This window comes from Urocampus carinirostris, chromosome 9, assembly GCF_059441175.1.
Source record: "Urocampus carinirostris isolate Australia breed hairy pipefish chromosome 9, RoL_Ucar_1.0, whole genome shotgun sequence".
Lineage (NCBI taxonomy): Eukaryota > Metazoa > Chordata > Actinopteri > Syngnathiformes > Syngnathidae > Urocampus > Urocampus carinirostris.
In genome coordinates this window covers 30,068,287-30,140,375 of record NC_142357.1, presented here as the reverse complement: position 1 = coordinate 30,140,375, position 72,089 = coordinate 30,068,287, and the positions used below count along the sequence as shown (strand labels likewise).

General features: G+C 39.4%; 1 protein-coding gene and 1 long non-coding RNA gene across 2 annotated transcripts; one reads left to right on the top strand and one right to left on the bottom strand.

The window, feature by feature from the left end:
- The first annotated feature begins 10,270 nt into the window (after positions 1–10,270).
- Positions 10,271–12,046, top strand: LOC148360022 (uncharacterized). The gene is made up of 2 exons (XR_015851342.1): positions 10,271–11,252; positions 11,671–12,046. It is a non-coding gene; the product is annotated as an uncharacterized LOC148360022 (long non-coding RNA).
- Positions 12,047–45,000: 32,954 nt separating this feature from the next.
- Positions 45,001–70,480, bottom strand: tspan17 (tetraspanin 17). Its single transcript, XM_088343483.1, has 8 exons — positions 69,887–70,480; positions 63,032–63,082; positions 57,559–57,705; positions 55,425–55,595; positions 54,898–55,023; positions 54,107–54,151; positions 46,665–46,781; positions 45,001–46,525 (listed from the first exon to the last, which is right to left on the bottom strand). The coding sequence occupies exons 1-8, from the start codon at positions 69,968–69,970 to the stop codon at positions 46,460–46,462; spliced, it is 807 nt and encodes a 268-aa protein (XP_088199609.1). The 5' UTR covers positions 69,971–70,480; the 3' UTR covers positions 45,001–46,459.
- Between the last annotated feature and the right edge of the window lie 1,609 nt (positions 70,481–72,089).

Sequence of the window (72,089 nt, the reverse complement as noted above, 5' to 3'; positions counted from 1 at the left end):
TGGGTATGAAAAACTTGAGACAAAAGTATGAAAAACAACACATTAGGTAGTGTTTTTGGAGTTCCCCAGGGTCTTGAAGAGCACTATAGAAATCCAGACCATTTATGATGGAATGGAATATACCGTTACGGACATAGTTACAAAACGGGTTCACATATTGTAACTGACAATTAAATTTGGCATGACACTCCATCTTCGGAGTTAGGTAAAGGATCGGAAAAGATAAGGTTATAGTTATAATTAATACAATATTTACACAAGAATGTGCATTTAAAATGTTACATACAGTTGAGGTTTGTGTAAATATGCATTTGGTGAAAAATAGTCATTTTAGTGCAGAAAAAAAAAAAAAAAAAAAAAGTTGTCAGCATTGTGCAAAACATATAACAGTATTTTTATAGATAAGCTATAAAAATAAAAGGAAATTATTAAAAGGATCAATATCTAATTGAAGGCAAATAAACATAGACATAACATGTTGTTTTGCTTTAGAATAAGAAGATACGTACCACGCAATACATAAAATTTTATTATAGAAAAAGATGCTGAGCACAGGGGTGAACGAATTAATCAGATAGATAGATAGATAGATAGATAGATACTTTATTCATCCCCTGAGGGAAATTCACATTTCCAGCAGCATCCCTGAGCTGAGAACAATACAATAATATAGCCAAAAGAATACAATATACAAATACCCAGTGTGACGTGCAAATGCCCACTTTAGCATGTTATATAGGGTAACTAAATAGTGCTACACAGAATACATATTGCAGTAAGATTCGGTAATGTCCAATGTAGGTGGTGTTGTTTAATGTACGTATTTTTGCGAGTTGAAACCCATATCCATAGGATAGAAAGTAATCCAAGTGTTGCAAGGCACTGATAAAGTAAGCAAAAATAAATAAACAAATAAATAAATCACAAAAGTAGCGAAAATAACACGGGAGCTGCTGGAGTGGCTGCCATTCGTGACGGCGCCGGAAGTAACATTATCAAATACATTTTTCCACAATTGGGTCAGAATTAAACCTCTAGGGTTTAATCCAGCCATTCATGTGCAGTAAACCAAAGGAGAACAAGAAATGGAATGGTAAAGTATTACAATAATGTAAATCCTACTACAGAAATTCTATGAAATTACTAGAAAACGGAATATAGAGCTTGAAAACCGGGACATAGTATATGGTACTGCTATAACTCTAAAAAGACCAACTACAGAAATTCTGCAAGAATACCGCTACAAAACTACAACAGCATTAATACTAGCGCTACTAAAGAAATCCTGCAAAAATATAGCCTCAGGTGTACTACAACAGACTTCGAAAATATTACAGAATCTTATTTTGTAAATATTATAAGATACTACTGCAGGAATGGTTGAGTTAAGTGCAGACCAGACCAGAACTCAAATCGCTTGACGACCAGTTACTTTTATTTAGCAAAATTGTCCAACGCTTAGGGACAAAACAAAACAGAAACTGGCTTACAGGCAAACGGAAACTCAGACTAGGGATACTCATAAAACAGGCTTTTACTCAGATTGGGCAAGCCCTTAAGAAGGACACACGCAAATTAGACGGTCGCCACGGCGACCATGCTGGACATGACAGAAATACTACATACGTGCACAACTACAATAACACAGTTGTACCTCTACTTATACGTTTAATTGGTTCTAGCAGTAAATATGGAATGATGAAACTATTGTAAATCGAAACACATTATCAATTTGAATCAATTGGATTGAAACGGGGTTAGTCCGTTCCGAAAGCAAACGAACCTTGTTGAATCAACTGCAATTGCCCTGAAGGTATGCTGGTGTTCAGTAGGGGTTCATACATATACACAAAATAGATAAACATGAAATAAATATAATGAAATATAACATCATAACTGTAAATGAGAAAAACTGGATGTGTCCCCAGGCTCGTGACGCCAAAAGTTTGCCCACCCTTGACTTAGAACCATTGTTTTTGGGACGATGGACTGGTGGTTAATTGCGCTTTTAATGACGGATTTCTTTTTAGGTTCTTTTTAAGAAGCAGAATGTTGGAAAAAAATTTTTGAGCTGATTGGCGATGATGAAATAGGTCGATAAATTCTCTATAGAGCGTGACGTCTCGTTTGGTTTCATGTTATAGTCATCATAGTTCCATTCCACTCCATTTAGTTATTAGTATCGATATGACAACACACACACACGCACACTGCTGTCGTCTTAATAAAACTGAATCATCTCTGCACCGCACAACACAGTGGCCACGATCACACTCTCAGTCCACTCTTGGCGCCCATGCTCAGTCATCCCTCTCCTCAGAGCGCCCTAAACCTTGCTTCCTTGATTGAGTAGAAGGACGTGTATGAATAGTGCAATTGCGATAGAAGAGAAGTTTGAATTACTGAAATTCCGAGTATTATGGGATGAGTCAGACGAAAGAGAAACGTGCAACCAGTTGGAGTGCCGATGGACTACCAGAAACCAAATGTGTTAACGACAGTACAGACTAAAGTGACGGATAATATGCTAAACCTTAATGTGACGATACAGGCGAGAAGGGTACCGACACACCAAAGTCCAGAAAAACCTACACGCACGGCGACAGCACGGAAGAGTGAGGTTACAACGCCGACAGCCAAAAATGAGTGCACGGCCAGTACGTAAAATTCGGGAAATTGTGTAGAAGAGGAAAACCATAACCCTAACTCGGTAGTTGTGTAGGCGCATGGTCTCAATGTGCACTGACTTAATTTGACTAATTAACTTAAATTTGTGTGGGCCATCTGTCTTGTTTTATGTTTTATGTTTGTTCAATGTTGTAAGTGTTTGTATTCTTTCCTGTATTCTTATCTTTCTTGTCTTATATGGTTGTCCAGCGCTGGCGTTTAAGCGGCCCACGTAACTGAAAGGATTAACGGAAAAATATCGAAGGAAAAGGGAAAAGGGAACAATACGGTGCTCATTGAGGCGAGGAAAACGTTTTTAAAGAGGAAGACGGTTTAAAATGTATTGTTTTAGATAGAACCAATAGCACGTCTCGTTAGGAATCGAAAACGTTCGTTTTTTTTAGAAATCGTTTTGACGCTAAGGGTGTGCAACATAACGTCCGAGAGCCTATGGAGTTCCCAGAAAAATAAATGTTTTTTCAGTTGGAAAACGATGAATTTAGGGGTGAAAAGTCTAGAAAAATTATGTTTGGTTATTTTAGGTGCTTTAGATTATGTTAATGCCAGAATAACACCGAGAAAGGATAGAATAATAACAAAAAGAAGAAAGTTAACCTATTCCGGTTTTCAGTTCAAAATTGGAAAATTAAGGAATGTGAAGACGAGGAAAAATCCAATTGAGTGAATTGGAATGGAGTAATTTGAGAATGAAAAGCATTGTTATACGAAAGTAGTGGAATAGCGTGAGTAAATTCTTTCTTTTCATTGAATATGGAGGAAAAATTCATTGAGTCGAATAAAAATGAGTAAGATGAATCATTGTAGATCAATGCACGTCATTTTCACATTAAGTAGGTGAAGCTAAGATAGTAGATTGAATTGGTTTGGAAAGACAAAAAAAAAAAAAAATAAATAAATAAAAAAAATAAATAAATAAGTGAGATGGTTATATGTCAATTTCCCATTAAACTAGTGGGCTAAAAAGCATGTGTTAGAGGGCGTAAGAGGAGGGAAAGTTATGTGGAAAATGGATTGTTGGCAGAGCAAGTAAGGAAGTTACAAATACAGAAAGATAAAAGTTAGTAAAAGAAGGTAAAAAGGGGGAGAGATAGTAGGCATTGAGGAAAAGAGAAGAGGGTGACATGCAAGTGACAAAAGGAAGGAATGTAAAGGGGAAAAGGTAATTGAATGAAATATTTTTGTTGACAATTGGCCGCAGTAAAGAAAGCATATGTTCCGGGTAGACGTGTATAGCTAGATACCATCGGACAACCGAGAGGAATTCCAGAGGAATTTAAAGCTAGGAATGAAATTAAGTCTGGATTAGAATCGATATGTATCTGGATAACTCCGAATAAGAACGCAGAATGGATTAATTACATTTATTACAACCAGCAACGTTTTATTAATTACACTAACGAGCCCTTTAGTGCAATAGGAGAACAATTACATGAGACATCTAGGATGGCCTGGCAAAATCGTCAGGCCCTCGATTTTCTCTTAGCCAGTAAAGGAGGCGTGTGTCATATGATAAAGGAGGAATGCTGTACTTATATACCTTTAAACACAGCCGAAGCAGGAAGCTTCACTAAAGCACTGTCGAAAATTCGTGAGTTGAGCAATGAAGTGACAGTGAATACTGAGAAGAACAGTATTTCTTTTGATTGGTTCTCGTCTACATTTGGGTACTGGGGTAGTCTGTTAGCGAAAGGGGGGATTCTTGTACTAACTGTCGTAATAATTATGTGTTTGTTGTGTTTCTGTGCCATACCTATTCTTAAAAGAGGAATGCTTAAGACTTTTGGAGAACAAATGACAGTAGTGGCTAATACTAGGGTGGCAGAAGCTCAATGAGCACAGTTAGTGATTAAATATCCAAGCCTATTCCTTAGTGAGGAAGAACAGATGACTCAACTAAATTCAACGCCTTGAATTTTATCGGGCAACGTTAATAGTCAGTCTACATTATAATAAAAATGGAGCATCTGCGGAAAGAGACACATATGATGATCTGGACTGAATACGATATCAATTAGCACTATTGTTAAACACGCAACACACTATATAGCACTAGGAATAACAGCAACAAATATATTGGTTTCTGATTGTGATTCTTTTGTTGGTATGTCACACTGCCGGGGAGCAAGCTGCTGTCTGGGATGGTCGGGATGCATCGTCGCTTCCGGGTTTTTGGCTGCATGGAAACTGAGCGTGATGCCTGCTGGGATGGACGCTCACTCCAACATCTGACTTCACGACACCCGTTGACGAATACGACATTGCATGGTCTTCAAAATGTTCGCGGGGGTCAGGCCAAAGGCCGATGTGTATGCTGTATCACTATCCAGTCATGCACTCATCTTGAAATGTATCGACGACTGTTACCAAAATTTGTTATCACTTATCAGTTCAATTATTCATTTACCTTTATCACGTACCGATCAACCGTCGACGGTCCACGTGTATAATCCAGTATGTACGGATAAAGATAAATGAAGGGGGGGTTAGTGCATGGGTCAGATGTTTGGAGTGTTGGGGGTTTTTGTAAATGAAACATGAACAATGAAAGTTAGAATGATCACAGCAGGCTGACCGCCAGAAGTTTATTTTATTTTCGATTTGCGTAAACTCTGTCCGTGTATTGATATTATTGATTTGTAATACTTTACCACTACCCTGTATTCATTTTTGATTTTAATTTCTGTTCAGAATGGGAGTATAAACTCCCAATGGGGGGATATGTTGTGGTAAATACACTTGCATTTGTAGAATAGATTTGCATACATGTAGAAATGTAGAAAGACTTGCTTACAGTTGTGGGAAAAGGTCGGGTAGACATCCTTGAAGATACTCTTGGCAGACATTAAGTTTCCTTGAAGATAGCGTGCAAGGGACGGGACGCTCTGTACTTGATACGTGATACAGGACCGCCTTTTGGGGTGTACTCAATCGAAGCCTAATCGTCACTACCAGCTTTAAAAACATTGTCATGTTCCCAGCTCTCTGAGATCTTCATTGACGCATCAATAAAGTTGTATCTCCCTCCACGAGGCTGGCTCCTGTCCATTTTCCTTATCCACATATGAGAAGACTTTTCTCTCGATTATCGAACCTCCAATTTCTCCAACAGTCTTTACAGTTTTGGTGTGGTGACTAGTGAGTGTTCTGTGCAAAGTTAGCTTAGATAGGCTAAAGCTAAATATAGTAATCCCTCGGTTATCATGGTTAATGAGGATCAGAACCCCCCGCGAAACGTGAAAATCTGTGAAGTAGCGACGCCCTCCATAAAAGCCCCCACTTTTCAAACTTACCTCGAGATGACGTCCTTGTGATGGTTAAGATACAACCGTACCGAAGGTAGCGGTTTCCCACATGTTGTAGCTCCAGGTCATCCGTTTTATGGGTAATGCATCTGGCGTTGGTGAGATACAGGCTCGGCAGGACTAGCTTGTCAGAGTTTTTATGTAGCTTAGCTGCAGTAGGCCAGATCTATGGCAACCTCTATTTCCTGCTCTCCCATCGCCACCTGGGTCTCTTACCAAATATGATAATACTCCACAGAGCACCCAGTGTTCACCATTTCATTACGCTCCTATGACTTTCTTCACAGTCCAAAATAATTGATGAATTTCTTTTCATGCTTTGCAGTTTGTTTTGGTGGACACTTTGACTTGTGTACCCGCCCACCTCGGGTGTTTGACTGTTTTCATACACCAGCCTATCACAGTCGCGCACACAGACAGTCATACGCACTTAAAATCATATAACCCTACACAACCATCCCCCTATGACAGCATTTGCTGTGTGCTGTCTGCTTCAGAACACAATGCACGATACGTTGATATAAAAGACAATAAAGACCATTTAATTTGAAATCCGCGAAGCTTAAACTAGCGATAACCAAAGCGCAAAGTAGCGAGGTGTCTCTGTGTAGTCCAAGAATAAAGCAACAATATGTTATTTTCCATTAGTACCATATAATACCATAATTGCCTCTGTCATTAGGAAAAAGTGCTTGTTTCAAGAGAAAAAATGTCAAGTCTATGGGTTATGCAAAAATTTGCAATTTGTTATCTGGCTGTTAATTGGCTGAACGACTTGGACACTTTATGGTAAACTGGCAAAAATCTCAATTTGGCCCAAAAAGTGACTTATGAACTTTAGTTACAAGTGTGACAAAATAGAATTTTTACTATTTTCGTTTGGCAGGATATATTAAGAAGGCTGCCAAATGGCTCGCGGGCCGTTTTTTTGCCCACCCCGGTTGTAGATGTCATTCTAAGATGAGCCTACATTATTGATTTGCGTATTTCCATTACTTTGAATGACTCATTAAGAAACAATGGTAGCAATGTGGAGAGTTACAAGTGAAAAGGTGACTAGATACTTCCTTTCAGCGCAGATTCACCTAAAATTCAACATGAGCGCACTCTGGTTCGCTCTCCTGCTGAGTGACAGACGTTGAGTGATGACAGAGGTCGCAATGTTGCCTGTGAAGTGTCAGATATTCACCACTTTCGCACATCTATATGCACTTAAATTCAGAAGATGTTGACATTCATTCCATCTTTTATTCAAATGTTAAAGCTTTCAAACTTTAAGGAGCAAAGGTTCTTCAACTTCGAGGTAGTCAAGGCACAAGTTTCATGTCTTGTCACCAAAACCTTTGTGATAACCTTAAAAAATTTGATTTTTATTTCCAACACATCATTGTCTAACTGTAAGGATTAGAGGCAACCCAGATGAGGAAACAGGACTTTAAAAAAATTTATGGAAACCATTGTGTGAATTTGCATCCAATAATTTAAGATAAGAACTATTTGATGTGAAAGAGCCTTCTATCATGTTCCTTCTTCATTATCTAACAAGTTTACAACTCCTCAAAATAGTTCCATTCATCTTCTGTAGAAATCAAAGTAGAAAACCAAAGATAAGTAAAAGGTGACTACCTATACCAGGTAGCAGTGTACTAGCCTTTTTTTGGGTATCAGTACTTGTGATTATAATCAATATCAGTATTGACAGCTTTCTAATGGCCATTTAGTTGTCAGCAACCTGAAATTAAAGGAATGGTAAATGCATAACATTGTCCTCTCACCATATTGCGGTTGAATTTTCACGTACACGGTGCTTCACGCATTTTTTTCTATTAATAAGTTTTGTGGATTTTTGCGTACATCGTAGAATTTTTGTGTCTCTTTCAAGAGAACCAGTACAGTCAAACCAGTCGAGGAACTGCTGTTTGTTTCCTGGGAACTGATTAGACCAATCTGAAGGAATCGTTTACATGTCTAGTGAAAAAAAACAATAACCTTGTTTAATTGCTTTTTGGCAGAGATCGACGTCATTACGCAAATAAACGTTTCAGCATATTGACATTAATTACAAGTTGTGCTCAGAAGCATAGACTTACACCATATATGGAAGGATACAATTGTGACAACCACTAAATACGAACGGACACAACTGGGGATTGGCATTACATACGGATTGATACAACTGTGGTATCCACTTAATTTGGATCGTTACATTTAGATGTAGAAAATAAAACAAATGTTCCGGGTGAATCAACTAATACATGTGAGGATTTTTAACAACTAGTTTGCGTGTATTATTTGACTCTGTATTATATGTCTACAGAGTTTTGTGGCATAAAATGAAATGAAATGATCTACATTTATATAGCGCGTTTCAAGTCAAGACGCTTTACATTGTGCTTCACATTTCCCAATAGCGGCCGTGCAGCCGTGTTAGGCGCTAACCTGCTTATTGGGGGTATTAGGGGTTCAGTGTCTTACCCAAGGACACTTAGACATGTAACACGGACGAGTCGGGATTCGAACTGGGATCCCTTGATCCCAAGACGAGCGCTCTACCTCCTGAGCCACTGCTGCCCCAAAATATTGGATCACATGGTTCTTATTTTGTGGAAATTGACCTTATAAGGGATGTTTTAGAAAGTCGAGGGAATACTGTATTAAAGACCCAATGTGTAATATTTGACCACTAGATGGCACTGTGTTGTCTGGTACGAGTGAGGGCCAGTGATACACTGCTGAGCGTGCCAGCAGGATGCCGAAAGAACATGGTGCCGATCCAAAAAGGGATTCCACAGTCAAGTCAAGTTTATTTGTATAGCCCATAATCACAAGAAGTCCGGACGATCGTTGGTAAGTTGAATTTGTTCGTAAGTTGTTTCAGTGCTATGTTTTGTATATTTAAGGTTTATATAAGTATGTTTATGGCTTTTATAAGGAACCTGTATTGGATTTTACTAAAAAATAAACATTTCATAAAGATAAATAAAGTTGAGTTTAACTTACTTTTGGAAGATGCGCTTCAAGAGGTCCTCCTCCGTGTAAAAAGTGGCCAAAAAAAGCGATCCAACCATTTTCTCACCCGCATCAGGTTTTCTTATTCCACTTTCATTTCAAAAGAAACGGCTTGCCTCTTCTTTACACTTTACACCAACCATATTGAATGGATGCACGAGATATTAGAAAAATAAAAATCTCAAAGTTCTTAGCGCGCTGGAGATATTATAGACATAGCATAGATAGTATAGAATGTTTAAACACGAACTAGGAAGAGGAAGTGATTTAGAGTGGATTTAGTGGATTTTATTGTTCGGGGTGGATGCTGGGTGAGCTTTCACAGCGCCACAAAGAAAGAAAGAAGAACTACAGTACTGTCCTGTACTCGGAAAAAAGGTGCACACAATACAAAATCTAACTTACAGCAATGTTCAGATATGTTGCGACGTCCCGAAACTAATGTTCATATCAACCATTTTTTATAAGTCGAATGGTCGTAAGTAGGGGAGCTTCTGTACTTAAGATTTGAACATCAAACATCCCTATACATCTGCATCGACCTGAGAAAATAAAAATACAGTTTATCAATCAAAAATTAGGGGTGCACGTTATACACAAATAAGTACGGTATTTCCTTCATACCATTCTCACTTTTTTAGGCCTGGACCCATTTTCATACCCGCCTTATTCATCTTGGGACTAACTCCTGGTGCATATCCACACTAGTACAATGTTAAATGTATCAGTGATAACGAAACACAATGTACGCATTCATACTGACATTTAAATTTTGAGGAAAAAAAACATATTTTTGTTTTCAAGTGAGTCAGACAATGGCATGTTTGTCCAATTGAAAAGGACTCCTGCCGAGGATAATAGTTCAAATACTCAGCCCCCGATTCTTATCCTGTTTCTTCATTTGTATTTTCTTTCCATTGGACTCTGAATTGACCTACCTGATAATTGTCAAAATTGTTTTATTATCTCCCCCGTAACTCGTCCCAAATTATACAGGGTTGTTGCAGATCCTTGTAAAGTCTAAAAAAGGCATTAAATGCATTATTATAAAAATAAGGTCTTGAAATACAGAGAGAGAAAGAGAAGGAAAAGATAGGAGAAGGGGATAAAGAGAGAAGGGTAAAGCAAGATAGAGAGGGAAAAGAAAGAGAAAAGGAAAAAAGAAAGTCTTAAAAAGTATTGTTTAACTATCTTTAGCAGTTGGGACCCTTCGATATTGCACAGTCAATGAGTTGATAAAGGGCTAATAAAATAGTTTTAAAAGTATATGTAATTGTTTCTTCAATGGCATCTGCGTATTCGGTGCATCGATTTTTTTTAAATGAATCAGTTCTGCAGATTTGGAATTCAGCCATCACTTTAAGAGCTCCAATACACTCACACCAATCAAAGAACTGCCTTCTGTTTCCTTTGTGCTAATTGGACCAATCCAAATAGATCATTTACATGTTGAATGAAAAAAAGAATTACTTACTTGGAGGACCTTGCCCATTTCCCCCTCCCTTTGCGGGCCTTCTGAGTAGAAATTTGATTTGATCAAGAAAAAAACTCACAATTTGGTTGGGAATAGTTAGCTTTCTGCTACGCACGCCTGTCGGTGAATTTCTCAAACTAAACACATTATGATCAGAAGTCGTCCAACATCCGCCTATCATGACATAAGAGCACAATCAAATATTTTTATTACAATGTCAGTCAACTCTGGTAATCTCATTTTATAGGAGACAAAGGAGTTGTCTTATGGGTACCGTTTGTGGCACTTGAGTCAAAAGACAGAAAGTGTGCGTGTGTGTGTTGGGGCGGGGGCCCATTTTTTGTCAAAATGGGAGTTTCTGTAATATGCAGAGAATATCGCGTCAATAGACTTAGGCCCAATCCCATTTCTCTCACTCGGCCCTGAGGACCCTCCAGTGAGGTCCCTCGAAGAGGAGTGCCCTCCGCGAGTGAAGTGCAAAGCGGAGATGGTTTGGACAAGACTTGCAAGGTTCCACCCCTGTCCAGGAGATGGCGGTAATATTAATTGGCTGTAGACCTCAGTGACGTATTGGTCTACGTCACATGTAAACAACTCGAGTCTCAACCTGTAGTGTGTCAGTTGGAGAGTTCGTGCAACGTTAAAAATGCCCGCTACTGCTGTGTTATTACCGATTGCCTGAAGCTAATCATCTTTTCCGTGTCTCCAATCAACGGAGGAGAAATGTGCTATACTGAAGACAGCTTCGGCGCTATGTAGTGCTGATTCATCTTTACAAGGTACGTACACTCATTAAAAAAAAATGGCCCGTTCGGTCAAATACAGTAAGAGTTAACATACAATGCACGTTCACATAATACCCTATGTTTGTGTAGACATAAATGGCAATCTACTTATTAGTATCTTAATGCCATTTTATGACATATAGTAGGGGTCTTGAATCTGTGACATGACGAAACGTAAACAAACACAAGAACAGTCCACCTGACCCTTTAGCTGACATAATATCGTCACCAAACTTCCCTGTACGACCCAAAAACCTTAGTTCATAAGGAATTTAATTCAAAAGAGTTGTCATTGAATATAAAAAGGTCATTTCAACATTTTTTCATGATGCTTACATCACAGTTAAAGCGGTCTTTTTCTTTTCTATGCCCACATTTATGTCTAAATTGTTTGTTATCTATTGTGTTCCAGAGTGGCTGTCCCATAAGCGTGGACAGGTTGGACAGGAATGTTCCCATCCTGTGCTTATGGTTGGATGTGGAGTCAGAACTCATTCAGGACTTAAGGTTGAGCAAGAAGGTTATGTGGGCCCTGCAGGAGCTGCTAAAGAGGGAACAGGGCCATGGCTGGAGGTCCTGATCTACGTGTACTGGCTGGTCCACGCTCTGTCCTACCGTGTGGTGTCACGGGTCTTCAGGGTTCCCAGGTCCACCGTACAAAGAATTGTCCACAGTTAATATGGAATAAATTGCCCAAAAGCCATATTTTAGGCTCTGGAAGTCAGACCCACATTTGCATTATGTGCTTTTCTGCATTACTATTCAATAAACATCTTCATTTTGAGTAACACCTTGGTGGTTTATTTCATAATGATGTGAGATACTGTGTGTGAACTATGTGACTGTTGGACAGAAAACAACTACAAATCACTCCAGCTTAAATAATAGTTTACTTTCAGAAAAACAAACTCACATTGGGCCAAAATACATAATAGTAAATAAATAATGTGTCACAAATTTTAACAAAAATATACCAATACTTCCATAAAGCTGGAAACACAAACTGGAACTTCATTGAGTTCTTAATAAAAAAAAAAAATCCTTTTATAAAACAAAGGGAAACATTGCAGGGATGTCACTGTTCTGGAAATTTGTCCACGAGCTTCCCAAAAAGGACGGGAACCGCTCAGTTTTGGCCACAGTTTCTTCGAGCCTTTTCCTCACTCCGGCAAACTCCGCTTTCAAAAAGTCAAGGAGTGTATCGTGCTTCCTTTTTTTTCTGGGTGATTTGGGGTTTGGCGCCGGATTAGAAGTTGCCAACGACGTGCCCGGTGGTGTGGATGGCGTGGTAGCTGTGATGGTGACCAGCTCTTCCACGGGACGTTCTACAGTGGCCTTTAGGTTGGGTGGAAAAAACAAGAATTACTTAATGCTGATGTATTGTACAAAACAACTGTGTATAGGATGCTCAACAAGTTGATATGAGACAGGAAATTATAGGATGTGTTCTGGATAATTATTTGATAGTGAATAGATACAAAAAAATGACATGTTATTCTTATGGCTGTAAGAGCCTTCTATTGGCCAGCATCACATATGCTTTAGAATTGTCTCCACATTTGGACAACATTTTGAGAAGGTAATTAGTTTACTTAATATGTGTTTACAGAGAAGGCAGTGGCCTATGTGATAGTAATTTGTTTCAACTGTATTTCCACGTGAAATTCAGAGACATTACTCATAATGCATGATGAAAACTAATGCATTCTGATCTCACATGAAAGAATCATATTGTAAATAAAACACGACACCTGAAATTGTGTGCAGTAAACAAGGGCTTATGTCCAGAACGGTATTCTGACTGCTCCATGTAGATGTCAAAGCACGACTCGTTTAAGATAAAAACAGGGATGGGCTGAACCGTGATTTTCTGCAGTTATCCTACTTTACAGTTTGTAGCGTGAAGATTTTTTTTGCCAGCTCCCTTGGTAGATTAGTGCACTTCGTAAAGTAGCGATTTTGCAGTGTTTGTGTTTTAATGCGAAAATACGATTTTCTATTGCATTTACGTCTAACTAAGATATCTCAATACATTTTGTTGCAAATACATGCGTGGTTGTGGAAAACTACTTACATTTGTGCGGTTCCTTTTCGGGCATGTTTGTTGATATTGAGAATTCGCAAAGCCCTCTGGGTAGTCACTTCGCTGCCAAGTGAGGTCGAGAGCCCCCTCGGTCTTGAAGTGGCTACGACATGGTTTGAGGGCACTTCTGCTTCGGTCTTGAGAGTATCGGGACACACCCCATTTTCACGTGAACGCGCAAACCGAGTGACTAGGGCACATAGCGAGTGAAAGTGCGAAGAATGGGACTCAGCCTTACACTACATATGGATAGTTATAGGGCTGCAACAACAAATCGCTAAAATCGATTGAGACGGGTTTTATTAGAAAAATAAAAGTATCTTACATATTTTCATGTGTATAGCATACATTTGTATAGATTTTGTTTTTGGTAAGCTAAAAGATAAAGATTTAAATGTTTTGTATGATAATATATTCTCTTTTTTGTGCACTATTTTTCTATCCGTCTTAACTTCAATACTTGAATAAAAAAAATGTTGTTTTTTTTTAATCCGATTCATTGATGAATTTTTTTTTTTAAATCAACCGATTTATCGATTATTAAAATAATCATTAGTTCAAGCCCTAGATGGATACTGCTGCATCCACTATATATTTTTGCCGTGGGGGCAGAAAATAGAAATTAAATTTCCCAGACAAAATCAATCAATATACATGAGGTTATAAAGAATACCATCGTTTGCGTGTATCATTCGCATCATTCACTTAAAAACTAAAGTTCAATGCTTCCCTAAAAACAGAAATGAACTCAATAACAAACTTTGTTTTTGGGTAAACTCAAGAAATTAAGCAATAAAAGTTCAAACGACGAATAATTTGCCATTTCAGCCTGAAATTCTGAGTTAAAAAGACTTACTAATGTAGTATTTTTATCATTGTTTTTTGCGATTCATCTAGATCGTAAATGTTTGATTTTTATCAGTCTGATTTATGGCATTCCACAAATTTACACAATCAAGGAAAACAAGTCTTAATTTACCTAGAAGTAGTTCATATCTTCCTTTCAACTCAATTTGGCCCGGCAAATCCAGTTTCGAATATTTGACTTATCTTTAGGGAGGATCTGAACTCAAAAAACCTCAAGTTCATTTTTTAGTTAACTTCACTATCACGAGTCTAGACTATATTGGAAGTTCATTCGTCTCCTTAAATGCAGGTTCCACACTCAGCACTTATAAGCTGTTATTTTTTGGTTTCCCGTGTTTTAAAAGAAAAGTGCTACACAGATGAAATTTGTATCTCCTTATTCAATTAAATCAGGTGGTATGACACATTTTTGAGAAATGCAAAGCTTATTTACTCACATTTCTTCTGCGCTTTGCAATTGGACAGCTGCCAGTCCAATCTGGGATGTATTCCGCCTCCTCACATTGGCATTTAAACTCGCATTTAGATTTTCAGCTTTAGGAAATGACTGCTAAACTTGAGTTGCAAAGCTAATAACTTGCATAAATGAGTTGACAACCCATTACTCATCTTGTTAAGTTCAAGAAAAACAAAAAAGTTATGAAAACTATTGTGCATAGGCAAAGAAGTTTGTCTTTGTGTGTCAATATTTTCCCCTCAAAAAGGCCACACACACCACCAGTTAGACCTGCTTTTTGCGGATCCAGTATTTGGTGAGTTTTTTCATCACGTTTGAGTGTACAAAATATCACAAACACTAAAACTACCTTACGTTCTAGACCAGGGGTCAGCAACCTTTTTGCTGTGAAGTGCCACTTTCACACTTTTTTGTAAATCAGTGTGCCACACCAAGATCAATGACTCGCACAACATTTTTATTAATATCCAACAGAGCTGTAATTTTACACCAGTCCAAATATACAACATGGATATACATTTTAATCGTATAACTCAGTGTTTTTCAACCCTTTTTGAACCAAGTTACACTTTTATTTATAAAAAAGTTCGAGGCACACCGTCAGTTGAAAATTTTTGAAAATAAAGTTATGTCAAATATTTCACTGTACTACCTCATAAGCAGATAATTAGTATATAAAAAGAAGAAAATAATACTTAAAATTAAAAAAAATGATGTGTTTTATGTTTTTGTTTTTACAGTGCAATCTTAAGCCACTTTGTTAAACAAATTAAGTCATTAAATGTACCGTGCCACCTGAAGAGCAGATAATTAGTACATAAAAAGTATATAAAAATCTACTGCCACCTACTGATATGGATGACTATTACAGTACTAAGAAGATTGCAAAACAACTGAATAATGGCCTGATTTTTTTGAAAGATAGAATTAGGCAAATTCCAGCGGCACACTAGACAAGGTCTCACGGCACACTAGTGTGCCCCGGCACACTGGTTGAAAAACACTGGTATAACTGACCAATTTATCTTCCACTATTTTTGTTCATCAATCAACTAAAAAATGAATGTGAATAACAAGTGGAAAGGCCTGTAGCCATCCATGACTTCAAATTTTTCCACAAGAATGAAACAGAATCAACCATTCTTCATTAACTTTAAAAAGTGGTCGGCGGCGCCCTCTGTTGGCTGCGGCTGCATCGGCTCGCTACAACGGGTCAGGTGCAATCGACATTTCGTTCTGTGTACATTGTTACACAGAATGACAATACAAGGAAATTATTATTATTATTATTATTATTAACTATGAACTACCATCAAAAACAAGTGCTATGGACAGCTACCATACCATTCATCAATGATATGTTGTTGCAGAAAATATCAAAACTTGAAATAACAGCAGCATAGCTGAAGGCACGCGCACGCACACACGCATATACGCACACACATGCTTCTTTAAAATATTCGCCATTAGTATATGGTTTTCTGTGCTTTGCTATGCAGTGAGCAATGTGATAGCTTGCTTCAGTGATGGTATTTTTAGCAGTGATAAAGGTCTTCAGGGCCTGTGTTTGTTTGCCGTACCTGGAAACAGCGCGTTTTAATGTCTCCGCCATGTCAGACCTATCCTTTATTTCATGTTCACGTTTCGTCTCGTAATGACGTTTAACACTTGCTGTGCGAGGTACAACGCTCTCGAGGCATAATGCACAAACAGCACGGTCATTTTTTGCACAAAGCCTAATTGTCTGTCCACGCTGGCTGGAAAGAACGAGATGTTTTTGCTCAAGGAGCCGTCATGATTCGTTCATTTATCGCGCGCGTGTGTTTCGTTGGCTGGGTTAAAACACGGATCTCTCTCTCTGCGCCGCGCAGACACACGCTCACAAACGGAGCAGAGGAGGAGGGGCGCGACCATAAAGCCTCTAGATAACACGGCGCGCAACTGAAAATGTCTAAATTCCAAGTGAAAATGCGCATTTTTAAAATATAATCATTATTGTTTTGCCGTGCGCTCGCGTGTCACTGGTTAACCACGTGTCATAGGTTGCCGACCTCTGTTCTAGACTATAAAGTGCACCTAAAAACCTTAAATCGGCCCAAAAATTAAAAGTGTGCCTTATAACCCGGTGCGCCATATATACTGGAAAATATAATGGATAAAATGGAAAATGGATAATTACAATGAAATAATACTGCATATGGTAACCGTTCTGCCTTTGTTCATTGCAAATTTGTTGTTCCTTTGTCCAACAATTTTCCGGAAGCATGAAACGTGTAGTGAATACTTTAATGATATTTGTTAAAAGTAAGAAATGTATCTGTATAGTAAGCAAGCAAACTGGACTTTTTTGTATTGGGTTTTAAGTGTAGTTTTTAGTTTAATAACAACCTTATAAGAGTAATAATTGAGGCCATTGCCCGACAGCAACTAAAGAACAGAATTCTGGTTTTTGGGGATGTCGTTCACGAGCTGTCTTGTTGGCAAAAAGGGATATTTTGAAATATGTCCCGTACTGGTCACGCCAAAGAGGACAGATACATGCTACACCTACAGTAAGCAGAGCACGATGAAATGTGTGGTAGTCCAAGGACTAAGTATCAATTATGGACATTTACTTTGCTGGAGGTATCTGGCTCAATCTCTCGTACCTTTTCTTTTTAATGCAAAGATCAGGACACTCAAGAATGGTGGCCCTGCTGCCTCGGGGTGGACCCCCAGAGGTAGCAGGTTCAAAGATACTCATATGACGGAAAACACATAGCAAGTCAGTTGTCACCATGAGCACCAATTATTATTTTAATACATACTCTTATTATAAAGTATGGTAATAATGGATGGAGACAGCAATGATAATGACTGTGAAAGTGGTGGTGAAATAATGATGATGACGGAGTGACTGTGCATCCACAAAACTTATGTACAGTAAATATGTAAATATGTATATTCTTGAGGTATTTGTTGTATGTAAATACACAGGATATTTAGCTGGAAGACACAATTATTAATGGAAGTGGGGTAGGATCAAATAAGCCTATGCTTCTTCCTATTCCTTTTCCGACTTGCTACATTCAAATTGTATTTTTGTTTTTGTTTTTTGTTTTTGTTTTTTACTTGTTTTAGTTTTGTTTTTCTCATGTTCAAAATAAAGTTTATTTTATTCATTCATTCATTGTGGGCCATGCAAAAAATTAGGGTAGCGTTTTCCAGTGGTAAATTTTAATGGTTAAAACCTCCTGCAACTGAAAATGTAAGCTACATATTATTGTCCTTTTTACCCAAAAACTGTACTAGGAGAAATCTGTGTCAAAAATGATTTGTTAGCAATTTACTCAAGATCTAATAATCGTACGTCTTGATGAATGCACAAGTGATGACGGACATATTTGTGGCTCTGCAAAATACCCGATAAACAACGGATTTTTCCTTTTAATGGTACTGGATACACTTAAAAATTGCCCTTGAAAGTGCTTAAATTTCTGCAAGACTTATGTTTTGGGAGGTGCACCTTATAATCCGGTGCACCTTATCACTCAGAAAAATTTGGTACTTCGTCAGGGGCTTGAATGCGATGAAATCTCAAATAAGTCCTACTGCAGTACCAAAATTTTAGCTGTAGGGTCCCAAGCGAAGGCCAAGTCAGTAAGACATGTGTGGTTAGGGCACCACTCACCAGCTTTGAAGTTAAAATATTGTAAACAGTAAAAGCATGAGGATGATTTCACCTTTTTATTATTCAGATTGTTGACCAAGTAGACCTTAAACAGACTCAGCATGCTGTAATGTGTGGTAGTTGAGTTGTGTCAAGACAGCTTTCCATTTTCTGGTCTTCAGCAGCTTGTCGCTCACATGATAACTTGTTACTCGGAAAGGCGCAGATCTTGAGCTGAAATGACACAGTGAGTGGAATGAAAGTGATGTAAAACACTTTGACGGGCAGAAAATCCTATATAATGATCTATAGGATGCGGTCATATATGTGCTGCAGTGAGAAGAAAAGTTGTTTTGACATCTGAAGCAACTGGTTTGATTATACCCGCAAGAGGCTAGAAGAAATGTGAATTTTTGAGTATTTTGAAGAGTTTATAAACAGCATATGGTGAGTGTGATTTCTTTTGTCATTTGCTCCTGTTCTTTTTCCTGCCTGACTTGCGTCCACTTGTATATATGACAGATGCTCATTTTTTCAAAGCATAGCAGCCCTGCATTACCTACGACACATTTGGTTGCCAGATGGCAAAGAAATCCATCGCTACGGTGTTTCAGCTCCATTAAGAAAAAACAAAAACATAAAAACAGTATAAAAACTGTGATATAAACCCGAATGTTTTAAAATAATCATAGGTTGAGATATTTATTTGACATGAAACCATTGGTTTCCCTTTTCATTTTTCATTTTTCTCTCTTAATTCCTTTTTTCCTTATTTTTTTTTCTTTTCTTTTTTCTTAAATCCCTCCCTTTTTTCATTTTTTGTCTCTCTTCTCTTGCTTTTTTTAATCATCTTTTCTATTTTCTTTGTAAAATGTTTTGCAAAAGATAGAAGAAAAATGTGCAATTCTAGTCACTCTGGGCCTCTATATTTAGTTTTTTCCTTGTGCTTTTTAGATCTCATTTTTTACCTCTAGTGGTAATATACACGGTTCCTTTAGTGTAAGTGCAGCACACATAAGGTACAGTGCTACCTCTACTTACCTCTAAAAGTAGCTTCGTAACCTACCTTTGTAAGTAGAATCCTTTAGAATGCAAGTACGCTAACCTGTCCCAAGCCCCGAAAAAGTATGATTTGTTTTTTTAATTAATCAAAAAAGAGCATCAGAGCATGGAACAAATACATGTTAAATTTTTCATTACCGCACAATAAACATAATAAAAGAGGCACATGATGTATATAAAAAAAAACAAGATTAAAGGAAATGATAAGGGCAGACGTCATCATAATGAGCAATAGCCCGACCTGTCTAGGTGATTCGTTTCCACAAATTTCCATGACTTCATGGAATTTTGCCAAAATGTCTTATTTGGGCTTATTTCATGATGACTTTGTCCTCTTCCTTGTCATCTCTGAACTCCTCCTTCTCTTATCTCTTTGTTTCGATGACCAGCAAAAGTCTCTTCCTCTTCTTTTCTCCTTGTCCACTTTTCTACATGTGTTTTGTGGTTTACATTGTAAATAATAGCTCATTGTTGCGGTACCATACAGTAGACTTTTAATGGGTGGGAGAGGACACGGAGAGCATGCAGGAATTTCACGCTCTGGGAGCGCTGAATGGCATCGCGTACTCTACTGTATTTTTGACTTTGTATTCTAAAACGCTGTAACTTGAGGCAATATTTTTCTGTTTAGGTACTTTGTAACCTGAAGCTTTCGTTTGTAGAGACATTTCTAAGTAGAGGTACAACTGTATGGATTATTCAATATTTGTAATTAAAATTAGTATAAAACTGAATCAATCTTTTTTATTATTTAATAGTCATTATTTTGTGAAGGAAATGTGAAAAAAGCTTTTTGAGAACAGTGGGATTTATCAGAATTGTTCTTGTTGAAAATCCGATTTGGCCCAACCGCACCCACAAACTAGCTCCGGCGGCCCCTAGCTTCATTTAGTTTGAGACTTCTGCTTTGGGTAGAATTCCGTCTTGAATCAGTTTTACTATTGTGCCATTGGTACGGCCTGACATGCAAACCTGCATGAAGACATATTCAGGGTTGATGGAGTCATACGCACCAAAGCATTGCATGCTAAATTTGCTGCAACATAAACTTAATGGGTACGCGACATGTGTCCTGGATTTTTAAAGCCTCTGAATCAGCTTTTTTTTCAGACCGCAATTAGTTGATTCCTTCACGGTAGACATGATCAATAAATATCCCGGCTGTGTGATCATTACCTGTTCATTAACACCATTCCAGGCCTTTAAAGAACATTTAATTTGTCGACACTGGAAGACATAAAGACTGATTTAAGAGGGACATCAGAAGTCGGGGCTTGGAGGAAACGTGCCGTGCACAGTACAAGCGGAGAGCTGTGATGTGCAAGACAAATTTGCACAATTTGCTTTTAAAATGCCTGAAAATGGGAGCAAAGTGTAGTGTGTTACACAAAAGGGTGTCTTAATGCCTCATTCTTGCCAAGGAATGCTTATTATTTTGCTGTGAAATATTGGGTATGTTCACATACAGGCGTTAACCCGACTGGAAATGGACTATTGCCAATACTCTAATGACCGTATTTTTTTGGGACTCTAAGCAGCTCGGGAGTATAAGTCACACCCGCCAAAACACATTGTTAAGAAGAAAAAAACATATATAAGTCAAACCTGGAATATAAGTTGCATATCCATCCATCCATTACCTGCACTGCTTATCCTCAGTAGGGTTGCGGGGGTGCTGGAGCCCATCCCAGGCATTTTCGGGCAGTGGGCAGGGGACACCCTGAACTGGTTACCACCCGGTCGCAGAGCACACAGATACAGACAGCTCACTCGCTCAGTCACACATTGGGGCAATTTAGACCAGCCAATTAACCAGACATGCATGTTTTTTGAGTGTGGGAGGAAAACGGCGTGCCCGGAGGAAACCCACGCAGGTACAGAGAGTACATGCAAACTCCACACGGGAAGGCTGCGGTAGCTGGACTCGAACCTCTGCACCGTGGGGCTGCGCGTTAACCACCTAACCGCCGTGCAGCCCTAAGTTGCACATCTGTTGGTAATTTATTTGCTAAAACTGAACTCAAAAACATTCAAGTCATCTTAAAAGGCAAATTAAAATAAAATAGAGAACAACAGGCGAAATAAGTGTTGGGTATACTAACATTACGTGATTGACATGGCTGGTAATGTCAATAATGATGTATCCTTGATCCTCAAAAAACTATAGGTTTCTTTATTTTCCTCATGCTGAGATTCGAGTTTTACCTTGCCCTCATGTAGGTTTTAGATCAGATGGTGTAGTAATAGTCTGTAGTTTGCAATAATCTGTGGTCTGTGCAGCCCTTTGAGACTCCTTGTGATTAAGGGCTATACAAATAAACATGACTTGACTTAATGAAGGAACATAATGGTAGTTTTTCAGCTAACTATACCATGAAGAACATGCTTGCCTAACTATCAGCTTCCTCTGCATCACTAAATCCAATGAAAGATTCATCCTCAGTGTCACTTTTACCGGTAAACATCTCCTCCAACTCTGGAAGTAGATGGGGTTCACAGCTTAGACCCTTGGCCGAGTCAAGACTTAAAAGATGTTTGGGCCAAGTTCCATGTTTTTGTAGAATTATTCACATTTCCAACTAAATTCTATGCGTCTTCTGTAATCGTGTTTGACTGCAACGATATCCCGCTTGGGCAGAAGAGGACGTGTGACGTCACACACAATGCATTGTTAGCGGAAGTGCTCATGGATGCTGTAGAGTATCTAGCAATATGACAGTTATTGTGCTACCGGAGGCTGAAGAGAGTTGTCCCCCCCAAATATTAATTCAATCTAAAACCTCACTTTCCCTCTATTGAATGCTTTCCGTGTTTTCGTCCGCTGTGGTTTGTTGATTTCTACGCCACGCGGAAGAACATGCAAAGCGAGCAGCCGTCGTAAGAAAATTGAAGAATAATGAATCGAAGGTTCGCAAGTCGAAAAAGAAACTTCGACATGTTTTTATCCGTGTGTTTCACTTTGTAATCATAACTTACATAAAGCCCGAAGATAGCTGGAATGAGCTCCAGCTTCCCCGCGACCCTACTGAGGATAAGCGGTGCAGAAAATGAATGGATGTATTTCTAGATACACACACTTGTATGCTTGTCTGTCTCGTGTTGAAAAATGATCCAACCACCCCCCTACATGAAAATCTCCCCCCTCGCGGCGCAAACATTACTAAAATGTCTTCCTATCTAAATTTGGGTTGAATGTAATCGAACAGTAAAGCACAGAGTATTCACAAGGGGAAACATTTCATCCAAGCTGAGGGCACCCCCACCCAGTATTGTTAAATTCTGAAATAGAACCAACTACGGAGACTGCGCCCTTTCACCAGTGCCCCCTATGGGCTCAAAATAATGAGTTGATAAATGAGAGGGGGGAATATTCAAAGCTACCCAGCGAGACTGCAATCAACTGTTTTCTCTCACACTGGTAGGGAGTCTTACTTTTCTCAGGAAAAACGTAGCCACTCAAAAAGCATAATTTGACTGTTTTATTTCACCTTTGTAAGTTGACTCGCTGTTCTTTCGTGGATTGATGACCTGCAGAATTTGAGGCTGAGTTCATAATTCGGAAGCCCAAAATTCATGCGTTGAGGTTAACAAATTAGGAGCAGCATGTGTTCTTTTATGTAGATCAGGGGTGTCAAACTCATTTTAACTCGGTGGCCACATCCTAGAACAAACATTCTCTTGGGGGCCAGACTAGTAGATTAGAGAGAAAGAAATAAGAGAAGGGGAAAAAAGAGAGAGGGAGAGAAGAGAGAGAGAGAGAGAGAGAGAGAGAGAGAGAGAGAGAGAGAGAGAGAGAGAGAGAGAGAGAGAGAGAGAGAGAGAGAAAAAAGAGAGAGATAGTGTGAGAAACAAAAGATAAGAAAATAGTGAGAGAGATGAAAGAAAGAGAGAAATCAAGAAATCCAAAGAGAAATAGAAAGAGAGGGGGGAGAAAGAGAGAAGGGAAAAGCAAGAAAGAGAGAGAGGAAGAGAGAAAAGAGAGATAAAAGTAAGAGAGCAAAAGAAGGTTAAAGGACACCAAAAGAGACACAGAGGAACAAAGTAAGAGAAAAAGAGAATAAGAGAGTGAAAGAGAGAGCTAGAGAGTGAGAAAAAAAGGGAGGAAGAGAGGGAGAAAAATAAATACAAGTAGCGCGTTATCATCCTCGAGTACTTCCTCAAATATAAGTGTGTTACCTTTTCTGCGCATGTGTGACAGGTAGATCCAGTCGAACACAAATCACTATGAGTTGAAATGTGAACGATCTGGATTTCGCCCAAAGTTGTAATTGAGCATTAAGTTCTGCAGTGTGAACATAGCCTTTATTGGTGATTTATCAGACTGAAATCATTCCCAGAGGCATGATACTTATCAACGAGCCGCGCCCTTTATAATAGTTTTTCAAAATAAAACGTTTTGGAACTCGGGGACAATGCTTCTGAAGACGTATTCATATGGTATGGCAACGAATGAGTTAATGTTTTTTAAAGATGAATACTGAAAGGAACCGAGGCAAGGGAGCGCCACAGTTGTTAATATTTCCTTTATTTTTTTGGTGTCCTCCCTGACATTTTATCATTTTTGTTGGCAAAATGCTCCTGATGATATTCGCTATTGCTCTCTTTTGAATTTGCTGAGTTGTACAGCTCACGGCGGAGCTTTGTACTTTTTACTAGTTTTGGCATCCATTTCTGCTTTCGTCTGAAGATGTCAGCTGTTAAGTTTTTTCCACTTTTTTCAAATCAGGTGTTGGTGGAGTTCTCATGATAAACTGAAAATGCGATTTTTTTTTTCATCTTTTCTGTTCTTAAATACCATTATATTGTGACATTTTGTGGCAGGCATTGAAATAGTTTGCACGCGCAATATAAATGGGTTAGACAGGTTGCATATAAGTGAATTCTTGATTGAATTTAGGACAAACGCTTTTGCCAAAGTGAAAAGTTAGGTCATGCTGGTCTCTATCTCGGAATGAAGTGTATAATTATCCCATATCATGAGGATATTTCAAGAATCTAGTGAGGCTTAAGCTTTCCATTAAAGGGACAGTGTGTAGTGTTTAACGCATCTTATAAAAATAATAATTCAATTCAAAAAAAGGATTTAAATAGTAATACGACTTTAAAGGAGCTGTACGGAATTTGGAACTTTGTTACTCTAAACCACCATATACTGGCTTGTTTCATCATTTCAGCTTTTTAATGGTGCACGTGCAAATACGTGCATCTTTTAGACCTTCTCAAATAAACTCTTCTTTTATCATCTTTCTTGGGGTTTGGTTGGTGACTGGACTCTACTCCGGGCAGGCACTTTCTTACTTTCACCATTTTCATACTGCACTAACAAATATTTTTAAAAAAACCCTGCAGGAACAAGCATGACGTCACCCTCCAGCACTCCACCAGTCCCAATTCCTTGGACCCAAGATGCTCCGCCTCTAACAGCTTTGCTATAAGACAAAAGCAGATGGGTGCAGTGGAAAAAAAGCATAAGGGTTCTTTGAACTCTTTCGGGCAAGCTTAACACAAACGTAAGGGGGAAAATATTTATTTTCAATTTTTTAAGGACACCTCAAATGACGCTCAGCCCATTTAACTGTCGTATAAACGTAAATGTTTTTAAGTACTCACATTTTAAGAAATTTGTATTCATCTGACCTAATTTGAGCCTCAAATGGAAGGAGCTGACATAATTGTCCGCCATCTTGCTACTACGGGTACCCAAAAAAACACGAAAAAAAACCGTGTAGTTTTGACTCTGAGTCTCTGTAGTTCGTCATCTTCCTTGTGATTTTTAGATTTAGGTTTCATTTACAAGACACAATGCAGCGACATATAGTGGTCATATAATACACACTGTCCCTTTAGGATGAACCGTATCGATTTTATCGAAGCTAAGGATATTTTGTCTTTTGAGAAGACAAATGATCCGATGAGACTATTCATTGGGAAGTGTAAGTAAATGGTGTGAAATTACAGGTCATTAAGGTGAGGAGGCTGCTAAATGATCAAAATGCAAAAATTATGCACTGCACATCCTTCTGGTGGTTGTTGATAAAACCTACGCTCTCTTTGAGGTTTTGAAACTGTGGGCGTCAATCATAATTTGCTAAAACTAATGTGATCAAATTCGGCCTATTCGAGGAAACGTTTAGTAAACTCAGTGCAACTCTTGTGACGTGTTATACATGTGCAAAACTGTTTTCTCTCCACCTTACCTTAGAAGCATCTTAGAAATGCACAGCATGGACAAATAAAGGTCTTAAATGTTGACTTACAATTAGCTGCGCTTGAATTGGGTCTGAAAAATGTTGTGGATTACGGACTGTCCTGATCCGGTTTCTGCTTCGGATTAACCCCCAGAGGGCACTCTTTGCTGTCACGTGCATTTTGAGAGTTGGTATGGGTTTTCTTCCGGCACCATAATCTTTGCTGGCTTGGATTCAAATGGACTGAAAGTTTTTCCATGTAATTGTGGATCAACTAATAAGAACTGAGCATATCAAAACGGTAATTCTGTCAGAGATTATTTTGCACCAATCTATTTGCCCTTATCATTATTTTTTGTGGGTGATGAGGTGTTCACATGATGGAGTGGGCCTGGCGTTGGAAATAAGGTTGAATGGACAGGTGCTGGAAGAAGTTAAAAGCTTTCGGTACTTGGGTTGTGATGTGGCTGCAGTCGGTGGAATGGAGTGCGAGGTATTGCACAGAGTGAATCAAGGAAGCAAGGTTTTGGGTGCTCTCAGGAGAGTGATGAGCAACAAGAGTATGAGTATGGATGTTAAGAGGGGACTGTAGGAGAGTGTGATTGTGCCGACTGTGTTGTATGGGGCAGAAACATGGAGCCTGAACCCAGATTTGAGAAGGAAATGTTTTTGAGATGAAGTCTTTAATGAGTATGGATTGAGAAAGGAAATTGTGAGGGATAGAACTGGAGTAGTAGTGGAACTGAGCAAGCGTGTGAATGAGAGTGTACTCTGTTGGTTTGGACACATGGAGGGGATGGATGAGGAGCGAATGTTAAAGAGGATCTACAGAGCAGAAGTCGATGGAAGGAGACCAAGGGGAAGGGCGCGATTGACGTGGATGGATGGTGTTAAGAGTGCCCTGCAGGAAAGAGGTCTTGTTGGTGATAGTAATGAGTGGAGAGGTGTTGTAATAGGATAGTGGGATGTTTGGATGCGCTCTAAGGGATGGGCAGGGCACCTGTATGATGCGGCAGGGATAAACCAGTGAAAGCTGTCGGGCCCTAATGTTGAATAGAAGAGTCTGTTGTGTCACCCTTTTCTTGTCACCCGCTTTCTTGTGTCCCGTTTAATCTGGAGGGACGAAAGCATGACCAACTTGGGTGCCGAGGTGCCTAACTTGTTTGGGTGTTTGGGCATTTGGGTGGGCCATGGTCAATTTTTTGTGTTTTTTTCCTACTTTTTTTCTTTCCCTTGTTTTTGTGTATGAGTCTGTCTTGCTGTCAGTCACACGGCTTGAGGGAGATGACCATGGTAGATAGATATATAGGTCAGTTCCTGGACAATATTTCTCTCAGGAAATACAGTAACGGAAATATAAATAATACATTTAAGGGTCAAAGTGTTGCTATTGTAATCACATGATTACTGATTAGCATCACCTGTGCCGCTCATTTGGCGCCAGCCGCTGCGGGCTACGTGATTGGTTCCCTGTCCCTTTCACTCTCCGGTTGTCAGTCTGTCAGCGAACCTCTGTTGTTACAAGGCAAGCATTTTTGACCCTGACTCCCACCTGTCCCATTTTTGCACCCGTTTTTCCACCCGTCCGTTCCTGATCTCCCTGTTTGTCCCGTTGATCCCGACCACGTCTGCTCTCCCGTCCTGGCTTACGATCCGTTTTGGCTCCCGACCACGTTTTTGCTGTCCCAGCTATCGACCTGTTTTTCCGTCCCTGACACCGCCATCTCCCGCGACGGAAGATCAACTTCTGTATTCGGATCACAATCCGATTGCGAGAGCGGCTTGCTTCTCGCGTCCAGCGAGCACCGGATCGCGGGCGCTGCCCTTCCTCTCTCTATTCAATAAACTTGTAAATAACGCTATGCATTTGGGTCCTGATTCCGTTCTGGTCGTGACAAATACAGTCTTTTAACTGTGATTCAACTGGCTGATATTTGTGGTCAATTACGAAATGCCGGTGTTTGAACCCCACCTCTTCACTAGGAGGAAATCACTCTGCCACCAAGCCTTGACTTTCTAGGCTTACTTTTCTTGGGGATTTGAAAAATAATACAGCAGTCAATGATAAGTCAATCTATAACTAGTACATTTTATACAAATTTACCACACTAAACCTGTTGGCATTTATGTGATCCCCAAAAGTTTACTTCCTGGAATATGGTTATAATTGCCTTGGTAGTTCTGGTTATCAGACCAATGCTGACATTTTCAGAACCGCTTACCCACAAAAGGCTCACAGCTAGAGTCTTAAGGATAATTACAAAGGTTTCCACGCAGTACCCGGATTACATCCTGATTGGATACACAGCCAACCGCAGGGTTTGATATCCAACCACAATGCAAAAAAGTTATGCAAATATTCTGCTTAAAAATTTAAGCAGAATTCCAAATTGTGTCCCCTTGAGGCGGTGCTTGACTCGAGCGGACCATTGTATTTACGATCATGTGTTGGAGGAGCGTCTCGAACGTTGCAAAGGTCTGACGTCTACCAAACAAAGGAGATTTCTTCATCCGAATAGCACGGATGAGATAAAGAGGATAGGTGTTTCCTTCAAGTGCATGCGTTAAAAAGGCGAAGAATCGTCTGACGAGTTGAGTGCTGTCATGTGATGTCTGTTTCTCCCAAGTGGAATGACGCAGATGTGACATCACGGGCTGGTGAATGGGAGCCTTTGAAAGCTCGCCGGAGTCCGCGTGCTGGGCGTCATTAAAATGATTCTTTGACAACCTTATCTGGAGGCTAGCACGGACCTTTTCCTCTTGGAAATCCGCGGGGACATTTTCTTGTTAACATTCTTTAGGTGCAGGTTGTCAGTTGTGGCATGTAAGCACCATGGATTGTGACATTTTTTTTTCAAGTCAAGTAATTTTTATTTGTATAGCCCTTAATCATAAAGAATCTCAAAGGGCTGCACAGGTTATTTCACAGACTATTATTTCTGACTATTATTACACCATCCCCTGATCTGGAAACAACATGAGGGCAAGGAAAAACTCAAAAACCTTAACATGAGGAAAATGAAGAAACCTTGAGAAGGGACCGCACATGTGGTATCCCCCGTTCAAGATTACCAGGCAAAGGATGTTGCAGAGATATTGTCAACAAAAAGTAAATAAGTTATTAATATGCTATAGAGTAGAAGTGTGTTTTAAGCTTAGATTTAAACATTTCCACTGAGGTTGAATTAAATACATTTTTAAAAAGTAAAACATGTAAGATATCAAGCATATAAACAAATGATTTCTTCATTTGAGACCAGCCTTTTGTTATTCTCGTCTTTTCTTCCTTCTAATACTTCTTTTGGAAGACAAATGGATTATTCGGGTGGCATGGCGGTTGACAGGTTAGCACATCCGCCTCACATTTCAGAGGTCCTGAGTTCAATTCCACCTGCAAGTCTCCTGCTGTGGAGTTTGCATGTTCTCACCGTGCCTGTGTGGGTTTTTTTCTTGAGGCACGTACCACAAACAGGCATGGTAGGTTGATTGGCGAGTCAAAATTGGCGCTTGCATTGAGCATGAGTGTGAAAGCTGTTCTGCTCTGTGTGCCCTGTGATTGGCTGGCAACCAATTCAGAGTGTCCCCCTGCTCACTGCTGGGACGGGCTCTAGAACCCTCGTGAGAATGAGTGGCATGAAAATGAATGGATGAATGTTCCGTTGAACTTTCCTTTGTTCTTTTGCATGGTGAAGCTTCTTCTGATTTGTATGGATATATTTTGTGGTGAAAAACTAGACTAAAGGTTTTTTTTTCAACTCTACAAATCATTCGGCTTTACCATTATTATAACCAGGGTTGGGTTTGGTTACTTTAACTGGATTACTTTCAATTACTTTTGGATTACTCCAATACCAAATATGCTAATAAAAGACAAAAGAAGCTAAATATGTATAAAATTAAAATAAATTATGACTCACAACACGTGGTAAGCTTTCTCTCCTGGCTTTGATCTCTTCGATCTCTGGCAAAACTAACATAAAATGCGACAGAAACAAAATGAAAATAAATCCAAACAGCTTGCCAACATCATTTTTGCCGTTCCATGTATTCCGTTACTCCCCAAGCCTGCACAAAATTTAGTCATTTTATTCATATTTAGTTTTTTTTGACTTTTATTAGCATATTTGGTATTGGAGTAATCCAAAAGTAATTAAAGTAATCCAGTTAAAGTAACCCTACCCAACCCTGATTATAATCGTAAAGAACTGGTGAGCAAAGACACTAACTGTTAAGCCATGATTTGCACCATAAAATAAACTCCCAAAAACTGGGGGGAGGAAAATGAAATACAGTGATTGTTTACAAGTCATTTAGCACCCGGGTCTCCACAACAAGTGGTGAGCCGTTCATTGGAAGTGGGGCTGCGTCCCAACACCCTGAATGTTGGGCTCCGTTCTAACACCCTGAATGTTTACGATGAATGTTTAACGTAAACATGAAGCTAACCCAGGTTAATCGTACGTTCGCGTTATCGTAATCTTCAGTCCGAAAGATTACGCTAACATGAACGTGTAAAAACAAAAATAAAAGGATAAAGAAAATAATTATGCATAGGATTTATTACCTTTGTGGTGGTCAGCAGAAGGCGCAGGTGGACGGTGGGGAGAGGATCAGACACTCGCACACCTCCTTCATATTTTGCTATTATTTCTTTATTAAATGCAATAGTTGTACGCACTACTTTTCTTTTTTCACCTGTAGCAACTTTGCTGCTTGCACTGACTTTCTTCTGAGGCATAATAAGGGCCTAAAACACCCGTACACCTACTGGACTGTCTCAGAAAATTAGAATATTGTGATAAAGTTCTTTATTTTCTGTAATGCAATTAAAAAAACAAAAATGTCATACATTCTGGATTCATTACACATCAACTGAACTATTTCAAGCCTTTTATTATTTTCATATTGCTGAATTTGGCTTACAGCTTAAGAAAACTCAAAAATCCTATCTCAAAATATTAGAATATCACGAAAAAGTATACAAGTAGGCTATTCAACTAATCACCTGAATCATCTAATTAACTCGAAACACCTTGCGAGGGTTTCCTGAGCCTTAAAAACACTCAGCTTGGTTCAGTAAACTAAATCACTTCTGATCTGACTGCTGTCCAGAGGACCATCATTGATACCCTCCATCAGGAGGGTAAGACACAAAAAGAAATTTCTCAAAGAGCAGGCTGTTCACAGAGTGCAGTTTCAAAGCATATCCACAAAAAGTCTGTTGGAAGGGAAAAATGTGGCCGGAAACGCTGCACAACCAAGAGAGATGACCGCAGCCTTAACAAAATTGTGAAGAAGAGCCGCTTCCAGAATTTGAGGGAGCTTCAAAGACAGTGGGCTGAAGCTGGAGTCCAGGTATCAAAAGCCACAGTTCACAGACGTGTCCGGGAAATGGGCTACAATAGCCGTATTCCCATGGTCAAGCCACTTCTGAACTCAAGACAACGGAAGAAGCGTCTGACTTGGGCTATGGAGAAGAAGCACTGGACAGTTGCAGAGTGGTCCAAAGTCCTCTTTTCAGACGAAAGCAAGTTTTGCATTTCATTTGGAAGTCAAGGCGCCAGAGTCTGGAGAAAGGCTGGAGAGGAGCAAAATCCAAGTTGCTTGAAATCCAGTGTGAAGTTCCCACAGTCAGCAATGGTTTGGGGAGCCATGTCAGCTGCTGGTGTTGGTCCACTGTGTTTCATCAAGTCCAGAGTAAATGCAACTGTGTACCAAGAGATTTTAGAGCACTACATGCTTCCATCTGCTGAAAAGCTCTATGGAGATGAGTATTTCATTTTCCAGCATGATCTGGCACCTGCCCACAGTGCCAAAACCACCAGTAACTGGTGCACTGACCATGGCATCACTGTCCTTGATTGGCCTGCTAATTTGAATTTCCCTTCGGGGATGAACAAAGTATCTATCTATCTATCTATCTATCTATCTATCTATCTATCTAATTCCCCTGACCTGAACCCCATCGAGAATTTGTGGGGTATAGTTAAGAAGAAGATGAAAGACACCAGACTTACAAATGCAAATGAGCTGAAGGCCGCTATCGAAGCATCCTGGGCATCAATAACACCTCAACAATGCCACAGGCTGATTGCCTCCATGCCACGCCGGATTGATGCAGTAATCCGTGCAAAAGGATTCCCAACCAAGTACTGAGTGCATCAATGGACATTTTCAAATGTTTGATTTAGTTTTGCTGTTATAAAATTATTTTTTTACTTGGTCTGAGGAAGTATTCTAATATTTTGAGATAGGATTTTTGAGTTTTTTTCAGCTGTAAGCCAAAATCAGCAATACTCAAATAATAAAAGGCTTGAAATAGTTCAGTTGATGTGTAATGAATTCAGAATGTATGACATTTTTGTTTTTTTAATTGCATTACAGAAAATAAAGAACTTTATCACAATATTCTAATTTTCTGAGACAGTCCAGTATATTAAAAGCGAAAGCAAAACGAAGCACGTCCGCACGCGATAACAGTTGGTCACGAAAAGAGTGATCTACACGCGTACGCCGCTCAGCATCGCATTCTAGCGTACGCACTCACGCATTACCTGCGTTCGAACTCCGATTTTTTGACCGAACAGCGAAGAATTTCTCAAAATTTTTGGTCGGACTCCGATTTGTTCGAACTGAGAGGCGTTTGAAAACCGAGGTTCCACTGTACTATAAGCACTTTAAGTGTCTCGGGAAATGCAATATGAGCCTAATACATCAATCGTGTCCCTTTCACAATTGAGCGCTACTTTGTGTTGGTCCGTCAAATAAACTCTACAAAGAAATTGAATGCATAGAAATATTAATTTGATCTCTTGTTTGCCTCACCTCATCCAAGAGACATCAAAAACATTGCCCAACAGAGGGGACTGGACAGAAAAGGCGAATCGGTACTCTCTTATCAGCCCCCAGAGATATGAGATAAAAGGGGAAGACACGCGGAAGGCCATGAAAACCAAAACACAACCATTCAGAGACAATGAAGTTTGTGGTTACGAGGTTATAAGAGAACAGATTGCGATCGGATCACATTACCACTCTTATTAAGTCAATGACAATTTGTGATTTACTGCGACTGCGCTTGATGACGGCATTCCGCATCGTCTCCTCAGGAAATTAATGAAATGTGACAATAGCGCTCGAATGCTCAAGCAACAGCTTTCACAAAAACGTATCCGAGATTGCAATCTACACTCGCCACAATTTTAAGAGCGGTGGCATGCTCGGTCAATCACTACAGCGGAGCTGGTAAAACAGATTAAATCAAGCTAAGGTAAAACCCACGCGGGAGAAGAGACGGCACTTAACTCGGATTTCAGCGCAATCTAATTATAAAGCAGGCTGAACCTTTTAATAAGGAAAAGGCTGAGATTGTAAGCGTATTAGAAAACTAAAATTTAAAATCGGCTTAAGAGCGGATTGTTGCAGGGAGCCGGGAAGAGAAAAGTCTAACAGTATCACCAGGCGATAAAACAAAAGACTTATGTCATATAAATGATGAGTTTGCTGATCGGGTAAGGAAACGTAGCTCCGGTGATATCATACTGTCGCTAATAAACATTATTAAATTGGGTGCTTCGGAACAGCCATCGATGCTTTCTCGGGCCTGCGCACACTTATAAACAAAGCAGGCCGCGGCATATTTATTGGACAGATAATGTCCGAAGAGATGGTCTGCCCAAATCAAATCACAGAGGCAATCTGAATGGAGACTGCTGTCCTTGCAGCTATAAAAGAGCCTGCTTTATGTCCGCAGGTACGCCAGCAAAACTATAAATTATCGGCCGCATCTTCGATTACAAACGATCCTCGCGACACAAAGCACAACATTAGAGCCAAGGGATCGTAAATACAAGCTGATGACGGTCGGTCGTTTTGCCTGCGAAGCTACAGTGCCTTGCGGAAGTTTTGGCTACCGAAAAACATTTGGACATATTGCCATATTTCGTGCTTCAAACTCGTGGGTAGAATATTTTTTAAGTATCAATACAACATGTAAGACAAAATCGTGTTGAGAAAGCAAATTTATTCAACATTGTATTTTATTCTAACAAAAAAAGGAAAAGAGAAATATTTTCTCATTCTACCTTACCAAGGGGCTCAAGTTCCTAAAGGTACGATGGTGATCGTTTGTGCACAGGATTTTTTTTAGATCTTTCCACAAATGCTTCATAGGGTTGCGGTCTGGACTTTGGCTTGGCTATTCAAATACCTTTATATTGTTGGTTTAAGCATTGGATTGGAGATTGTGATTAATGTTTACGGTCGTTGTCCTGTTGGGAGGTGAACCTGCGCCATTCTCAGACTCCAAAAGACTTTCTGCTCAATCTATCTTCCCATCAACTTTAACAATCTTTCCAGTCCTTGTTGGGGAAAAGCAACCCCAGAGCATGATGCTGCCACCACTATGTTTTACAGTGGGGGTGGTGTTTTCAGGGTGATGTGCAGTGTTACTCCTACACTAAACCTAATGCTTTGCATTCAGCCCAAAAAGTTCAATTTTGGTTTCATCTGATCAGAGCACCTTGTTCCACATTTTATTTGTACCTCCCATATGGCTTATAGCATACGCCAAACGGGCCTATCTATGGTATTCTTTCAGAAAAGGCTTGGTTCTTGCCACTCTTCCTTAAGGGGCACATTTATGCAAAGTATGACTACTTGTCGAATAGTTTTCTTGTGCACAAATTGTCCCACCTCAGCTGTGTATGCCTGCAGGTCATCCAATGTGATCATGTGCCTTTTGGTTGCTTCCCTAAATAGTTTTTTCCTCGTTTAGGCCCAAGGTTTAGTGGTCGATATTGGTAGGTTCGCAGAGGTTTTATGCTTGCTCCATTTTGATATTATTGCTCGCGCTATGATTTGTGAGATGTATAAATATTGAGAAATCGTCTAGCATAACATTCCTGCTTTAAACTTTTCTATAAGTTTACTCTGTACCTGCTTGGTTTGTTGATAGGTCTCAATAATGCAGACCTCTGAGCCCATCACAGAGCAGGTGCATTTAAATTAAGACTTAACGCACTCTGTATCTAATTTTTAGGTTTTAGGTCGACGTTGGATCATTCAGGAGTCATCAGGGAATTTCAGGCGTCAGGTTGAGATGAGTGAAAATGGGGCCAATATTTTTGCAACATCTCCTTTTCCATTTTTTCTTTGTAGATATAACAAGTTGAAATAATTTGGTTCTAGTTAACAATGTTGATTTTTAGAAACCATTTTCATTTCTTTAGCTTTAATTTGAAGCCTGAATTGCAAATATTTTCGCTAGGCATTGTATTTTAGCCCTATTGTTTGGAGGCGGCAGCTCCGAAAACTTCTCATGCCAAGTTTTCTCTGATAGCAACTTCTCAAAAACGGTCTAACTCTGGTTTCTGAACCGCCGATAGCGAGCACACATCACAGACAAACTCGGTGTATTTCTAGAACAACTTGGATGCTTTCATTTCACAGACAAGGAAGTGTGGGGATGGTCATTATTTGTCTCCCTCTGTTGGTTGCCTCGGGACGCCATGCTATGATGGATTTAAGCTTGATTCAAGCATTTGCATGACATTTGCATCAGGAGCCATCTGAAATCGTGGCTCGTACACCTGAATGTGGTTTATTCTCACTAGTTGTACAGCAGTTTTTAATCACCATGTTTTCCATGCAAAATAGGATCAAAAGCTTACCCAGGAATGTAAAACATTGAAGTCTCTTGAGGTTGAAGATTAGCATCCGCACACATTTAACCGTAACTCTGTAATTAATTTCAGAAAATACATTTAAGTAAAATTCAAGTTCAAAACGGACATTTTCAATCACATTTAATATTATGTTAAGAGAAATTTCCCTACTTACAACCATTCGACTTGCGAAAAATGGTAGATACGAACATTTTTTCGGGATGTCGAAAAATATCCGGACATTGCTGAAAGTTAGATTTTGTATCTTGTGCACCTTTTTCCGAGTACAGGACAGTACTGTAGTGCTTCTTTCTGCCGCTACCGTCGTGTGGTGGCGCTGTGAGACGTCACCCAGCATCCACCCCAAACAAGAAATCCGTCTTCTACTTTCTATCCACCCATCCATTCATTATCTGCACTGCTTATCCTCAGTAGGGTCGCGGGGGTGCTGGAGCCCATCCCAGCTATCTTGGGGCAGTGGGCAGGGGACACCCTTTAACTGGTAGCCAACCAGTTGCAGGACACACAAAGACAGACAACTCAGATTCAGATTCAGATCTACTTTATTGTCATTCTAGTACACGTGTATACAGAACGAAATGTCGATACATCTGACCCGCACAGTTTCCTCGAATGTACAGATACAGTATAAGTAAAAGTTGTATTGTATTATGGCTACGCTCACTCGCTCATTCACACCTAGGGACAAACCTGACATGCATGTTGTTGGAATGTGGGAGGAAACCGGAGTGCCAGTAAAAACCCACGCAAGCACGGGGAGAACATGCAAACTCCACACACGAAGGTTTGATCTCATGACCTCAGAACTGTGCCAGACACACGCTAGCCACTGAGCTGCTGTGCTGCCCTCTTGTACTTTCTAGTTCGTGTTGACGTTTTTATTGTTTAATATCTTAATATGGTTGCTGTAAAGAGTAGAACCGTTTCTTCTGAAACAAAAGTGGAATAAGAAAGCTTGATGCTGTTGAGAAAACGGTTGGATCGCTTTTTTCGGCCACTTTCTACCACGGAGGAGGAAGTTGCCTAATCTTGAAGCTCATCTTCCAAAAGTAAGTTAAACTTCACTTTCTTTATCTTTATAGAGCATATTTTATGATTTTTGGATTTACTTTATTGTCATTCGTATACACGTGTATACAGAACGAAATGTCGATACATCTGACCCGCACAGTTACTTTGAACGTCAGCCGGGATAGATAAGATTAACCATGTCTTCGTCAGAATTTTAGCGCAGCAGTTCGTCATCTCGCGGTTCGATGCCACTTCCAGTTGTTAAATGGTCCAGTTTATTGTCCAGAGAGCGAACGTTGGAGAATGGATGGGAGAGACGTTTAGCCTTTAGCCTAGCTGTTAGCACGGCCCGACAACCTCGCTTCCTCGTCCGGCGGTCACGCCCTGTCTTGCCACTCTGCTTCGCTGCTTTGTAGGCCGCTGGGTCTTGTTGACATAGCAGTCCGTGGCTAATAAACACTCCCAAGAGGTCGTAGCACCGAGCGCTTGATGTCTGGATGATCGCATATCCAGCAAAAAAAAAAAACTGCGATCGTATCTTAATCTGCAGTTCGAGCCGACTTTGTGCGCCGTCAAAACTGAGTCGAAGACTGGGTCTTATGGCCGACGTGTAAAAAACTGTTGCGAGCCGATGCAGCCGAACAGGGGCGCCGCCATGATGTGATCAAGATATGCTCTTCCCCCTGAGATTCGATCTGCAACCTCAGTGGAAATGTTTAAATCTAAGCTTAAAACAAACTTCCATTCTATAGCATATGAATAACCTATATTTTATGTTGACAATATCTGCGTATTATTTGCCCTCATTTAGGTTTTAAATCAGGGGATGGTGTCATAATAGTCTGTAGTTTGCAATAGACTGTGGTCTGTGCAGCCCTTTGAGACTCTTTGTGATTAAGGGCTATATAAATAAACATGACTTAACTATGTTCTTCTATCTGTAATATACTGTCTCACTCATAACTTAAAAAGACACGGTGAATTATTTAGCACCTCCGAGTGGTAAAAAACAGTAATTCATTGAATAAAAAAAGAAATTGGTTCAAATCAAGGATGTCAAACTGTGTTTGATTCTCAGGCCGGCCAGGACCAGACTTTCTGTTCTTAGACAGGCAAGATCAGTCGGGAAATTATAAAGCCGCATAACTCACCTAAGTTCTCACGTTCAATAATGATACGCAATCATGGTCTTCTTACAACCGTGAGTGTAGTAAATCCAGGAGAGTAAAATATCTACAGATACAGACTAATGAAACATGTTTCTTTATGGCGTTGTTTAGCGAGCTTGCTATTCAGTCATCTTTTTCTGCCAATTGCAGGGTTTGTTTTGGCCCTCTAGCGTATTCAAGGCTCCGAATAACTTCAGCCAATAGTGATCGATTGAACGGATGATTGACACATCTTTTTCGGCCAATTGCAGGGTTTGTTTCGGCCCTCTAGCCAATCCGAGGCTCCGAATAACTTTAGCCAATAGCGATCGATTCAAATGATGATTGACACATTGGTTAGCCAATGAAACGCCGGTATATAAATCCCAGCATACACCGCGGACTACTCCACGTTCGGGGGAAAATAGAGTCGGCGGCTGTTGCGTAAGTTGCGAGACTTTAATATTGAGCCATATATAAGGCGCACTGTGTTATAAGGCGCATGGTCAGCTTTTGAAAAAAATTAAGACTTTTAGGTGCGCCTTATAGTGCGGAAAATACGATAAATAAAAGTTTTACACCTGAAACAACTCACCACGCCACACAAACCCGAGTTGGAGCTAAAAATATGTAAATATAGCCTATACTGGAATTAAAAAAGGTTTTAGCAGTACATGGGCATGAGACTACATCGGATCAAACTATTAAAATGGGCCTACTAAGCTGAGGGTATATCCATTACTGCCCTCTAGCTTCCAGAGGGAGAATTTGGTTTGCATTTATTTTAAAAATCATTACTTTTGACAGAAATGACCCAGAGACTCGCTCCTGTTTTTGACATACTCAGAAGTTTATGGCAGGCGGGATTAAGTCATCCAACGTGCCTGGTACAGGCCATGTTTGACACATCTGCTTTAAGCAATATAGATATAAAAATAAAATATTTTTTGGAAGATATTAATGATCGAAAATATCTGCCAACACTTTTTTTTTGCAGTTTTAACCTTGACTTTGCTTTCAATCATGGTTTTTAAATACAGGCAAATGCTCACTGATCTCATCAGCATTATAATATTGCAATCAAAATCTACGTTTGCTAATTTGTGGCAAAAAACTGCAATAATTGCCTTTTTTGTTTTGTGTTCGGTTCAACTTGGAATATTCATTTATACAAGACGCTGCCTTACTTATGAACGAGATCGTTCGTATGTTGAATTTGTTCGTACGTTACTTCAGTGCTATATTTTGTATGTTTAAGGTTTGTATGAGTAACCTGTATTGTTTTGTACTAAAAAAATAAACATTTCATAAAATAATATGCTCTATAAAGATAAATAAAGTGAAGTTTAACTTACTTTTGGAAGATACACTTCAAGAGGTCCTCCTCTGTGTTAAAGAATGGCCGGAAAAAAAGCGATCCAACCATTTTCTCAACCGCATCAAGCTTTCTTATTCCACTTTTGTTTCAAAAGAAACGGCTCGCCTCTTCTTTACACTTTACACCAACCATATTGAATGGATGCACGAGATATTAAAAAATAAAAATGTCAAAGTTCCTTACGCTGGAGATACAGTATAGAATATTTACAAACCAGGAAGAGGAAGTGGATTTTTTCTTTGGGGTAGATGCTGAGTGACCTCTCACAGCGCCACTAAAGCACTGTCCTGTACTCGGAAAAAGGTGCACAGTACAAATTTTAACTTACAGCCAGCAATGTCCGGATATTTTTCAACATCCCGAAAAAAATGTTCGTATCTACCGTTTTCCCTAAGTCGAATGGTTGTAAATAGGAGAGCGTCTGTAACTGCAAGTGAGTATTTTTAAGGGCAATTTTTGCTACATTTTCAAATTAATCAATACAACCCAAATATTTTGCAAGAATACTGTACTACAAAGCAAGAGCAAAGAAATACACATTTTATACTATTGTAAAATGAGGTTTCAATATAGGCTAACACATTAAATGAGCAATGTAACCAATATATTTATCGTGCAAAACCAAAGGGATAAATCAGTTTAAATAAAAAAAGTACACAAAAATAGGCTAGTCGTTACGATATAAATCCTTTAATATATGAAAGAAGCACATTTCAACACAATATAAGTTGTAACAGTGTCCCACAAATTTCATATTTGATAACAGGATTTCTTACTAAGGAACATCACCCGAGCTGCGCGTGGATTGTTCAGTGGTTTCTGCGGAGCGAAAAAGCGCAGCGTTCGGACACATCTTGTCGATTCGATTCGAAATTATTTACATTTAATTCATGAGGCAGCACACCGATGATGATGATCCCGCTTTCAAATTGCCATTTCCTGAGGACAACGGCTTAATTGCAAAATATAAAACGCAGAGAATGCAATGTTCAACGGAATGTAGGCCTCCGTTCTCACTCTTGAATCAGGACAACAGTAACAACATGAATGAAGACACTTTGATATTCACATTCCTCCTTTGTGCTGCACACTGCATAAAGCTAACTCGGTAGGTCCGTGCCGCCTTGTTTCCCAATTAGACATTCATGGGATGCATAGAGCTCCTCCGTGGGAATGATTGAAATGCCCACTGGGAAAGCTGGGAAATTAACAAGCTAGTTCATGCAAGGCTATTATATTAAGAAGGCAAAGTAAAGTCTTTTCCTCCCTCCTATATAAAGGCAAACTTTGTAGAGACAAACAACTTTAAATGATTCAGGAAACGCTGCTACAAAAAAAATATGGCATTCTCCATTAGCCTGTGGGCCTTGTGCACGAGTCTGCATCTGCCACATTCATGAAACAATCTCCCCAGAGTAACATTTTCATAAAAACACAATAGCCTATACCACTACGCTTACATGCAGTCAGTAACCCTTTTAAAATCTGAACTTCGCTTATAGTCTAGTTTTGAAAGGACTTGTGAACCAGGAATACCTTAACACAGGGGGCGGGAACATTTAGGACTCAAAGAGCCATTAAGGCAAAGCATTTTTGATTTATATTCTTTTTTTTTTTGTGAGCCGCACCATATATTTGAAGACAAAATGTAATAAAACTACCAAACCCGTTCTCCAAAATAACTCTTCTGCATATTTCATTTCAGTGTGAAATTAAATGAAAATATGTGAAATAGTAATACCAGGGCCTGTGTCCCTTATAAAACACTATACCACCTAATATTTGTCTCTTTCCTGCAGTTACTTAAGGATGTTGAGGCGCATTTTGACTGTCATTTTGTCAAAAATAATGGTTCTGAACAAAGTACTAGCAGAGTTCGTTTGTAGAAATGTCACAAAATACTGCAAACGAGAAGGATGTATTTTGGGAAGTGCGCTAATTGTGCAGAGATTTGCCCACGCCTTGCACTAAACCTATTAAATTGCTCTGGGTGCTTGGCTGTCATTTTCAGGTGTTTATGGTTTGTTCTGTGGGTTTCTTAAGAATTGTCTCTACAGTGAACATAGATTCCTTAATGGACTTCCCTATAAAGAGACGCACAGCGAAAACTAAATGTTTATGTGTTGCAGCGTGAGTGTCAAATGTAGCTGAAACTTTGCCCTATATGTTTTGGACCGATCAACTGGCTTTCTGTGAATGTAAACGTAAATGATCTGCATTTATATAGCGCTTTTCAAGTCAATGAAGACCTCCCAAAGCACTATACAATGTGCTTCACACACACACACACACACCCATACCGATAGCGTCGTCAACCATGCAAGGCAACTACCTGCTTATCGGGGCCATTAGGAATTCAGTGTCTTAAGGACAATTCGACATATAACACAGAGGAGCCTGGAATCGAACCTGCGACCTCTTGATCCTCCTGAGCTACAGCCACCTAAATAGAAAATTTTCAAATTATGGACAGCACTGTTAACTTTGCAATATTGTAATCATTGATATTCTAAATTCCATAATAATTGATGACATGTGATAATAGCCTTAACCACTCACATATGCAACTGATGTACTGTAAGGCCAATATCACATATGATATCCTTTGGTAATCCACAATTTTTTCTTATTGTCTATTGGTCGCCACTCACTGTACCAGGAGGAAACAACAGGCATGGTTTTATATATATATATATATATATATATATATATTATGCACATGCGCATACGGGGGGAAAAAAGTACGAGAATGAAAAGAAATACACATGAGTGGCACAATGAGGACAATCTGATGAGATGGGTCAGTGGGGGCTCATTGTTCAGAAGGGTAATAGCGGAGTGGATCAGGCTTTTCCCGATAAGAAATCTGTAAAGAGTAAGGCCACTATCGCTCAGTTAAATGTTTTACCTCTTCCCTAATTAGCCATTGCTTTGACAAACTTATGTAGTTTTAATATTTTTTAATTTATGATTTAAAAAAAGGACTAATAACTTAGTTGTTTTCCTTTTTTAAAACCAAAAAACAATTATTGGCAGTAATAGCATTTTTGCATGCAGTTGAAGTAGTTCTAGTTCGGATATGAGACGGTCTGCGCAGGACTCGAACAATTATCCATCCATTCATTATCTCCACCGCTTATCCTCAGTAGGGTCGCGGGGGTGCTGGAGCCCATCCCAGTTGCAGAGCACACAGAGACAGACGACTCACTCGCTCATTCACACCTAGGGACAATTTGGACCGGCCAATTCACCTGACATGCATGTTTTTGGAATGTGGGAGGAAACCGGAGTGCCCGGAGGGAACCCACGCAAGCACGGGGAGAACATGCAAACTCCACACAGGAGGTTCGATCTCATGACCTCAGAACTGTGCCGCACACACACGCTAACCACTGCGCCGCCGTGCTGCCCCCTCGAACAATTAACGGGACTAAAATCAGAATCCTTAACTGGACAAGGCAAAACAATGGGACTTAATTTGACCTTAACCCAAATAACTCGGACTGCATGTAAACATAGTCACACCAACATGACGTGGGGATCAGGCCTTTCTAAGGTTTCTTTATTTTCTTATATAGGATAAATTTTGTCAGCTAAGTGGAAGTGTTTAAATCCAGGCTTATATTTAACAGCTTATGAATGATGTTTACCTATATTTATTGTTGATGATGTCTGTGTATTGACTGTACAGCCCCCCCTAGGATACTTCTTGTGATTAAGGACTTTTTAAATGGGCTACTCATCCTTTATTTTAGAGATCAAACTCAAGATCTGTTGCAGTTTTTTTCAAAGTAAACAACTTTGGCATTCTCTGTGTTTGACGCTCTAAATAATTCGACACAGTCTCTGAAGGCAATTCAGCGGGGTTGTAAGGAATTGAGTTTGAAAACAAATAACTGGCTGTGCGTCTTGTTCTAAGAAACCAAGCGTGTAAAAATACATCTGGGTGACAGGCAGGCAAACGGCGAGATCACACGGCGTGACGGACCGAAATTCCGGATGCGGATTCCGCAGGTAAAAAGAGGTGCGGTGTTGTTCCCGGAATATTAAGGCAGCTCGTTTTTTTTAGTTTTTGTTGTTTGTCCCGTTTTGGCTCGCGCCTCGCTGACGACAACGCGTCGGTGTCGTGATCTGTTGACAAGCGAGGTGCGATGCTCAAATTGAAACGAAACAAACGGCTGAAGTGCAAAGTGAAATAGACGTTCTGAAAAAAAATGAACCAGCTCGTATTCATTAACATTGTAAAACAATAATAAGAGCCTGGTACTGCGATGTAGTAATCGGGTTCAAGTTCAAGCAGGGTTCATAGTGACAAAATGCCATGTAACATGCGTTACCTCGTGTGTTTAAATCAGTGGTCAGCAACCAGCGGACCGGAAACGGGCCGTGAGTCGTTTGGTACCGATGTTGAAATTCCTTCCTACCCCTTGCGGCAGTCCCAATGTGTTGATAGCAATTTGTGCCTTTGAGTGAGTACCCAATTTTTCACGACTAAAAGTCGCAATTTTTCTCTGCAACATTCGATAAATATCGCTGACCACATTTGCACAACATTAGATGCAACGGGAATTGAACCCGGATCGCAATGGTGAGAGCGCAAAATACTAACCATTAAACTGCCAGGTATGTAGATGACAAAGGAAAAATAATTTGATTTCATATCATCATTCTATTTATACTCCCAGAATTATGCTGTTGAATACTTGAGGCCATGACTAAAATAGTTAACAGTTCAGTAATCCCTCTGCATCGCTATTTACTTTTTGCGGTTTTACTTCAGCAGACAACACACAGCAAACGCTATTGCAGGTGCGAAGGTCTGTGTGTGTGTTAGGTGGGCGGCTCTGATAGGCTGGTGTATGCTGTCAATCCGGGGCAGGCGGGCGGCTTGAACAAGGCAATGTGTCCACCTACCCCCCAAAAAACTGAAGCACGGCTGCAGTCAGTATTTTAGCAGCTTATTAATTTGAAAATAAATTCATCAATTTAAATTGGGTTCCGAGGAAAGTCAGAAGACTGTAAGAAATGCTTATCACCAGCAGGTGATCTGTGTATTGTTATCTGGCTTGGGAAGGGACTGAGGTAGCATCAGTTTAGGAAGCAATAGCGGTGGTGCTGCAGGGCTGGTCTACTGCTCCAGCTGCGTAACAAGCCACCTCTGCCGAGCCTGTGTTTCACAAACATCCATTACCCATGAAAAGGATGACCCGGTGCTAAAACTAATGAGAAACAGCTACATTTGTGACTCTCGTATTTTAATCCTCACGGAGACCTGGCTCACCCAAAGGATCTCCGATGCTAAGGAGCAGCAAGCCAGCTGCTCTCTACATCGCTTGCCTACACTGAAAGGAGATGCCCTTCAATTTTGTTTTATTTTTATAAAATGATAATTGCAATTCTGTGTTATGTGTTTTTATTTGTAGATCTATACTTATTTGGTTACAGTCGTACAGACTTTATTATTGATATATCATAAATGAATAAATGTTTCTTCTTTGCGGATTTTTGGTACGCAATTCCCGCTTAAAAACAAAGGATTACTGTATTGACAACGTCATTTAAGAACACAATACCTAAATAAAATTGATTATTTATTAATTGAATGTCCTTTTAAAGTCAAATTCATAATCAAATACACAGAGTTGTTTCCCTTGTTTAATTATACCTTTCACGACGACTTTCTGTTTTCTCAAGTCTATGACATAAGTCGCTGGTACTGTGAGTAAAAATAGTGTGGTGATGAGATATCATCTAATGCCTTATCCCTTGTCATCTACATCCTTTGTGATTACATTGTAGATCTGGGCTTATTATTGGGCTGGGCAGCAAGACTATCATAGATAAAATCGGTTCGTAATTATAGGAAAGGTTGCCGACCACTGATTTAAATCATCCGAGTATTTAAAATCTAGTCAAAAACGTGTTTATCCTCTTCTTGTAAACTGATTCTTCCCAAAACAAAAGAGAAGGTCATTTCACATTTCTCCTATATAGCAACGCTAACATCACTGAATAGCTAAAAAGTTGAAAAACCCTGCCTGTGGGTGACATTGCCGGACTAAAAAGGAGCAATTTTATTGCAAACTCTAATAAGGAATTTTGGATTTTACAATCTCAATACACAGAGCAGAATATAACATAGTTCAATATCAAATTGAAGCATAAGACAAAAAGGTAAAAGGCCCCAAGCCAGCAATCCCAAGTGCCAAAAGGCGAACCATCCCAATCACATTATCAGGTCCAAGGCTCGATTACTCTCTGCATAATGTCCGTCCGTTGTAATTCACCAGATGCGGACGACCGGACAAATGTATTTTAGACAAGGCCGACAATCGGTTTTCAGACGAGCCCTGAAGTTTTGGGGGGCAGGCTGGAGACAGGCGAACAACCCATGGAAATGAACGGCAATTTTTGGCCCTTTGTTGTGCTGAAACATCTCAAGTGACGGGCATGACTATCCGCAACTCAAGAGTCAGCAATGAGAAGACTAAACAGGACGATAGTGTCCTCGTGAAAGGAAAGGTTCGTTTTGCTTGGTTTTCGCCCAGGGGTGTCATACAGATTTTAGCTCGGGGGGCCACGTGGTCGAAAACATCTCTTAAAGGGCCGGACTAGATAAGAGAAGGAAAGAAAGAGAGGGAGAGAGATAGAGAGAGTACAAGGAAGTAAAAAAATAAAAGAGAGAAAGAAAAAAAGAAGGCGGGCAAGGGAGAGAAAAAAAAGGGAGCATGAACAATGGAGAAAGAAAGGGAGAGAAAAAGAGAACGAGAAAGAAAGAGATAAAATGGGAGAAAAAAGAGAAAGACAGAGCGAGAGAAAGGAGAAATACAAAATAGACAAGAAAAGACAGTGAAAGAGAAAATAAAGAGAGAGAGAGAAGGCGGCAATGCACTCAAATCAATTTCCGTTACACTTAAAGTAGGAGAGCAGAAGAGAAAAAAGAGACACAGAGAGAAAGAGATGGTAGCAATGCACCGAAATAATGGTGACAACCACAGTTAAACTTAGAGTAGAAGAAGAGAGAAATACGGCTACACTCTCTTTGTAGGTAGTACCCAGCTGTAGCGACATCAAGTGGACATAGCTAAAATAGCAGCTCATTTTCCTCTTTCACTTCTCTCAGTGTTGTTTCGTGGGCCTTATCCGGCCCGCGGGTTTCAAGTGTGCCACCCCTGTTTTAGCCCTTTCAATGGCTTTTAAGGAAAAACATTTAGAGAAAACTAGATCTCCATGATTGTACCACTGGGATGGACTAGTGGTCATGTGTCCGCGCTTTTACTGCCACTACCCGGGATCTATTCCCATTGCGTCTGAATCTTTTTGCGATTTTAGCCAGCGGCACACATCATGTATAGTTACGGAATCTTACTAAACTTAATTACATGCACCTTATGGTCCCTGTGTACCTTATGTATGAAAAATATATGAGAACAGACTGTTTTAGGGAGGGTGTGCCTTGCAGTGCGGATGATCCGGTACATAGAATAGAAACCATTGTTTGCTTTTGGAACATTTTCCAATTCTCGGATCTTCCTTCGTCCAACTAAGTGAACCCCTTTTGTGTAATGGATGCGTTTGGTCGCTCAGAGTGGTAACAAATCAGACGGGAAGTTCTTCTCAGAGTCGTGCAGTGCTTGTCAGGAACGGGGGACGCCCGGAGCCACTTCCTCAGTCACCAGTTGGCTTTGACGGCTTTGATGTCGCTCACCAGGTTTTGAGCCAGGCAGATTCCGAAAATCTGGAAAGAAGGTCGAGCGGGAAATGAAAGGATTAAGGGGGCCCACAAAGGAAAACTAGGCGATGCAGTGGCGGGGATCTTGCCACAAGGTGGCGACCCCAACATAATACGCTCGTCCCTATTTAGTAGCGTGCCTTACTTGCAAAAGTGCGATCCCCACAAAGGTCCCGGCGACGATATTGAGGTTGTCTTGCAGCCACTTTTCAAACTGCGCCACGCAGCCTTTGGTATGGATGAAACTTTGTTGATTTAACTTCTACAAAGAGCAAAAAGGGGGGAGAGAACACGACTTTAAAAAGCGCACGAGTGATCTGCTCTGATAGGACAACGACCTGCTGAATTTGGACCTGTGGCTAAAAAAAAAAAAAGGACGAGTAAACACGGCAAAGACCGTTTGGGGAAAAATATGAGTGAGTCATGCTCCCCATTGGAACACTTGGGAGGGAGCGTTTCACAGTGGGCAGCGACGGGCTGCTGCTTGCTTTTGCCTGAACAAGGCACACTCCTACTACTAAAATGGTAAATGGTCTGCATTTATGTAGCGTTTTTCAAGTCAATGAAGGCCTCCCAAAGCGCTTTACAATGTGCTTCACACTTACCCATTCACACACACACACTCACAAACCAATACAACACTCCTACTACTACTACAAAGTTTCTTTCTCAGGGCCATCACCACCCTAAGCAAGCGCACAAGACTGGAAAATATATGTATAGAATCTTGGCAGTTGTATTGAAAAATGAGTTACACGACTTTTAAAGGCACTATTGTATTGATTCACGTTTTCCATTGCAGCATTATTACAAGAGGAAGTTACATTGACTACTTAGGCAAGTACCCAAGGAATACCGTGTGAATGTTTTTGTCTATCTTATTTTCCGTCTTTATTAGTGTAAAATTCGGACTATAAGCCGCGACTTTCTTCCCCAAGCTTTCAACCCTGCGGCTTATGCAATAATGCAGCTAATTTATGCATTTATGCGAATACAGACGCTCCCCTACTTACGACCATTCGACTTACAAAAAACGGTAGGTACGAACATTTTTTCGAGAATTTTGTCGAAAAATATCCGGACATTGCTGTAAGTTAGATTTTGCGTTGTGCACCTTTTTTCGAGTACAGGGCATTATTTTAGTGCTTCTTGTGGTGGTGCTGTGAGAGCTCCGCTTCGTCTTCCTAATTAATGAGTAAACATTCTATACTGTACCTCCAGCGTGCTAAGAACATGGACATTTTTATTGTTTAATATCTCGTGCATCCATTCAATATGGTTGGTAAAAAGTGTAAAGAAGAAGCGAGCCGTTTTGTTTGAAACGAAAGTGGAATAAGAAAGCTTGATGCGGTTGAGAAAACGGTCGGAACACTTTTTCGGCCACTTTTACCACGAAGGAGCAAGTCTCTAGACTCTTGAAGTTCCTCTTCCAAAAGTAAGTTAAACTCAACTTTATTTCTCTTTATAGAGCATATTATTTCATGAAATGTTTTTTTTAGTACAAAACAATGCAGGTTACTTATACAAGCCCTAGACATACTTATATAAACCTTAAACATAAAAAATATAGCACTGAAGCAACTTACGAACAAATTAAACTTACAAACGATCGGAACCCATCTCGTTGATTAGTAGGGCAGTGTCTGTATATGTGTTGAGGAAAAGGCAAGTTCAATGTAGCTTTGCGCTTTAGGCATGGATAAAACTAGCATGTACAGACCCACAATAGGGAAACGGTGTCAAAGGAAAGCAGAGAACTACCCACCATAATGAAAATAATTTTACGAATACATTTATTTGTGAACGGGAATAATGTGGTGAAACGGACGGATAACAAAGAGCAACATCCAACGAAGGAGAAATGTTTGATTCTTATTTATCTGTCGGCATTAACGTGTTTTGGGATAAAGTGATTGGTGGTGTCGTACAGAACCACATTTGTTTATCAAAAGCGTTAAGGGGTAAAGGGATGTGGAAACTGTTTTTTTCCTTCGAAAAATGTACTGGGTGCTGATTATAATCAGCTGCACTCTACCAGCTCGGTAGCCTAGATCGTAGGGCGTACGCTCCGAGACTGGGAGGTCGCTGGTTCAAGCCTCGGACGAGTCATATCTAAGACTTACAACATTGGTACTCATTGCCTCCCTGCTTGGCGCTCTGCATTAAAGGTTGGAATTGGGGGGGTTTGGTCACCTAGTGACTCCCAAGACAGCAGTTGGGTCTAAAATGGCGGCGCCCTGTTTGGCTGCGGCTGCATGGGCTCACTACAGTTTAACTGTACTGGTCAGCTGTATTGACATTTCCTTCTGTGTGCATGGTTACAAAGAATGAGAATAAAAGTAAATTCTATTCTATTATGAATTATATGGTACACATTTATCTTGTTTATCTAGGAGTGCCATGTTTAATCTTCACCTTCACTCTGTTCTATCAATGCCAACAAAGACGATTCAATTCCACATTGGAATATTTAAAGGAAGGCACAATTCAGATACATTTTTGGGGTTAATTCAGGGGTCAGAAGCAGGCTGCTCCAGAGCTGCATGCAGCACTTTGGGCTCTTGGGTGCTCCCTCGGACAAACATGACAAACATTCCTAATGTTTTCCAATTAAATTTTTTGGTTCAATACAGCTGTTTCAGCACTTCAGGTAGCCAATCCTTATTTAAACATTAAAATTAGAATTTGATACCCTGCAAAGCAAGGTTTTTGCTGATTACGTAATCAAAAGTACATAATACCCATTATGTTGCAATATTGGATTTTTGTTGCGTCCGCACCATGTCATTTGCAGACGGTGGAGCAATGCTGGTTATTTGGGCTTTTTTTACTGGTCTTTTTGATAAAGATAGATATAGAATATAAGGCTGCGACTAAAGATTACTTTTATTTTTCGATTAATAGACGAAGTCGAGTAATCTCTCTTTTTTTTTAGGGACTATATTATATTTGATCATTTACTTTGAAAAACTCGTAATGCATTCGGGCCAGTTCAGGGGTGTTGTGTGGAAAATCTTGATAAATAAAATTGATGAATGATTAAAAAAAAATTGCAATAATTAGCAAGTACAGAAACATGTAGCTACCTGTTAGCCATGAGCGCAATTAGAAATATACATTTTATGGTAGCACACGAAGGGACACCGAGAATAAGAAAGGCACTTTTTAGTAGTACTTTATTTTTGCATTTTATTTTTAACATTTTCATTTGGCGGGACAGATCAAAATGCCTGATGGGCCATAGATTGCCCTCACCTTGAGACATGGATTTGCAGCACAATCTTGTTGGCATTGTGCTGAGCAGCTGTTCTTAAAATGTTTCTCGTAGTATCTGATTAGCTCTCCTACTTGTTTTAGTCACGGTACCGGAGGCAAATGTTAATTTTCTTGTGCATTTCACATATCATTGTAACATGTGAAATGCACGACGAAATTCTCCACGGGTACCGTGACTAAAATCAGTGTGATCATGGAAAGGGGGGATCAAATGCCTTTTCATATGTAATCTATATCGCTGGTGGTCCAGTGGTTCAGCACTTTCATTGCCGCTTGGGTTCGATTCCCGTTGCATCCAATGTTTGCGATATTTTTTGACTGATTAATCATTGCATTAATAAGGTAAAACCTTGTGGGTTCTATTTAGGTTGAAACACAGAAATACGCCATATACGCGAAAAAATACAGTAGTATTATGTTTTGCCATACAACGTTATCACTATCCCAAATACATCAATCCAAATTGAATAGTGTGCTGCTGTTTTTATGACATGCTACAAGCTTACTGGAGTCTTCTACAAATTCTGCAAACGTACGACACGAGTGGCGCAACCCTGAAACACGTTACGAGTCTCTTTCTGTGACAACCACCGGAGCGCTGTTTATTATTTTAGTTTTCAGCCTTGGCCGCAGCACTGGATCCTCTCGAGTGTCCCTCACGCATAAACGGCGCTCGGATGATAGCTCCGGCAAAATATTAGCGGCCGGGGCGTAAACAGAGACGAGGGAAATGAATTCGTACCTACTTAGCGGTTCACCGTGCTGCGGTGTGCCGGGCAACAAGCAATCTGTCAAGACTGCAGTGCAGTGAGTCGTAAGTGCCACACCCGCTCCCACCCGCAAACGCACTCGCACGGATGAGAGTGGACTGGCATAAGCCAGCCCAGTGCCAATTACAGAGTGGCGTAAGGCTGCGCTCCGGGCTATAACGGGAGGCTAATTATACCTGCAAGAGGAACAATCTGTTATTAGGGATGGAGCGTGCAGAGAAGCCTGGGTAATTATCTCTGTAGATTCTCAAGTTCTACTGCGATGCGCCGTTGACGTTTTCGGGCCGTTTTTGTTTTTCGGGATTAATTAGGCGCGATTAGGGATATTAGACAATCGAGTTTAAGGAGCGGAAGTGTACGTGCCTTGCAAAAATCAGCAACTCTGTGCTTGTAATACATTTTTCTCAACTGGGGTGACTAGAGGACTGACCGTCATACCCTAATTACATGCTGCGACCAAAATCGAGTAAAAAAATGCTCAACTCAAATGTATTGAATGAAAATATTGTGCAGTGATAGTAGAATGTGTTCCTTTTATTTTTCAAATGAAATGACCAGAAAAACAAAAACGACTGCAAGTAATAATATCCATGACCTAATATTGCATGCCGTTAATTTCTGGAAAAAGACAAGTCCCTAGCTCATTTGGGGCGTAGAGCGCTCGTCTTGGGATCAAGGGATCCCACTTCGAATCCCGGCTCGTCCGTGTTACATGTCGAAGTGTCCTTGGGTAAGACACTGAACCCCTAATACCCCCAATAAGCAGGTTAGCGTCTTACATGGCTACGATACAAGGCCGCTATTGGGAAATGTGAATCACACTGTAAAGCGCTTTGGGAAGTCATTGACTTGAAAAGCGCTATATAAATGCAGATCATTTCATTTCTATGAAAAGCTAAGAATTTTTTTAAAAAACAAATTCCAATCAAATGCTCCTTCCAGTTGCTAGAGGGCAGTAAAGGTGTAAAAGAGCTGACACCTAGTTTGGTTTTATGCTAAAGACATTATTGTTCAGTATTTTCTCTAATGGAGTGGGCATGGCATTAGAAATAAGGTTGCATGGACAGGTGCTGGAAGAAGTTGAATGCTTTTTGTACTTGGGTTGAGATGTGTCTGCAATTGGTGGAATATAGTGCGAGGTATTGTACAGAGTGAATCAAGGAAGCAAAGTTTTGGGTGCTCTGAGGAGAGATAAGCAACAAGAGTACGAGTATGGATGTTAAGAGGGGACTGTATGAGAGTGTGATTGTGCCGACTGTGTTGTATGGTGCAGAGACTTGGAGCCTGAATGCAGATTTGAGATGGAAATTAAATGTTTTTGAGATGAAGTGTTTGAGGAGCATGTTATGAGTGACAAGATTGGATAGATTGAGAAATGAAATTGTGAGAGACAGAACTGGAGTAGTCGTGGAACTGAGCAAGCGTGTGGATAAGAGAGTACTCTGTTGGTTTGGACACATGGAGAGGATGGATGAGGAGAGAATGTTGAAGAGGATCTACAGAGCAGAAGTCAACAGAAGGAGACCAAGAGGAAGGCCGCGATTGACGTGGATGGATGGTGTTATGAGTGCACTGCAGGAAAGAGGTCTAAATCTAGTGGAAGCTAGAGCTCTTGTTGGTGATAGGAATGAGTGGAGAGGTGTTGTAAAACGACAGTGGGATGTTTGGACAGGGCACCTGTATGATGCGGCAGGGGGTAAACCAGTGAAAGCTGTCGGGTCCTGCTGTTGAAACAGAAAAGTGTGTTGTGTCACCCTGACCCGAGTGATATGGCCGATTTCTTGTGTCCCATTTCATCTGGAGAGACGAAAGCACGACCAACTTATGTGAAGAGGTGCCTAACTTGTTTGGGTGTTTGGGTATTTGGGTTGGCCATGGTCCAAAAAATTTGGTGTTTGCCATTTTTTCCCTTTTTTATCTTCTTCGTTATTGTATGTGTTTGTCTTGGTGTCGGTCACCCTTCTTGACGGATATGACCTGGGTAGATAGATTTCTTCAGTAGGCCCAATATCGTAGTTTTATATGTTATTGACCGTTCACTGCTGAAACTTATTTTGTATTCAAGTCAAAGCAGTATGGCAATTGAGGCAAGCATATTTTTATTCGTAGCCACTTGAGGCAGTTTATCTTTATGGTGAGTTGGTTCAAATCTAAAGCCGCATTAACTTAACTGGTAAAAAAAAAACTGTTTTTCTATTGTTTGTAAATAAATGTGTTATGCTGAGAAAAGATCCCATCATCATCCGTCATTATAATTTCATCAGTAGGCTACAAATGTAGGCTGAATGATAAGGCAACAAAGTGAAAAAACTAAGGTAAATATTTGGCGTTGACATTTTGATCAAGCCCACCTAAGAACATAAAGCCTAGATACGGACTTCAAGTCTAACTCAGCATGACATGCCTGCTTTAAAGGGACAGTGTGTTTAATGCCTTCTAGTGGTACGAAAAAACTAATTTGAATATTATGCAATATTACATGTAATATCATGCCTGTTTTTTTAATAAAAAAATCATAGGTTGAGAAATTTGTATTTCTTTTACATGAGTAGGATTAAGTCGCAGCTGTGTGGTTGCTTTTTGAGGCACTGGTTTTCATAGGCATTAACGACAGTGCCATCTAGTGGTCAACTATTACGAAACCGAGCTTTAAAGGGACAGTGTGTCTTACTTAACGTTTTCTACTTCATTCATTAAAAAAACTGCATTGATTTAAATAAGAAGCAAAACCCCATGTAAGGTAACAGGCATTTTTCAAAATACTCGTAGGTTGGGAAATTGTGGGCCATCTTGCTGCTACGGGTACCCAACAAACTCCAAAAAGCTCATGAAGGGTTTAGCAAATTATGAGAACAAAAATGTTGCAGTTTGATCACTTTGCCTGTCTGTGGTTTGTATTCTTCCTTTGTTCTTAGTTGCATTTCACAATACAACATTTAGTGGTCAAATAATACACACCGTACCTTTAGAATAGGTTCTAGTGATATCCGAAATCCAAAACGTTTCACTTCCGTAGCTTTGTCTTCAATAAAATAAACATATTTCATAAATTATCTGCTGCATCTGTGTTTGGCCATGCTCAGAATTCATAAACAAATGTAACTGCTATTTGTCTATGGTATGCAATGGCCAGGTTACATCTACTGTGAACGAGTGTAATTGACCCACAGTTCATTTTTATTTTAGCATTATTATGCCAGGGGAAATCAACCCACCAGTTGAGATACACTGTTGTAAATTATGTAAAAAGCACCTTTTATCAATGCCAGTGTTGTATGGTCCAGAAAAACTAAGCGTCTCATTTATGCGAGCATTTCCACACTTTTGAAACTACCAAAGAACGAATCGACCAAGGTCTGCCTTTATTCCTCAAATATTTCACCACAAGATGTCTCATCAATCAGCTATTCACAATAGACAGAAAAGGAGTTCTGCTGAGAATGTCATATTTTTTTTCTCAACAACCGGATAATTGATTATTATGGCCACATATATTGCGGAGAACTAGGATAACGCCCCAAAGAAATCTGTCAGTACTGACCTTTTCACGTCGAACATCATAACCACACTGCGTGTTGATGACGCCCTGTTGAGGATAAAGAGAAGTGAAAACTAGTGCTGTTGCAATTTCACTGCTGCAGTCCTTTTGAAACGGGAAGTGATTTAATGGTGCGACTGGCTACTTCAATTATTGTTATTACTTCAAATTGAATCTGTCGTGTTTTTTCGTGTATAACGAGCAAACAGATTTTATCTTATCAACAGACTATTCGAATTTGCGGTACCAAGTTGCTGAATATGCCATTATTCAAATCATTAATCGACACTGAATCGGACAATAAAAAACATTTAGTAATATATTGTCAATTTCATTCATTTCGGTATTGTGTTCATAGTTGACATGGTCAATCAATTATTTTAACCACGGCCCCACTTATTTAACAATGGTGGTATCGTGAGTAAAAATAGTGCGCTGATGAGATCAAATTTAAAGCTTTTTCCTATGTCATCTATAACCATAGTGGTTAAGAATGAGCACACTCACTGTAGCAATCCAGGTTAGCAATCCAGGTTCTAATCCTGTTGCATCTGAAGTTGTGCAAATGTCATTAGTGATATTTATCAACTGATCAATCATTGCTCAATCATGGTTAAATACTACCCTAAAACCTTGTGTATAACAAACTCCCAAACATTGAGTTATTTTTTGGGAAAAAAATGCCCGTGATACACGAATAAATAAAGTATATACAAAGACAATGGGTTTTAATCCCAAACCAAATTATTTTTGCCAGAAGAGGTCCTACTGGGATTGTTTTTTTCGTCTCTTACCACGGGGTCTTTGAGACAGCAAGACAAGGGGACACCACATCGCTCCCTACTGTGGTTTTGATCAGTGCAGTTGAAGTACATGTTCAAGTTCCAGTCGTCGGGCCCGTCCGCCCCACAGCATGACCACTAACAAACAAACAAACAAGCAGAAATGTAACGGGCAATTAGCAAACAACCAACACACATGGATTTTTTTTTGTTTGTTTGATCTGCCCTTCCCGAGGCTTTGAGAGGCAGCCAAAGTTCTGTGAGCGTGGGCTAGCAGCTAACAGTGGCAACGATAACAGCTCCAGATAACAGACAATAGAGGATCTAATCCGCTTTATGCAGTAATGAACGCCATTGTTTTCACATGGGGACCAATTATCTCCGCCACATCGTATAATTAGATAAACACGATTACATAGTTTGGACATTTATGGCAAAGTGGTGCCCTTTGTCCAGAACATCTGCCTCTAAACGAAAGTTGAGCAAAGCAGGACATCTGTGTGGAGGGTTGCTTTCGGCAGCGGCGGCGGCACACTTACATATCCCTGGGCAAAGTCAATGAGGTTCTGCAGGTCAATGTCATCCCGGTAAGCCTTGATATTGTTGTTGATGAAGAAGTTGAGCTGGTCTTTGATCCAATCCTTGAAGACAAAGGCCAGGATTCCCGCAGCAAGCTCCAAGAAGAAGATCAAGCCAAGGAACACGGAGAACTACAAGAAGTTTGGGACACATACAGAGTCACTGACACGTGATATCATGTCACTTTGCAACACTGCCGGTCTTATAAGAAGCTTAGTCACAATTTGCTTGGCAAAAACCACGGTCCCAGCAGTAGCATTAAATCAGCCCCTTACAGTAAACGGAGGTGGAGACAGGCTAATAATTAACGTAGCAAAACCCCATTAGCTCCTCTCCCTGATGCCTCACTTACTGCTGCTAATGGAAATGAGCTAGAGGTAATAACAACACCCAAAAGAATTTTGAATCAAAATATATTCCACAACATGTATATGTTTAGAGTTTTCTATAGTATTTTGTGAGACCCTGGTGCGTGGACCGTCTAGGGGGGATACAGGAGCATGCTCCTTTGAAAGAAAATTCAGTTATGTTTTAAAATCAAACTCATCGAACTGGTGCATTTTTAGAGTACAATCAAGAAGGTAAAGCTATAAGGAATGTGTGCCCTTGTAATGTATTAAATCCTAAATAGAGTATTAATTTAAGGCAATGACACAGCAAACAAGTCACACCCACATGGTAAACGAGGCAGGAGTTTAATGCAAAAATTATCTGCTTGTCATCTAATTAAACGAAAAATAACGAGAGTGGTTCTGTTGCCGTTGCCGTACTATTTTAAGGTATCGAATCGCCGAATAAACAGATCAAATCACGGATATGAGATTTTAGTTTGATTACATGTAATACTCATTGATTTGGTCAATTATGGTTTTAAATATCAGCACCGCTGCTTTTGTGATAAGTGCTATGACAAACCAGTTCTTCTTCAATGGTTGAAAAGTTATTGTAACGTGCACCTTTATAGGCTGAAGTTAGGGCACTGAAGCGTTTTCCTGCTCTGAGTGAATATTTCCAAATGCTTGCAATGGTATTGCGTGGTCTACGTTCTGTTGAAACCGGCAAGGCGTGGGCAGGTTCTCCTTGCAGAATATTTGGGTGTTGCTGAAAGTTAAAAAGTATTCAACTTTGGGAAAATAGGATGTTTGTAAATGTCACATTTTACTCAGCTGTCTAATCACATTGCAGGCGGGGCGGGAAAAGCACTGCAACATCTGAGTGAGTGAGAGTACACACTTTACCCCGGGGGGATGGGCTAATTAACAAAGGCCTTTCTGACTGACAAGAGATACGTAGCCCACCATTGTGTTTGCTATAATTTATACAATATAAAAATCCAAGAGTTATTTTCATCAACTTCCCATTTATACCCATTATACTATTTAGCTGGGCTCTTGTACGTGGTGAACTGATCTGAAAATAGCTCACTAATGCTGGGTCATTGTAAATTTCTAAAAGAACGACCTTTTTAGTGGTTGAATGGGTCTATTTAAACTTACTCCCAATAATGAATTTTCTGAGGTGTTCAAATACTTATTTGCAGCTATATCACACAAATAAATCGTTTTTAAAAAATCATACATTGTTATTTCTGGATTTTTCTTTTTAGTTTAACCTTCTCACAGTGGACATGCACCTACGATGAAAGTTTCAGACCCCTCCATGATTTCTAAGTGGGTGGGAGAAATAGCAAAATAGCAGAGTGTTCAAATACTTATTTTCTTCACTGTATATTAAGTCTAAGACTCTGGCGGGATCAATTAAACCCTGGCGGCCAGCCATGATCTTCCTATGGTATGGGAAACACTGGGTGTTTTGGACTTTATTAATATTCTATTTGAATTCCGTGACAAAAACATTGGGAGATATTTGGAAGCTAGGGTCTAAGTGTCTTTGATGTTTTGCGAAGAGACGGTTTTGTGATGCAAACCACAGAGAATCACCTGGAGTGAGTCACAACGACACCTGTGACTTTGGCAGCCTCTGTCCTGGGCGTCAACCGTTCTTTTAGAAAGGTCTAAAGGGTTTGCACTGGGGGGCGTGTGTGTGTGTGTACGTGCGTGTGTTCGTGGCCTTTGAAACCATGAAGCAGCTTACAAATTTAAGCAGGCGCGTATTCTCCCTCAGTGCTCCAATGCAGCCGGCAAAGCCCAGCACGAACATGACCCCGCCGACAACAATGAAAAGCCAAACGGGGTCGAAACCTCCGAGATCTGTGATGGATGAAAGATTGGACAGCACGCCCTGAGGGAAGAGGAGACATAAAGACAACAGGGGAAGTGATATTTCAATCAAATGAAATGTCCTAACTTTTCTTTTCACTGTGGGATATCAGCAAGATAAACTTCAGCTCATGACAAAGCTAAGCTCAAAAGTGCACTATAAAAGGACGCTGGTAGCATTCAAAAACGTTTTGAATATATTATATTAAATATATTTCTATTTAGCTAGCAAAACTGAAACTGTGTCACTTTCATCAGGAAAGAACTTTATACATTTTTGTCAAAACTTGACAGACAAGTCTTTCTCCTGCACATGATCCCATGTGTTGGTTACAACAGGGTTGGCACACCTTTTTAATGGCTAAATTCAAGCCCTTTTTAAGGACTTAAAAAAGACAAATTTCCAGTTTCTCCAGTACCGTTACAAGAAGAAATCTGGTGTGAATCAATTATTTTGCAGAGTCATAAATACATCTGAGATTTACATAAGTTATTTTTAACATGGGCAATACGGCAGCGCAGTGGTTGGCGCGTGTGCGGCACAGTTCCGAGGTCATAAGATCAAACCTATTATGTGGAGTTTGCATGTTCTTCCAGTGCTTGTGTGGGTTTCCTCCGGGCACTCCGGTTTCCACCCACATTCCAAAAACATGCATGTCAGGTTAAGTGGCCGGTTCAAATTGTCCCTAGGTGTGAATGAGCGAGTGAATTGTCTGTCTCTGTGTGCCCTGCGACTGGCTGGCAACCAGTTCAGGGTGTCCCCTGCCCACTACCCGAGGATGGCTGGGATGGGCTCCAGCACCCCCGCGACTCTACTGAGAATAAGTGGTGCGGATAATGGATGGATGGATTTCTAACTTTGGGGTTAAAAACAACATTAACTAGGCTCGAGGTATTTCGACAATGGAAATGTCTACACTTTTGCGGTGTCATTTCTGTTTTTTTCTTTAATTTCCAACCTCTCAAACTGTTTAGGGGGACCTTAGCTATGCGTACTTATATGTTTTTTCATGCTCTCAGTAGTGTTTTTTTCGGATGTTTTTTCTTCGATAACTCATTAAAACCATCAAAAAGGCAAAATATGTAAAAAAATAAAAAAATAAATACCTCCCACAGGCAATCTTGCGTGTCCATTTAACAAGACATACGATTTTTAGATCTTCAGTAAATCGTAACTATAATGGACCTATACATGTGTAAATATTTCTAAAACAAATCTCTTCCCATATAGGTGTTGGGTAAAAATGATATGTAGCTTTCATTTTCAGTTGCTGAAAGTTCTTCACATTTTTGCATGTCCCATAATAAATGCACATAATTGAGACATAATCCTTGCTTTACTACACATTTTATAGTTCTCTGTCTAGGTTAAGCATGCACCTGTTGTTTTGGGCGCAACCTGTACGCTTTAAAGGAGAGTGCCATACAAACTAATGACAGCTGCCGTTAATCATGAGACAAAAAGAAATGCAATGTCAAAGTGTACACCATAGAGCCGTGTCAGCGTCATTTTATAGCAGACTTGTTGATAAACATGACAACGACTACATGCATTTAGAAGCATTTCACAGATAATTCAAGCACTTTTCAATCCTTGAAAACACAATGTTAAAATAAAAGTATTTTTCAGGATTTCAAGCACCCGTACGAACCCTGTTACTTATGTGTGTTATAGTGAATGTAGTTTTCCCCACTCTTCTGTAAAATGGTCCTCGTTTTACAATGTTAGCAACTAAATTAAGATATATTCCAAATGTAGAAAAAGTATTACCAGGTATTCCACAATTTTTGGATGATTTTGGCATAATAGATTTTTGTTTCATTAATTGAGTGACAAATATTTGAGTATTTCATGTTGAAATCTCAGGTACTGCTTGGAGATGTAAACTTTCTTAAGAAAATGTGATCCGATTCGTAAATCGCAAAATGAACAGAGAAGTAAAATACATTTTCATACCAATTTCTAATCCAAAACTAGGTGTGTGCGATACACGCGAGTACTTTTTCCATATCTGAATGACTTTGCCATTACTGCTCATGTGCCTTTTAAGATTTACCGGTTAACACCTTTTTTGTTACCTTACTAGTACCCATGCTACTAATTATGATAATAAAATTTAAAAAACAGTCATCTAGCAAGCTAACACACAATAAATGAAACATTTTTTTCTTGTTCAGATAAACAAGAAAAAACGATTGAGATAATGGCAACATATACAACAGATTCAAGATATTAGAAAAAAATGTATTTGTCTATTATTTATAAGATTTTGCATAAATACAAAAGTACTAAAAAAACAAAAAAATAAGCAGCCCTTTTCTTCAAACCACATTACTTTGCCTTACCTTTGCTCCCTAAACCGCAAGAAACAATTATTTTTTCCACTTGGGGCAGGATCCATTCTCTTGCCTTGTTAAATTGAATTTTTTTCATTAGAGTTTCTGTTACTAATTCAAAGGAAGCCTCCTCGCGGCGAAGGAAAAGTTGTCCTTTTTTATTGAATATTTCCCATAAATAGTAGTATAATTATGGTTATTGTGTTTTAGTCAAAGGATAGGAATAAATAAGAATTCATCACGAATTGAGTTGTGTTGAAAATAATCATTTAAATCCCCAAGACACAAATTTAACATTGTTACAATCCCGTCCCAATTATTTATCATGCAGCCTGAATGCATTTGAATTATTCAAGCCTTTCCAGAAAGGGACTTGGGCGAAGGCAATTTGCACCGAGTTCACGACCATGCGATACTAATCACGTCTGTGCTACAACGAAGACATAATACTTATGGAAATGACATGTACTGGATCATTTCAAGATAACTAATGAACAGACTCACTGGTTAAGACCTTTAAAATGTATTTACTGATTCAATCATAATGGGACTTTAACGGCAGAGGGTCTCCTCCTAATGCTAAAATAGGTTGTCATCTAATAACAGTTAATCCTTATATCCATTTATCTTATCTAAAATGAAGATAACACTGTATATATTGCTTTTTCTTACCTTGTCTTTGATTTGCTGTTTTGTGATATTTTCTGCCATTTTTATGGTTCTGTCTTTGACAGTCTTCGCAGAGAGAGGCATCTCTCTGATTTTCTGCACAATTTCGTCTTTGTTTTTAAAGTCCGCAAATAAGTGTTCTGAAATCTTAAGGAATGATTCTGTCATATATTCTCCATCTGTGAACGGGTTCCCATGCCTGCCTTTTTCCTGAGCGGCCACAAAGCTTGCATATGTAGTTGAATTTGCAGACTTCACCCACTTCTTGAATTGATTTTTCGTCCGGTCAGCCTTCTGCATCAGTTCCGAAACAGCTTTTTTCCTCTCTTCTCCCTCTGGATATTTTTCAGCAAAGGCTCTGTGTGTATTGTTAAAATGTCTTGCGACATTTGACCGTTTATTGTTAGCCAGTTTTTCTCCACAAATTAGGCATACTGGTAGGCCACTCTCGCCCGAGGTAAATGCAAATGAATCTGCCCAGGCATCATTGAATGTTTTATTTTCTTGAGATATTTTTCTTTTCTTACATTTCTCCATTGGCTTTGCCGGGGTCGAAAGTCGCTCAAAATAGACGGCGTTTTAGCGGGTATACCAGCTTCCGCAGTGTGACGTCTATTTTGAGCGACGAAAAAATAATATCAAATAATTTAATTAATATTTTAATATTTCAAGATCACAATAATCTTAAAATTTAGAACTAAAATAATATAAAAACTGACACAAATAAAACACACTTCAATTAAATACAAAAAAACATTTTTTAGTAATTTATTTTCCCAAGCCAATCAGAGCCGCATTATAAGGATGAAAGAGCCGCATGAGGCTCTGGAGCCGCGGGTTGCCGACTGCTGGTCTAGAACGAAATACCCGAAAATTATAAAGTCGGCGTAGCGCACCTATTGCGTCCCCTGGCTGTCATCAAATGAGTTGAATGTTCGCAAACATGGAGTCGTTAAAACCAGGACTGTCCAGTAAATAATTTACTCCAAAACACAGAATAATGATGACAGATTAAAAAAAAAGTCAGCCTAAAAGCATTTCTGCATCTTTGGACGTTCCTTGGTGTAATCCGTTCGTTTTGCCACATAATTTCCGATTAAAACCAAACAGACTCGTAACATTATTCCCAATATGGCCGTTAGCCTCAAACCGTTTGATTAAAACCTCGCTCAGCCAATAGCAGACTCTTCACAGTCCACGAGGGGGCTTCCTTTGAAAGCCTATGAAAGCCTGTATTAATAAAACCGAGACTGCCTATTTTAGCATTGAATTTTTTTAGCCAGTAATAACCGATTCAAATGATTGACACATTGGTTATCCAATTAAATTCCCAACATAAATGTTTGCAATTTTACGATGTGTATTCAAATAAGAGCCGGAAATAAACGTGTGTGAAGGCATTTTTAGGCACCGTTATTAGTTCTAATAGCTGTGAACTTGTCATCCCTAAATGTCCACTTTTGGAAACGGCTAGACCTACCCTTAGAAAATTATGTAAAATACAAAAATTTGTTTTTCAGATTGTGATCAAATTTTACAAGGTACCAGTTAAGGCATGAGGCTATTTTCCAGCCAAGATGCCCATGCTACACTCATCTGCATGCATTCGATTGCAAAATTCAGGTGAGGATAAAAACCTTCTATTTCTGTGTGTTCCAACACAGATGACTCAATGTTAATTGCACTTTCAGAGTTTTACCTTTCAAAAGAGACCAAAACCGTCCATGTTTTTTAAATGGTTCAACAACAGCATTCAGTTTACTTTGGGTACGTCTTGGATTGGGATTCTTGGCGAACTTTACAGAAATTTTAAGGGGTTAAAAATGTCAACCGTAGATATATTTGTGGCTCTGCAAAATGCATGATTCACGTTGGATTTTTTTCTTTGATGGTACTGGAGAAATTGGAAAGTTGGCTTTGAAAGTCCTTAAAAGGTGCTTGAATTTGCCCATGAAAAAATGTGTACAAACCCAGAATGTAGCCATTATGCTTAGAGATATTTCATGGGAAATTGGAACTTAAAAAGGGCTATTTATTTTACGAGAGACAATTTGTTTGTATTAAAATACAGAATAAAAATCTGTTTATTTTCTTTAGCATCTATGATACACATCTGTTAGCTTTAAATACAATCACATAAACCTGACAAAATACAACCTCAACTCATTAGAGATCTATTTAGGTTTTGTTTTTTATGGGTTGTCTCAAAATAAAGACATTCTCTAACATTTTTAAAATGATCATATTTCACATACTTATTTTTAACAACGTTTTTATTTTGTGTAAGAATGCAAGCTTTGCTCGTGACCACGGTTTGTTTGAATGCGTGTGTTGAAATGTACCTTCTCCGCCCATGCCCACAGGCCAATGGCAAGGAATGCTGCTCCCAGTAACTGTAAAACAAAGCGCAAAGAGGCATTTGTCAGACAGAATATGAACAACATAACAGCCCGTATACAATCACATACATCTATCATTAGCTCCTTATTCCTCACTACGTTTAAAATGAACCATAATGAATCTGATGACAAAGGTTTATGACAGAAATGTCAAGCTAAGTTTGGCTCTTGGGCCGGATCCAGACTTTCTGTTCTGAGGCAGTCGGGATCAGTAAAAGGATGTCAATTCCAAACTGTTAGCCTTGCTTTTCAGTATTAGGCTTTATCATTCAGCCTACATTAGTTATTATCTACCCTACGTATAATATTCACAGATGACGAGATATTTTCTAAACACAACACATTTATTCAGAAAAAATGAGGAAAAAATATTTTCATGATGAGCATTGAATGTGTTAACTGTTTTATTTTAACAGTTGAGTGAATGCAGTTTTACTTAAACCAACTCACCAAGCTATACAAAATATAAAAAATAAAAATAATTCATACCTTTTGATAGGAATGAAATTTATGGAGGCCTAAATTAATTTGTCCAACAGGCCAGTTTCGGCCGGCAAGATGCATGTTTGAAATGCCTGGTTTATGTTAATGTTGCCATGCATATTGCCGCAAATCAATCTCCTCGCAAAGAGCTAAATCTAAAAATCGGGTTTTCTCAGCTTCAAAGAACACAATTCTGACAGTATGTCCTGTGGACAAACTTAATCATCGCAGGTTTAATTTATTGCTCTGGGCCCCTTAAAAAGGCTGAAGATGCGATATCCAGGGGATTACCGAAAAATCTTACCAACATTGACTTCCTGTCCCTGTGGGGGAAAAGTCTGCTGGGTTTATGATTTAAAAAAAAGGACAGGAACAGCAGAGTTTTAAGGTGGCTTATTTGAAAGTAATCATATATAACTTACAACAGTACCAAGTGTGTGTGTGTATATTATTTATATATATATATATATATATATATATATATATATATATATTATATACACTCAGCTTATGACCCTTTGGGCTACTATATCACTTTTTCTTTACAAAGACAAAAAAAATTAACTAAAAAGTGCATTGACAATTTGTTTTGTTTTAAATCAAACAATTGTATTTTAATTTTTATTGAAATGCTACTTAAGGTAGCACACCTATTTGCGACACTGTGACGAAAGACAATAGATGATGTTACCACTCAGCGATGTGATGTGATAATGTGCCTTTGTGTGAACAAATAACTGCCCTGTGATTGACTGGCAACAACTCCAGGAAGTCACTTGTTTTTATGCCCGTGTCAGCAGAGATCAGCTCCAACTTTCCACAAATCTGAACAAGAAAAGGATAAGCGGCGCAGGAAGGGAATAAACGGATAACCTATTCTTTAACAGTGGGTTGTTAGACTAAACATTTATCTACTCAACTGGATCATGCTATTAAATCACTAAAAACATGCAATACCTTTAATTAAGCCATCTCTTATGATTTTTTTTTTACAGCAGGCTACAACACTCATTTTTTTTACTAACACAAATAGCAGCAGTTCCCCATGCTACAAATGACCCCTAAACTCCTTTGACTTTGTAAATAATAACAAAAATTTACTTGCATTCTTATGGTTAAATGATCATCAGGCGTTAATCTTTATATATCTTACATAAACCCGAAAATACTGAGCACCAGGCTGTCGCCTTAAGGATCAATTTCAATGATCATCCAATCTCAACTTGAGCCACACAAAACACTATTGAATACCCTTCAAAAACAATTGACTGCAAGAAAAAAATTACAATGAAGGTCCAGTAACTACGTCCACACTTTTCTCAATAAGCACTTTATTGCCAAAGAGGCACGTGTATTGATAGTCGAAGCTAGCTAATAACACACAGTCTCCATCAGAGTACCTTGGCAACCCAGTTAGAGCTTAATATGCTTTTAATTGCATAACACCAAGCTTCCAAACATTTTAGCAACTCAAGCAGAAAATGTGATTAAATACGTGGATGTGAGAAACGTTTCTATTCTGAGGGACGACAGGATGCGTTCTGTTACCCGGTGAGAGAATGCTCGGCTGTCAGCTCAGAACATGCATGAGCGCTGGAAGAATCGATGTAGAAAAGATTTTATTGCTCACAATATTTAGACTCTTGGGCATAATAGTCTTATTTTAGGCAGCATTGTCAAGGCTGACAAGAGAACAGCAAGAAATAAAATTGGCTGATTTTAAATGAATGAACCCCCATTGCTGTATATTCAACAATGCATCGGTTTGTCGGACAAGCTCGGTTTCTCAGCTCGTGCAACAAGACAACAAACATCTTGCTGCCATTGGTTTGTTGGATCCCTTGACCTTAACCGTCGTGGCACCATTTCTTTTGGTGTGTCTTTGGCAAGTACAGCCTGGTGGTGCCCATCTCTCTTCAGGCTAACATAAGTTTCCACCCAGTCTTGAACGGGGGACCTTTCGCATGTTAGGCAAATGGGCAAACCAATGCTCTACCCTCTAGCGATGACAAACAGGAAGAAAAAAAATCGAGATGCGACTTGCTTAACCAAGAGTGTAGATTCCGGACTTGTGTCAAACGAGAAGATAACAGGCTGCGACACACTACTCATATGACTCAAGGCTTCCTCGTTGATTACTCAACTCTATTGAATTTGGGTTTTTTTCCTAAAATGAGGCTCACGCTATCTCTAATTAGGGCTGCTTCTAATAGTCGACTAGTCACCAACTATTGAAAAAATTGGATAATATATATATATATATATATATATATATATATATATTCATTAATTAGAATGTAGTTGATTTAATTGTGTGGAAAATGATATTAAACACAAAATAAATGGGTACGGTGAAAAATACATATTTCATTGAAAATACAGAGGATTTGTACAAAAATAAAAAATCCTTATCCAAAACAAATTAGGCGCAGTGCTCGGTCATTAGAGACATAAACCATAGGTAAACTTCTGTCCATTTTTAAGGCACAGGCAAATCAATAATACAAGAAAATGAAGTAAACATTTTTATCCCTGTGAACCAAGAACAGTCTCATTACAGGCAGTAGAACACTAAATAAAACGAATAGTATGTGCATTTTCTGAAGTACATTCAGTTTTGAACTGCAAAGTCTGTACCAAAAGTACGTTATGATTCTCAAGAGTTTGAGATCATTGGGTTCAACAAGTAAAGTTTGTCATTTGTAACGTTTTAACAACTGACATTTGTTCTTCAGACTGCACGCATTTAATTTCAATTTAATTTTGCCGGGCACAGTCTGGAAAGATGCTGAAGCTGTCTGAAATAGACGCGTATAAAATGGACAATGCATGTTGTCGAAACCATACTGGCTTGAATATTACTGAGGCAAGTCAGACTCTCTTCCTTACAATTATCCGACGTGCTTTTTAAATATGTCACCGAGCTACCCCCATTATACGCAAGGTTTGCTCTGCAAACTTTGGAAGTATTTTGTTATTGGCCGTATTCAGGCAAAAATGCTCGATACTTTAATAAAAGCTTTAAATACGTACTTGATGGTGACGGCGCTATTTCTGTGTTTTTGATACCGCTTGAAAGAGACCTTATTGCACATGAGAAACTCTCGGTGATTATAATCATGTATGATAACTCACTCTGCTGGAAAAGGTGTCTGGCGACAATCGTCGACAATGGAATTCAATGTCGATTATTTCCATTACCTACTTTCGTCGACAACGTCGACTAATGGTTGTATCCTAATCTCTATTCAGCCCTAAGTTTAGAGGACACAGAAAAGTGGGTGGAGAAATGATGGGAATAAGGTAGATCGTTTGCATATGTTGTTGCTGAGCCAGACACAAGCAAAATATATGAGAGAAGACAGCCTGACTATTGCTCCCCCTAGTCGTCCGTTCTCACCATCACTCTTTGTGCATTTATGGGTGTGGATGTGAGAAACAATGCAGTCCCAGAGGCCATTCCCTATAGTGGTGGACTGAGAGAAAGCGGCACGTGAAAAGAAGAAGGCCTGGCCGTATCCAAGCATGTGTGTGGGAAGACTCCGTGGGTCATACAAACAATGCACTATAGCGCCAGTCACACGGGGGTCCATGCAAAGTTGCAAACGGCTGAAAAGCGATAAATAGTGACTTGGCTGCTTAAAAAGAGGAGGTGTTAAGATGACACAAACAGATGACTGGCTGATGGAGATAACACCTAAAAGAGCAGGGCCAATACCCGAGTAACATCTCCTCAAGCTACGTTAACAATTCAAAAAAGTATGTAGATTATCTAACCTTGAAATAACTAAATATGAAAGAAGGTCATTTATGAGAAACACCTCCTTTGACTTCATAACTACCATATTTGTGAAAACAGGGTTTGGGGACACTGGGAATAAAAATGGCAACACAACAATATTAAGTATCAGTAGGCTGGCTGAATCAAAAACAAATATTCTTCATCTTACACAGTGTTCTTTGAGAGATTATATTTGTTGATTATAATGGAGTCATTTTGAGCATGGAAGTTAGTCTTCATTCTCATTGATGACAACCATGTACATTGTTTACGACAAGATTGAATGCCACTCAAGGATGAACGTGTAATAAAAGTGTGAAAATATATGCCATTGTTGCTGCTGAGTGTGATTGCACTTGTTCTTGTTGCACTATTGTTACGATTGACTATTCTGTTTCATTCATAAACATTGTACCATTATTATAACTTAGGGCAGTCTCTAAGCACTACATGGAAAATATTTCATTGCCTATTCATCTTTACAGTCTTTCTTTTCCTTTTACGTCTTCATAACATGTTTCCCCTGGAGTGCCATGTCTAATCATGTTGCTTACGTTTTAACGACGTTGTAATCAATGACAATAGAAAGACATTTCAATTCAAAAATCAAAAAATATAAAGAAATATGATGCTAAGCAATGTCCACAAATGCTTTTTTTAGAGATTATATTTGTAAACTACGTTTGCATAGTATCGAGCAGGGGAGATAGTTAGAATAGAATTCGCTGCATTCTTGATTACAACGTGGGGCACATTGTTTTCGACGAGATTTGACCTGGCATTCAAGGATGAACGTGTAATAAAGACTCAAAAGATTAAAAACAACATAAGAAGAATATTAGAATAGGTAATATGTAAACGTGCTTTTTTTAAAAGATTGTTTTTGTTAAAGCGTCATATAGAGCATGGAAGTTATTTAGAATTGAATTGTCTTTATTTTTGTTGATTGCATACGACGACATTTGACGTGGCACTTAAGGATTAACATGTCATGAAGAATCAAAGGATAAGAATAACAAATATAATATTAGGATAGGTTGTATGGACAAGATCTTTCTTTTGGAGATCATATGCGATGCTACAGGAAACTTTTAGGCATCAGGTACTTAACCAACGTGTCAAACGAAACGGTGCGCAACACCATCAGAGGGCACATTGGACAATACAAGGATGGAAACCGCAGTGGTATGGTCACGTCACAAGATCATTAGGACTGACCAGGATAATTCTCCAGGGCTCAGTCCAATGAGGCAGAAGGAGAGGAAGACCGAAAAAGAAGTGGGCCGACAACTTTAAGGAATGGACTGGTGCCAACTTTGCCACGACCCAAGAACAGGCCAGGGACCGTTAACAGTGAAGGCTGTCCAGAGTTGTGTCCTCATTGGTGCCCCAACAACCCATGCGCTTGAGAGATCCGTGAACCGTGATTTGTGGCATCATATCAAGCATAGAACTTAATCACAATGAAATTGTCTTCATTGTCATTGATCACAACGTGGTGTAGATTGTTTACGACGAGAGAAATTATAATAATATTAAGATAGTTAACAAATACAAGCACTCTTAAGAACTCATATTTGTTTACGGAGTTTAAACAAATTTATTGACACTAATAACAGCAAACAAACAATGTGAGGTTTGAACAACCCTTCTCGACAATCTTAACAGCAATCAAGCATATTCACAATTTCGTTATGTCTGGCAATATGACGTTTGAACATTTTTTTCTGACATTTTTAACATCTTTGTTAGTGTCAATAGATCTGTCCAGGCCAAAGTCCCGCGATTGTTTTTTGGTCCGAACAAATCCATTGACACCAACATCAGCAAACAATGAGAGGTTCAAGCATATTCACAATTTTGTTATATCTGACAATATGACCTTTTAACAATTTTTTCTGACATTTTCAACATCAATTAAGCAATTTCGTTATATCATATCCCAACAATATGAGTTATTATCGACACTTTTAACATTCACAATTTCCTTATATCATGTTCTAACAATATGAGGTTTGAGCAATTTGTATTGACACTTTTAACAGCAGTTAACCAATGTACTGTAAAGGCGTCATATTGAGCATGAAACTTGGTAAGAATGGAATTGTCTTTAGTCTTATTGATTACAACGTAGTGTAGATTGTTTACGACGATATTTGACGTGGCACTAAAGGATGAACGTGTAAAAAGACTCCAAAAAACCCATAGGAATAATATTCGGATAGGTAACAAATACAAGTGCTTTTTTAGAGCTTGTGTTTGTCAACTATAAGGGCGTCATTTCGGGCATGGACGTCAGAAGAGAATTTTCTTTAATTACAGCGTTATGTACTGTTGGGAAATCAAGGAGAAATGTGTGATAGGTTTAAAGGATACTATGACATTTTAAGAATATAGTATAGGTGATATGTACAGGTTAGTGGTTGTAGACTGAAAATAAGAGCAAAAAACGATTGGTTTCCCAAGGCTGATTCAAAATGTAACAACACTTTGCTAAAGAATACGATGCACAAAAAATGATTTCAAATACTTACCCAAAATATAATATTGAATCCAAACAAAAAGTATTTGACGCAGCAGCTGACTTCTGCTTCTTTGTATCTGTATTTTCTGCTCATTCTTCCAAAGGCAAGGGGGAACTTACTAGCGAGCTAAGGAACTACTACGTCCGCAGCGGAATAAACTCGAGCAAAACTGTAGTTGCTAAACACGCCAAGTGAAGGTTAACTCGCTCCATAAGAAAACAAAATTCGCTTTGCTACCACGGCGGACTCGTAAGCTACGCTCATTATTAGCCTCCGTCGTGTTGACGATTAGCACGCTAGGCTAACTAGCTCACAACTTTCTTCATTAGCATGTTTTGCTAAAAGCAAAATAAACCGGTCCCGGTAGTCGTTCGCATGGCGTTCGCTGGCATTGTCGAGTATGTAATTCCGCAATTAAACCTACATTTGATAGAGGACATTCAATTTAAGACATTTATAAAGTACCGATATTGTCAGCCTCGAAACGGGACTAAACGTCATCAAGTGTCGTCGAAGTGAAAGCTGAAGTGAGATACGTCAACAGAAGGAGGTTAGGGTAACCTCGAGGTTTATGAAAGACCGTTCTACTAAAATTGCTTTTCATTTCAGGTTTAGGGGTTCAAAATGATTTTTATTCGCCACATATATGTTTTCATACAATCCACTTTGTGTTAGAAAAAGTTTGATATTAGCTTAAAGGGGCAGTGTTTATTATTAACTCGTTCAATGCCAGACGTTTTTCTCTTTTATTAGAAAAAAGGATGTTTTTAGGTTTTACTATTGTTCGGTAAACAAGAGTTGAACGTCGCTAAGTTTATTAAAAAAAAAAAAGACTAGTCTTCTAGGCGGCGCAGTTGTTAGCACGTGTGCGGCACAGTTCTGAGGTCATGGGTTCAAATCCAGCTACCAGACTTCCTGTGCGGAGTTTGTATGTTCTTCCCGTGCTTGTGTGGGTTTCCTCCGGGCACTCCGGTTTCCTCCCACATTCCAAAGACATGCATTTCAGGTGGATTGGCCGGTCCAAATTGTCCCTAGTCTTGAATGAGCGAGTGAGTTGTCTGTCTCTGTGTGCCCTGCCTAACTGGCTGGCAACCAGTTGAGGGTGTCCACTGCCCGAAGATGACTAGGATGGGCTCCAGCACCCCCGCGACCAATGTTCCCTGTAATTTTCCACGGGTCTGAGTGTTCACATAAAGTCAGTGAGCAACGCTTGAAACAACAGTGAACAACAGCAATCCCAAGTGTGGCAACTAAGTCATTATCAAACATGTCCAAAACTTGACATCAAGTTACATTTTGCTGAGTTTCCGGCAATGCAAAATCATTTTTCACTTTTGAATGAATTGACTCATGTACGATTGCCTACAAACGTCATTTGTTTTTACAATTCTTTCATTTCTTTTTTTTTTTCTGGTATCTTTTGTGGCATAATACCAACATTTCTGGGGGCTTATTTAGTCGGTTGCACGATACACAACTGTATTTAATCACATTTTTTTGTGGAAGTACAATGTTGGCAACAAGATTCACTTGATATAATTGGAAATTATTTGAATGCAACACAAACTTTTTCTTTTTTTTCCCTGTTTTTTTCTCCTTTTTTAAAATTCATTTAAAGAAAATCTCATTGTGTTTATTTTTTCCTAGCTGTCACTTTTTTCTTTTTCTTCTCTATTTTTTTTTCTTTGTTTCTTTCTTTTCTTTTTTTCTGGCTTTTTTGTTCTATTTCCCTCCCTTCCTTTGAGTCATTTTGTGCACAATTTTACATCATATTTGGTCATGTAGGCATTAAAGAAGCAAAAACAACCTGAAGAGCCGTTTGGGACCCAAAAGAGCCAGTTCATTTTAGTGACCCGAGCCGAAGAAGCCGGTTCTTGAAAAACTCTACTGACTTTACTCAACTTCGTTCTACTTCAACCTTGACTTCAAAATACCGCATTTGGAAAACAGCTTGAGGGAAACCCGTGTATTTTTACCTTCATGCACTGTAACTTTGACTTAATTCGCTTCTTAATTAGCAATTTCGAGCCCTGATTTTTGTGCGCTGGCTAGATTTTCTTGTGCACGGAAAAGCTATGAGTAGTGCACAATTGCACACACACGCTTAGAGGGAACATTGCGCTGGCTAGATTTTCTTGTGCGCTGAGAATGTGCGGGCAGTGCGCGATTGCACACGCGCGCAGCTTAGAGGGAACATTGCCCACGACCCTAA

What these genes read in the sequence shown, in the direction of transcription:
- tspan17 (XM_088343483.1), bottom strand. Translation starts at nt 69,970, where the DNA reads ATGAGCAGAAAATACAGATACAAAGAAGCAGAAGTCAGCTGCTGCGTC. An exon ending in GCTGTCTCAAAGACCCCGTG is followed by an intron (nt 54,152 to 54,897) that starts GTAAGAGACGAA and finishes TATCCTCAACAG; the next exon opens with GGCGTCATCAACACGCAGTG. An exon ending in ATGATGTTCGACGTGAAAAG is followed by an intron (nt 46,782 to 54,106) that starts GTCAGTACTGAC and finishes TGCTCTTTGTAG; the next exon opens with AAGTTAAATCAACAAAGTTT.